Source organism: Spermophilus citellus, assembly GCF_964194105.1.
Source record: "Spermophilus citellus genome assembly, chromosome: 12".
NCBI classification, from domain to species: Eukaryota; Metazoa; Chordata; class Mammalia; order Rodentia; family Sciuridae; genus Spermophilus; species Spermophilus citellus.
The window spans coordinates 110505454-110575729 of NC_138198.1; the positions used below are offsets into that span (position 1 = coordinate 110505454).

The 70276-nt window shown below is 37.2% G+C and overlaps 1 protein-coding gene and 1 pseudogene across 10 annotated transcripts; one reads left to right on the forward strand and one right to left on the reverse strand.

The window, feature by feature from the left end:
• Positions 1–22826: 22826 nt before the first annotated feature.
• Positions 22827–45288, forward strand: POLI (DNA polymerase iota). 9 transcript variants are annotated; one of them, XM_081263380.1, is made up of 10 exons: positions 22827–22960; positions 24612–24734; positions 27787–27951; positions 31291–31443; positions 34272–34508; positions 36143–36321; positions 37857–37948; positions 40449–40579; positions 41255–41460; positions 44042–45288. In XM_081263380.1, exons 1-10 carry the CDS (start codon positions 22921–22923, stop codon positions 44858–44860), a joined length of 2145 nt encoding a protein of 714 aa, XP_081119506.1. In that variant the 5' UTR covers positions 22827–22920; the 3' UTR covers positions 44861–45288. The 9 variants fall into 9 exon arrangements, with proteins under 9 accessions (XP_081119506.1, XP_081119505.1, XP_081119503.1 ...); XM_081263379.1 differs by having other exon boundaries at positions 22844–22960; positions 24609–24734; XM_081263377.1 differs by having other exon boundaries at positions 22852–22999; positions 24609–24734.
• Positions 45289–45857: 569 nt separating this feature from the next.
• Positions 45858–47711, reverse strand: LOC308631884 (store-operated calcium entry-associated regulatory factor-like; annotated as a pseudogene). Its single transcript has 2 exons — positions 47585–47711; positions 45858–47465 (listed from the first exon to the last, which is right to left on the reverse strand). The product of its transcript is annotated as a store-operated calcium entry-associated regulatory factor-like (transcript).
• Positions 47712–70276: the final 22565 nt, after the last annotated feature.

Below are 70276 nucleotides of genomic sequence, written 5' to 3' on the forward strand. Positions count from 1 at the left end.
AAATGATAACATCAAAATATTTGTCTGTGTGATCTAAAATTTCTGAAGACCACAATCCAAGCAAGATATAGAAAAGGGTCCTAGACAGGCGCAGTGGCACATGCCTTTGATCCTAGAGGTTCAGGAGCCTGAAGCAGGAGGATCACAAGTTCAAAGCCAGCCTCAGCAATTTAGTGAGGCCCTTAGCAACTTGGTGAGACCCTGTCTCTAAATAAAGTATATAAAAGGACTATGATGAATGTGGCTCAGTGGTTAAGCACCCCTGGGGGTCAATCCCTGGTACCAAAGAAAAGGGTGCTGACGTTGACATCACCAACCACCATTCACAAATCCTGCTTGACATGCATGTTCCTATTTATTATGACTTAAAAAGTAAACTTAAGCAGGGCACAGTGGCACACGTCTGTAATCATAAGATTCTACTTTTATCTACAGCTAAGGTGGTAATTGAGGCAGGTGTTTTGAATGAGCTTTTGCTTAATTAAACAGTCTATTGCTTAAAAAAAGTTTGAAAGCCGCAAAAGAATGTGAACAATAACATTGAGAAGGCTGGGTCTGCAGCTAATAAGTCTAGGAAATTCAGGAGCCTCATCTGGCAATACGTAAACTCGTTCTTCCGTTAATGGAACTTATAGAGCTGTCTTATAATTTGATCAGATCCACCAAGTCTGATAACAGTATTTTTATTTTTCCTGTACTGGAGATGGAACCCAATACCCCAGGCAAATGCTAGGCAAGTGTTTTGCCCCCCAAACTACAACCTAGCCCTGATAACAAGACTATGGACTTCACTTCTTTGAGCTGAGTTCATGGCATTCTCTTGGCTTCTGTGCTCTCCTACAATTCTATTCGATAACCCATTTTATGCTAGGTCAAGCCATGTATCTGAATAAATAACTTTCCTACCACTAAGATCTGACTTTATTTTATCTGGCAGTTTCAATTGTAGTTAACCTAGGCTGTATAAGGTCCATTATACAGTTATCTAAACACAGATTCCTTAGTATCCATATGCTTCATAAGTTATATAGATTGCTCTCTTGGGATGGGGCCAGAAAAGAACCCAAATTTAAAGAATCTTTAGTATTATATTTTTCAATATGCTTGCTCCCCGCGACAATTGTATTGAAGTATAATCTGAGTATATCAAACCACACACCTTTGAAGAGTACAATTTGATCCATCTTAACATATGTACATACCACAGCCAAGATAACAAACATTTTCACTAGTCTCAAAGGTTTCCTTTGCTCCTTGGTAATTCCTCCCTGCCTCCAGCCTATTCCCCAGAGAACCAATGATCTGCTTTCAGGCACCAAATGCTAATGAAACTTTCTGAACTTCTGAATTAATAGAATTATACAGTATGTACCTGACTCCTTTGGTTGACTTCTTTTACTCAGTTAATATTCATTCATATTGGTGAACAGTGAAAATCAATAGTCTGTTCCTTTTTGTTGCTAAATAGTATTCCACTACATAGATGTACCACAATTTATTTATTTATTCACATATTGATTAACATTGGGATTGTTTTCTCACTATTACAAATTATCTCTCATGAAAATTATATACAAGGCTTTAAGCAGATGTGTGTTCATTTCTCTTGGGTACATACCCAAGAGGGAAATGATATATAGTAGGTGTATGTTGAACATTTTAAGAAACTGCTAAACTGCTTCCCAGAGTTACTGTACCATATTGCATTCCCATCAAGAGTTATGAGTATTCCAACTGCTCCACATTCTTACTTTCACTTGGCATGGTCAGTTTTTTTTTAAATCATAAACCTTTCTTATATGTGTAGTAGAATGCTAGTAATGTAGTAATATCTCATTGTGGTTTTAAGTTACATTTCTCTAATGAGCAATGCTTTCATGCATCTTTTTAAGTACTAGAAAGAAGGCTTTCACATACCTTGCATCCCTTAACCTTGTACTGCTCCAGAGACCATCACTATCTTCATTCATGGATGTGGAAAAAAATAAGAAAGGTTAAGTTGCCAGGTATGGTGTTGCATACCTGTAATCCCAGCAGCTCAGGAGACTGAGGTGGGAGGATCACAATTTTCAAGTCAGCCTCAGCAATTTAGTGAGGCCCTAAGCAATTTAGTAAGAGTCTGTCTCAAAATAAACAATAAAAAGAGCTGGGGATATGGCTCAGTGTTTAAGCACCCCAGGTTCAGTTCCCAGTCCAATAAAAAGAAAGAAAAGAAAAAAGAAAGATTAACTTGGCATGGAATTTAGGTGACACTCAAAGGCATTCTGACTCCCAATCTCCCAGTTTTCTGGGCTCTGAAAATAAACATGGACGAATGTAGTAGATATTCAAGTTCTAGGTACACAAAGTGATATAGACAAGCTAATTGACCTAGAAGGACAGAGCTTCTGGAGATGACAGTGTGGAAAATGTGATATCTAGGCACTGGAAGTGCCACATGTTTGTGTCAGGAACACAGAGCCCCTTTTCTGCACTACTTCAACCAAAGCTGATTTCGAACTTGACAGACTCAGGAGAAGGAGGATAAAGACTTACATGGTCCTCTCCCCTCCCTCATAATGCTGGCAATAAATTGCTTGCATCTTAAAAAAATCTTTTTATGTGTTTATTGGCCATTTTTATATATTCTTCTGTGAAGTGTCAAATCTTGCCTATATTCTTATTTTTTTAAATATTTATTTTTTTGGGCTGGGGATGTGGCTCAAGCAGTAGCGCGCTTGCCTGGCATGCGTGGGGCCCGGGTTCGATCCTCAGCACCACATACCAACAAAGATGTTGTGTCCGCCAAGAACTAAAAAATAAATATTAAAAATTCTCTCTCTCTCTCTCTCCTCTCTCACTCTTTCTTAAAAAAAAATATTTATTTTTTAGTTGTGGTTGGACACAACACCTTTATTTCACTTATTTATTTTTATGAGGTGCTGAGGATCGAACCCAGGGTCTCGCACGTGCGAGGTGAGCCACTGAGTCTCAACCCCAGCCCCCTATTTTCTTATTTTGAATGAATGTCTGAGAAAGACTTGGTCTTCAGAAAACCCATATCTTCAAGTTGAAAGTTTTCGCTCCGGAGGGGGGGGGGAGGAACCCAACCACTTTGATCTCTACCAAATCAAGGTGACTATACAAAAAAATACCTGATATATTGCTCAATCTATTCTGTAACTGTTCAATGCCCTCTTTATTGTTGGTTGTTATATATCTGATATCTGTGGCAGATACCATTGTGAAAGACATGAGCATTAGAACTGGTGCAGGGGCTAGCCTGATTAGAATCAAAGAATGGAAGATGTGTGTGTGTGTGTGTGTGTGTATGGTTTTTATGGGCGATCCTTTTATGGGAAATATGTCAACTTAAATGGAATACTTTTCTTTAAATGTATCAATAAGTATAACAAGAAAGATATTGCTGGTAGAAATCAAAGGGAACCCTATTTACCTTTAGACACAGCATTATCTCTTCAATACAAGAAAGGTTACTTTAAAGATGACTGAACATTATTTGCTCCCATCTTTAGGGTACATACTTTGGACCCAATAGACAGTAACTAATAGCCCCCTGCTCTGAATCTTGAATAGTTGTCTCCAAGCTGAACTGTAAGCGTAATTGTATGTTGAAATCAATACTTTCTGGTGAAACAAAATGAAAAAAGATGGAATCACATCCAAAACGCTAGTGGTTATTTCTTTTTCCAGCTACTGTGGGTATAGCAGATGCAGGAGTTTTAGACTGTTGGTCTTTAACTTTCTAATAATGAGGAGAAGTTCTGCTGCACTCTCCCAGAGGCCCTGCCTTACTTACTCTTTTGTCTCTCCATCTCCTCTTTGTTCTTCCCCAAGGCAAGAGCAGGTATTTGTTGAAACACTGAGAAGAGGAGAGCCCAACCATCAAAAGGCTCCGTGGGGTTAATGGCACTGTAGCCCAGCCTTCAGAACCGTTCTGCTGGCCTCCCCCAGGCACTGTGGGGCTCACCCAGCTTTCAGGTTCTAATCAGAAAACTGGCAGGTGTGTTCAGGCTAGACAGGCCCCAACAGGCCTCTGCTCTCCCAGAACCAACTTCTCACCCCCCTGCTGGGTGGAAGAGTGGGTTGGCTGTGACATGGGGCTATTTATATTCAACATGCAGTGGGTAGGGCTGTGGAGCTGGTAGGGAAGAGCCCTCAGAGGCTTCTTTTTCTTTCCAAATGACTTTGACCACTAATAAAATTGAGAAAAAAAAATATCTTGTACTCTCTTGGGCCTATTTTTGAATTAGTAGAAACCTGGAGTGGGAGACGAGCTATGGGCTTTGGGATTTAGAAAAGCAAAGCACAACTGTGGTTGAGTTATGCGTTTGCGTGACTTTGTTCGTTCCCTCTTGGAAGTATTGTTCGGTTCAGAGGTGTGGTTGGTGGAGAGCTTGGGTTTTTGCTCCACCCTCTCTGTATATGTCTTCCAGACCAGTACTTCCTCTTCTCCCTTCTAATACTTCAGTAATTCTTAAATATTGAGATACCTTGTTAAAAAAAAAAAAAAAAGGTTGGGTGTTACAAAAGCATTTGCTGACACTTGCAAGAAACAGAGGGCAGAATAGTAAATGGAACAGTGAATTTCAAGGCAGAAAGAACTGATTCAAAAGCAGTTGAATTATTGTCTGATAACATGATGCTAACATGAGAGACTACCTCAGTAATTTTCCCTGAATAATTGATGAAGGTAATCAGGAAAAGGGTGACCTACTGAAACTAGTATTGAATGCCAACCAAACTGATTTGTTTTAAGAGCAGATGCCTTTTACTTTTATTTACTGAGTTAAAAACACAGAATACTTTTTTTTTTGGTAGGGTCGGGGGGGGGGGGGGATACTGGGGATTGAACCCAGGGCCTTGTACATGGAAGGCAAACACTCTCAACTGAGCTATATCCCCAGCCCAACACGGAATACTTTTATAGCATGCATTTCCCCTCAAGTCTGGGTTATGTTTTTTTTTGTTTTTTTTTAAGATCTTAGCAATACTAATTCTGCTTACCACAGTACCGTTCAGGAATATAACACCATAGTTCATGCATGTTGCTTTTACATTTGGGAAAAGGTTGTTAGAGAGAAAATTAATAAATAAATGTTCTCATAAAATATTGTAATCTTTCAAATTACATGGATTATTCATAAAATTTTTCTCAAATATTTATAAACAGATTTCCATTACAATCTTTTTATATATATTTAGTTTTTAGTTGTAGTTGGACACAATATGTTTATTTATTTTTATGTGGTGCTGAGGATTGAACCCAGGGCCTTGCCTGTGCTAGCTAAGCACTCTACCACTGAACCACAACCCCAGCCCTCCATTATAATCTTAAAACTGACTTTATCCTCAGGCTTAAAACTCCATGATTTATTAGTTAGCTAGAGGTACAAACTAGATAAGACTATCTAGGAACTTGATTTTTTTTTAGTTTAATTATAAGTGAATTAGCTATTTAATGTCAAATCCTGCATCTGGCCATTGAACCCTTCACTGAGGACAATAGGATAACTCGGGTGTAGATCAGAGTTATCAGGGCCCAGAACTGGCAGAAATCGTGGAGACCTGTGCAGCTGTATTTTCCTGGGGTGATTGTACTGACCTTGGCAGGTTGCAATCTTTTCTCTCTCTCTCAAACCCAGTAGTACTCCCTCATATAATTCACTCGAATTATAAAAGGTACACAATGAAGTTTTGGTATCAGAACAGTTCTGATAACCTTTATTTATTTTTATTTTTTTAGGTATAGATGGACACAACACAATGCCTTTATTTTTTTATGTGGTGATGAGGATCGAACCCGAGTCCCGCCCTGCTAGGCGAGCACTCTACTGCTGAGCCACAATCCCAGTCCCTGGATAACCTTTTGAAACATGTGTGTTCCAAGCCTTGTCGACTGTTTTGCCTTTTCATGTTCCATCAATGAGATCTGTTCCAAAGAGTAGCTTTAACCTAGTGTCAGAGAGGGCACTCCTTCAACACCCCACAAGACAGACAAATTAATTTGTTGCCTGTTACTTCTGAAAGTATCTTCAAGTCTTAATTAAGACTTATAAGTCTTAATTTTCAGATCAATATTGAATTGGGCTTCAGGCAGGACTATTCTGCTATTAGTCTGTGACACTCTTTTTCCATCTTGTAATTAAATCCGTTGAAAAATGATAAAGATGATTGCAGTTTTTATTGCTCATTTATTGACCTTGAACTAGGGGCTAATCTGCAGAAGCTTTATATATGTTCTGGTTATTGAACCTTTACAAAATCTGTACCTTGGTGGGCAAGAATGATTTCCTGACACCTTTCAAATAATGTCAGACATAATCCTAACCCTTCCATATTCCTTGTATATTTTCTTTAAATTGTCTACAGACTCTTTCTAAACTTGCATATTGATTTAAACTTTGTACATTTGCTCTTGTGGTTGTGTCTTTTACATTAACTGATGACATGGGGAGGCAAACTTGGGCGATCTGAGAAGTAGACTCTCTCTAGGAAGACAGTTCTCTGAGGTTAAAAATGCTCTGGTCTCGGAACCAGGAAACTTGTCTTTGCCAAATGGTTCAGTTACCGTGAATAAGTTATTCAATCTTTCTGGTTTTTAGTTTCCCCATCTGTAAAATAACCCACCTTGGCTTGAGTAATCTCTATGATCCCCCCCACACACTGGATACTTGGATATCTTTTGTTTCTAAATACTTTGGCATTTTTTTTTATGAAGCCCTTTACTAAGGTCTTATGATTTTATCCTCACAAGAAACCCTGAAATAACAAGGCACTTTAGTATACAGACAGATAAGTATCATTTTAGACATGGTTACTAAGGTTAGGAGAGATTAAGTGATTGGTGAAGATTTTCTAATACATAGCAGAAGTGGAACATGAACTGAAGTCTTTCAACCAGAGCAAATTTCTATGTAGGCCATGGAGAAACATACAAGCAGAACTGTTTGGAAAAATTGGTTCTAGGCAAGAGTTACTTCTGCTAGTGATTTATTCCTTAGTTACTCAAATCACCCTAAACTCAAACTCAAAGAACTAACAGAAATAAAAAAAAATAATAGAATGAACCTTGCTATATTGTAATATGAGTAAGGAAAGAATTACAAAGAATTGAAAATAACAGCTAAGCTCTCGTGGGTGGTAGTATGAGGGCACTATGTGGAGCAAAGCTATGACTCAGTTATGTTCTCTCTCTCTCTCTCTTTTTTTTTTTTTTTTTTGGTACTGGAGATTGAACTCAGGGACACTTGACCAACTGAGCCACATCCCAGACTTATTTTGTATTTTATTTAGAGTCAGGGTCTCACTGAGTTGCTTAGCGCCACGCTTTTGCTGAGGCTGGCTTTGAACTCACCATCCTCCTGTCTCAGCCTCAAGAGCTTCTGGGATTACTGTGGTGCACCTCTGTGCCTGGCTATGGCTCCTCTACAGAAAATAGTGATAAAATACAGGGGAAAGGTTAAAGGAACAAAATTGTGAAGAATGAGGAGTTGGGAAAAATTAAAGGGAACACTTATAGATAAGAACTATTTGAAATATATGAAAACCATATTACTGTAAACTGTTTTGGAAGAAATATGACTAGGAAAAGATATCAACTTGATGTTTAGATTGCATGTTTTTTTTTTAAGTTCTTGTATACAGAATTACGTGCCAAAAATAGTGATAGGACAGAGAAAATATGCGCAGTAGTATTAATGGGTAAAAGGCATGATGTACAAATGCTATTCCTAAATAGTTTCAAAAAATAAATAATTTGTGTGTATGTGGGGGGAATAAAACAAATAAACCTGGGCAAAGGATATATGACAGTACTTTCTACTATTCTTAAAATTTTCCAGAGGTCTGAATTATTCCAAAATTACATGTAAAAGAAAAAGATGATAGGATCACAGCTAAAGAACCATTGAACAATTTAACAAGTTTCTTAAAAGAGCTGAGAGACTTCACAATGTGTTTCACCCACATTCTGAGTCTAGGGATTAGGACTTCAACATATCAATTTTGAGTGTGGAGTACAATTCAACCCATGATAGAAACAATGGTTTATTCTGTTAATTTATATACAGAGCCTGTTTCTGGAAGACCTAATTCTTAAATGACCCATTATTTTTAGTGAAAGAAATTTATTTTTAAATTTCTGCTGCTGAATCTATCTCATTGAAATGGAGAAGAAAAATAGATAAATATCCTTCACATTATTATAAAAGGTGGGCAGTGAATGTCAAGATTTATGTGAAATTCTAGACAGACTCAACTTGGAAGGCCTGTCTTTCAGTATGCACATCTTTCCCCAAGGACTTACGAACAATAGGTTAAAATGCACCTTTTCACTTTCTGCAAGACCAATAAAATACATGGAAGCCGTGTGGTTGCGATGAAGGCATGCTGCCTTAGCGACAGAATTCAGAATAAACAGAAGCCTCTGAGAATGGGGGTTCATGACTGGTAAGGGGAAAATCTTATAAGGAACATATTAGTGGCAGAAAAAATACAGATCTCAATGAATTCTGTTGGGGCTTTACGAAATATGAGATATGGAAGAAGACTTCCTTTCTATGGCTAAAATATAGATAAATCCAAGAATTAGCCATTTATTTATTTTAAAATATAAATTTAAATCTACTTGCTGTCTTATTAATGACATTCCAGCTAAAATATTAATTGCAACAGTCAGTTTTTTCCATTGTTCCCTGAGTGTACCCCTTAAATTTTCAAATCTAACCTTCATTTTTCTTGGTCATGTATTAACATGTGCTGTACATATTAACGCAGGTAATTACTGAAAAGGTCTTTGATGCAGTAAGACAGGTTCTACCTAATTCTCCTCTTCTGACTCCTCGGGGTTCAACGATAAACTTTAAAGATTAAAAAGTAAATAAATAATAGGAAAACCCAAGGCCTTCTGAAGAGGCTTTCCCTAAATGATTCAAGCAATGGCCACATTAATTATTAGCTATAGGCTGGCCATGCTCGCAACAATTCCTAAATGGTAAAGAAAGCTTTGTGGGAAACTGTCAGTGAGGCACATACGAGAAACTCCACAGTCATCTTTAGAAAAAAACCGAAAAATACTCAGGAGCTTCCGGCCTGCATCGGCGTGTGGGAGCAAAGGTATGAGAGTGAAATCCTCAGAATTACCTTTTGCAGTAGCCTGATTTCCTGTGCATGCATTTGTTTGCTCATGAATGCTGTTCCCAGTATAAGAGCTCAAAATGCACCCCATGGACTTCAACCAACAGTAAGTGTTGATGCCGGACAAGCTCCAGCTGAACTGAAATATTGGTACAAAGATCATGATGACAGGAAAGAATCTAGCATTTCCTGAACACTTGCTCCATGACTAGGGCAGCGCCTCTCCAACTCTAATATCCCTGTGAGTCATCCAAAGAATCAAAGTAGCAGACATATTCTGATTCACCAGGTTTAGAGCAAGACCCAAGATTTCGCATATTCAATATTCAACACGTTTCTGGGGGACTGTTGGCTGCTCATTCCCCAATCACACTTAGTGAAGGCAAGAGCCTGGACCCTCCACATCTTTGTAATAAATTTTAGAGGTAGACTTTATTACCATCTTTTAAAACAGACACCACCTGGCAAGGTGGCTCAGGCATGTAACCTCAGTGAATCAGGAGGCTGAGATAGGAGAATTGCCTGCCTCAGCAATTTAGCCAGGTCCTATGCAACTTAGTGAGACCCTGTTTCACAATGAAAACAACAACAACAAAAAAAAGGTGGGAATGTGGGCTGAGGATGTGGCTGAAGTGGTAGCGCGCTTGCCTGGCAATCGTGCGGCCCAGGGTTCGATCCTCAGCACCAAATACAAAGAAAGATGTTGTGTCGGCCAAAAACTAAAAAAAAAAAAAAAAAAAAAAAAAAAATTAAAATTCTCTCTCTCTCTCTCTCTCTCTCTCTCTCTCTCTCTCTCTTAAAAAAAAAATAAAATAGTGTGTCCATATGTAACTAAAATGATATTTAAAAAAAGGTGGGAATGTGACTCAGTGGGTAAGTGCCCCTGAATTTAATTCCCTGTACCAAAAATTAAAAAATAAAAAATAAAACATACACTGAAAGAGGCTTAATATTTTGTCAATGGGGAAACCTAAAGTTTATCCACTTAGCAAAGCTCATACTCTTCCTAGTACCCTAAGAATACCCCACAAGAGTAAGCTGCTTTGTTTTATTTTATTTTATATTTTAATTTGAGACCAATGTATCTCAACTATGCCCATGTGGCATTCATCTAAAATTCAAATTCTTGGGCTGGGAATGTAGCTCAGTGATAGAATGCTTGCCCAGCAAGTGTGAGGCCCTGGTTTCAATCCTTGCACTTCAACAAACAAACACAAAATTCAGATTCCCAGGGCTCACCTCAATCTATTAAGTCAGAATTTCTAGATGAGGTGCCTAGGAAAAGGTATTTTTAACCTGTGCCAAGAGTGTGATCAGAAATGTCCAGGAAACAATCATCCAGGTTATGCTGTAGTTTGGAAAGTCAGCTAAGAACTTGATGGTGTTTTGTGTCCCCCCCCAGCCGTTTGAGACAATACTGTCTACCCTAGCAAGAGGATCTGAGAGCCCTTAACACACTTCAGCTTCATGGAGAGGGATACTGGGGCACACAGGATGAAACTTGTTGGTTTCATGATGTCAGGGAGAGGTTTCAACCTGTACTTATAACAGGATGCCAAAGTGCAGTGTCTAATTATGTCACTTTTAATTGTAAGGTGAAAGCAACAATAGCCACAAAATTTTCTTTCCCTCTTTATCAGGTAAATGATCTTTGTCTACTAATCCAATTATATAGTATCTGTATTGTAGAGTAAAAATCTCGGCTGGAAAATATTTCCCATATCCAAAGTCCATAATTAAATTTTTTATTCAGAATTCTCAATGAGATCAGAGTAAGGATAATTATTTATTTCTGCTTTGAAAGGGATAACTTTCAGCCAAGGAGATTACCCATACATTTTTCACTATAGTTTTGAATGGTAAATAAAGGGCCAAAGGTCTACTATTTTTCAAAACAAACATTGAGAGTTACTTCTTTTAGATCATTGAAAATTTTTCAAGCTTTGCAAAAACACATTTAGTGTACTATAATAGTGTAACTCTTTAAAAGGCCCTCTGGACAGGATAATAGAAAGTTTGAATTTAGCCATTTAAAGGCAATTTAAAGACCCTAGAATCTTGATATAGTTAATATACTAAAAAAAATACATAATTTATTAGGTTAATCTATATGGCTACTTATTCATAGAACCTAATAATTTAGTGAATGTTTTTAATATCTTGGATTTTCTTATACATTTCTATATTTTGAAGAAAATATGATTATATGTGACTTTTCTAATGAAATATCATAGTTAAAATTAAGATTTTCAAGTACATAAAAAGACTCACATACTGAGCTGGGTGTGGTGGGGCACACCTGTAAATCCCATCGGCTCATGAGGCTGAGGCAGGAGGATAGTGAGTTCAAAGGCAGGCTCAGAAACTTAGAGAGGCCCTAAACAACACAGTGAGACCCTGTATCTAAATAAAATACAAAATAGGGCTGGAAATGTAGTTCAGTGATTGAGTGCCCCTGGCACCAAAAAAAAAAAAAAAAAAAAAAAAATTTACTGAAATCTCACTATGACACAACTCACCAAAGGAAGAATTTCTACAGTTTAGATCAACTACTACATATAGTTAGGTATTTAGAGGTATCCCAATCTGAATTTGAAGCCTAGATTGGGACAGGTATTTAACTTAGTCTGAGTCTCCATTTCTCATCTGTAAGGAAATGGGACATTTCCTACCTGGATTTTGTTGTGAGTTAAAACAGGGTAAAACTGTTGAACTGTCAAAAGGACCTCTTTTAATGATTGTCACTTACAAAGTAATTTCAAGAACTCAATCTCCAATTGTCTATTTAGTAAATTTCCTGTGTATTTTTTTCCTCCATTGGATTACAGTGGTCACATGATATATACAATTGACTTATTCACATTCAATCATATGCACTTGACAAAAAAAGAAAAAATACAAATAAATTTCAATTACCTAGACAAATTGGCTCAATATTGAACTTAATGAGAAAATACTCTGGCATAAACATTACTGAGAAATACAAATCATTCAGTGGGCCTCTTAACGTGTGAACATCTCAGGGTACAGAGTATAATTCTGGTATTTTGAAATATGTATTTTTGCATAAAATACTCCTAAAGGACATGCCAACCACTGCATTTTATCAGCTGCTCCACTGAAGAAACAATGTTCCATTTCCAGGCTTGAGGAAAAACTGGCTTTGTTGGAAATATTGAGAAATATTATATACCACTTTGAAGTAGCAACTTCCTGAGGAATTTTCCAATGCAATTTTTTTCTTTTATTTTGAAATAATTTTGACCCACAGAAGTTGTGAAAAAAAATTGCCAAAGTAGTTCAGAAAGTTGTATTGACTCTTTATTTTCCCCTAATGTTAACAATTTAAATAACCATAGTATAATTATCAAAACCAGGAGGTAAACATTGGCACAAAACTATTAACTAAACTACAGACATTATTCACATCTCACTAGTTTTTCTCCTAATGTCCTTTCTCTGTCCCAAGATCTGATCCAGAATCCCATCTTTCATTCATTTGTTACATTTTCTTAATCTATTCCAACTTGTAACAGTTTTTTCAGTCTTTCTTAGTCTTCCAATGACTTTTAATTTTTGAGTGTATGAAGATAAATTAAATAATTCAATACATTTTAATATCTTAAGTATTGATTTCCAGATAACTCTGTATAAATCCCAAACCAGGATATTCTCTACAATGGATTATTTATTGTCATTACACAAAAGAATGTCAAGGACATTATCCCAGTTGCATTTAACTGCCTGACTGATAACAAAAAGAACAAACTACTCTTAATCTTCTGTAGTTACTACCTTCTAGAAGGAGCCATTTCAGACACTGGCAGAAAAATCTATTGTATCTTTTGATTTCTAACACCTTGGGTGGACAGGAGATTCTGCAATTCTCACTTTAAGTACCATTCATTTCTTAATAATCTTTCGGGTTTTAAGTAAATGAAAAAAAAAAAAGTTAAGCTTATGGACAAATGAGAATCAGTTCATGTAGAAACTCTTAATGATTGACTTCAACAGCAATTAGTTCTGTTTTAGCCCCAGTATATTAAAAAGAATCCTTCAACTATAAACATTCAGTGGGCACTGACTGCAATGATAGCATCTTTTAAAGATTTTTAAAATTTGGTAAAAAATGAAAAAGAATAGTTGAGATGCAGAATATTTTAAAATTTAAAATGCCAGCAGCAACATGAGTGGTTACTCTCTAGAGTCTACCACGCGGCCTGCGCAGTGGTTTCATTAATGAGGTTCTAGGCATTAAGTTAGTTAGAAGAGATCAAAATAAAACACACAAACCAGTACCTTATTTTACATTGCTAGGTCCGAGACGGCTCGCCTCCCTGGTTCCCGCCTCTAGCTGCCCAGCAGGGCAGCGAGGATTACTCTGGGCTAGCAGGAGAGAGAGAGAGCGAACACGTCGGGGAGTAGCCTTTTATTTGGGGGACAAGAGATTCAGGGGAGAATTCCATCCAATGAAGGTTGAGGGGGGCTGTACTCCAAGGTCAGGGTCAGTGATTGGGTCCCCGGGGTCAGTGGTCAGGCACACCCCCACACGGATGGGCTCTCTCATCAGGAAAGGGTCGGGAAAGCTCCGACACAGCCAGAGCGCCTCAGGCCCTTAACGGGAGTCACCCAATCACGTGTCAGAATGGCTCCCCACCCTAGAGGACTTTGTGATTTCACCTTTTACCTCTTTTATTTGTAAAGATTAAAAAACACATATACTGTAACTCATTTAGATTTTGGTTTGTGATTGACTGCTTCTTCTTCTTCTTCTTTTGTAAGCTTTGGTTTTGGATTTTTTTTTCTTTTCTTCTTTTTTGCAGTACTGGGGGGATTAAACTCAGGGCCTTGTGCATGCTACGTAAGCAAGCACCCTTCTACTGAGCTACACCCTCAGCCCATTAGCTTATTTTGTTGTTTTTGGTACTGAAAGGGTAAAGTTTCTAAGCTGCCAAGCCTGAGTTAAAATGTAAAGGACTAGGTATTGTAAAGTTTCTGAACTGCACACAGAACCTGAAATTCCTGAGGCAGTTAAGACAATGCCCGGTACTGACCACTTAGTTGTTTAATAACCTAGGACCCTGTGCAGTTTGGCACGTAGACATTCAGGGCCCAAACCAATCAGTTTGAATGTATCCCCTCTTTAGGAATGACCAATCACCCCCGCCCGACCTGTTCCCACCAATGAATGTGCTAATCATGTATGAGAGTTGTTGTTCAATTTTCCTGGCCTCATGCTGATTTGTTCTGATGTATGCAAAGCCCCCACCCTCCCCAAAAAGTGTACTTAAGCACTGCTTAACCTCTGCTCTGGGCTCTGGGCTGCTCTCCCTTCTTGAGTGAGCACAGAGCCCCAGCATGCTGGATTCTCAATAAACCCCTTTTGCTGTTGCATGAGCTGGTCTCTTGGTGGTCTCTTCCTCTGACGTTCGCGGGACCCTTACAGTACCAGGGATTGAACCCAGAGGCATTTAACCACTGGGCTATATTCCCCAGGCTGAATCCCCAGCCCTTTTGTTTAAAAAAAAAATTTTTTTTTTGAGACATGGTTTCACTCAGTTTCTTTCTTTCTTTCTTTTCTTTTTTTTAAAAGAGAGTGTGTGAGAGAGAGAATTTTTTTAATATTTATTTATTTTTTAAGTTTTTGGAGGGGCACAATACCTTTGTTTGTATGTGGTGCTGAGAATTGAACCCAGGCCACACGCATGCCAGGCGAGCGTGCTACCACTTGAGCCACATCCCCAGCCCCTTCACTCAGTTTCTTAGGGCCTCACTAAGTTGCTGAGGCTAGCCTTGAACTTGGGATCCTCCTCCCTCAACCTCCCAAGCCACTAGGATTACAGGCATGCATCACCACAGTTGGCTCCATAAACTTTTATATTGGAAAAAATTAACATTTATAGAAAAATTACAAAGATAATTGAGTTCACACAAACTTCTTACCAGATCCCCTGTTGGCTAACATCTTGCATTTCCATAATACATAGTTCAAAACTAAGAAACTAACATTGATGTTCTTTTCAGATTTTATTCACATTTCACCAGTTTTTCCATTAATGTCCTCTTTCTGTTCCAGACCCAAACTAGAGCACTGTGTTGCGTTTAGTTATGTCTCCTTTTCCTCCATCAACCTATGTAGTTCCTCAGCCTTTTTTTTTTTAAAGGATTTTGACTGTTTTGATGAATATTGGTGAATTATTTCAGTTGGGATTTGTCAGAAGTTTTATTATGTTTTGATTGAAGTTATACATTTTCAGCAAGGATTCCACAGAAGTGATGCTGAGCTCTTCTGAGAGTAGGGTAGGTGATATCCATTTGATCATTAAATAAAGATGGTCTCTGCAGGTTTTGCTATTCCTCTCTTTCTGCACCTTATACTTTGGTAATAAGTCAATATGTCTAGCTCACCAGTAATAGCAGTAGATTAAGCTCCACTCTCTGGAGCAGGACTTAGTTATACATGTTTTCTGGAATTCTTCAGCATGGAAGATTTGTCTATAGGCCTTTTTTTTATTTGTTTATTCTTATGTGGTGTTGAGAATTGAACCCAGTGCCTCACACATGCTAAGCAAGCACTCTGCCGCTGAGCCCCAGCCCCAGCCCCATCTATAGGCCTTTTAAAAAATCTAACATTATGCAGGTGTCCAACTCTTTCACTGATGTTGAAAGAGTTTCTACATGAATCATTAAGAGTTTCTTTCTCAGCATGTGAAATGATGTTGAATAGCTTACTCTACATATTTTTGGTGGATTCTAATAAACTGCAAAGTGCTCAAAGAGAGGGAGAAAAACAGAGAGAGAGGGAAAAAAAATAAAAACATATAAACAAGCCAGGTATGGTGGCACACACCTGTAATCAGAGCTGCAGCTCGGGAGGCTGAGACAGGAGGATTGTGAGTTCAAAGCCAGCCTTAGCAACTGCAGATACTAAGCAACTCCATGAGATCCTGTCTCTAAATAAAAGACAACATAGGGCTGGGGATATGGCTCACTGGTTGAGTATCCCTGAGTTCAATTCCCAGTATCCCCTGCTCCAAAACAAACAAACAAAACCAAAAAACCCCAACTCAAATAAACAGTAAACAATGTAAGTACACATTAGGATAAGTGTCATAAATGAAACTCAGTAAGACGTGAGAAAATGTGTTTAACTCTGGGGGAGGTATCTGAGAGATTACTATTTGGAAAGGTCAGCTGGAGGTGTTGACCTTTAATAGAGAATTTAAAAAAGAGAACAGGCTGATTGTGTGAAATTATAGAATGGTCTAGAGACAGGAAATGGTCTTGTGATGGTTATTCATTTGTCAGCTGGACAAGGTCATGGGAAACCCATATATCTGGATGAGCTTTATTCTGGTTATATGTTTGAGGGTGTTTCTAGATGAGGTTAGCCTCTCCATCAGTAGACTGATAAAGCAGACTGCCTTCCCCAGAATGGGTCAGCATGATCCAATCCACTGAAGATCTAAATACAACAAAAGGGGTGAAGATGGGAGTTAAGGGGGACTCTGTGCTCTCTTTGTGATTCTCTTTGTTCTCCTGTGTTTTTTGACTTGAACTGAAACCTACACATTAGCTATCCTGTTTCTCAGGCCTAGAATTACCATCAGTTTAGATTAGAATTACCATCAACTCTCCAGGTCTTCAGCTTGCTGACTACAGACTAATGCATGTCCCCAGAACAGAAAGGTTTGGGTATAGTTTAAGTGTGACAAAATCCCTCCAAGTTTCATTTGCTGGAAGTTTAGCCCCTGGGGAGGTGGTATTGGGCAATGGTGTGGACATTTAGGAAGTGGGACCTTATAAAAGGCTGCTAAGTCAGTGGGAGTGTGCCTTAGAGGAAACTGAGATATTCCTCATAGGACTACAGTTAGTTCTCAAGAGAGTTTTTGTAAAAATCTAAGCCAGACCCTTAAGTTTCTCTTACTTCTTGTCTGGCTGTGTGGTTGTTGGCTGTCACATGCTTTCTCAGCATTGTCATCTGCCATGAGGTGACACAGTCAAGAAGGGAGTACCCTTGCCAAAGCTGGTGCTATGCTGTTTGAACTCGTGAACTAAACAAACCTGTGAGCTAAATAAATTTTTTCTTCATAAGTAGGCTGTCTCAGGCATTTCATTAAAGCAATGAACAATGGATTAAGTATAGCTTTGGTGTGGACCAAATGCAGAGAAAGAAGATCATTGGCTATGCAGTTAATTTTTTTGATGTTGTTTTCACTGAAAAAAGGTGATGTTCAAGATGTTGTAAGTGGAAAAGCCTAATATGAATAATACATATGGTGTTATACCATTTGTGCAGATTAGAAATGGTTATCATTGAATCTACCTATTTTAAGTATTTGAATAATATTTAAAATACAAATTTATCAAACTTTGTTAACTGTGTTCACTACAGGGTACAGTGGGAATTATGAAGATTTTGACTTTATACTTATACTTTTTTTTTTTTTTTTGTACTGGGGATTGAACATGGGGCGTGGGTGCTTTACCACTGAATTATATCTGAGCCCTTTTTAATTTTTAATTTTGAGACAGGCTTTAACTAAGTTGCCCAGGCTGGTCTCAAACTTGCTGAGGCTGGCCTGGAACTTGTGAGCCTCCTGCCTTAGCATCATGAGTCACTAGGATAGTTATACTTTGTTTGTCTTAATTTCTTAAACAATAGATCAGAAAAAATACCTTTTTTTTTTTTTTAAGCAGAGGCACAAGAAATACTTTTAGGATTGAAACTTTTAATCAATGTTAGGAAATAAGTCCTATACATATGGATTATTTTCCTTTATAAAGAGTTTATATTCGTCTCAAACCAGGAAAATGAAAAAGATTATTGATTAAATTGAAATTAATTAACATTTCCAAGATTGTAGTGAGAATATCTTTATTCATTTTCTTCAAACTAATATTAAAAAACAAGTGGATAAAATTCTTTCTGTGTTATTTATTTAAGCAATGCATCTACAATGGTTTTCATGGTTTGGTGAAGAAATAGATACACAAACTCACTGGTGAAATAAAACAAAAGTTTCATTTTAAGTTGTGCTTTATGGAAGGACTATGAAGTATGGTTATCTTTGAGTACCAAGGTTATGGGTTATTACAGTCTATGTTCATTTTCTTCTTAGCTCCTTTCTATATTTTCCAAATGTGTCATAATAATCGTGTTACTTTTGTTATCAGAAAAGAGACTCTTTTAAAAAGAAATGTAACATTAAATTAAATGTCTAAAATTTAACACAGTATACCTGTTCTATGTCAATCTGCTTATGATTTCTATATGACATCAAGTCATATAGAAGAGCCTTGCAAATTTTTATTTATACACTAGAACCAAATGATTTACATTGTGATTACATTGGTCCTCACCTCTCTCCATCCAAAATGACAAGACTGGGCCCGTGTAGCATATTTTGGCAAGCAACATTAAAAATGTCATTACCAAAATGACTATGCAGGTTTTCATCAGACTTAACAGAACCACAATGAAAGGTCAAAGCAAGGAGAAGCTGACTGTTAGAAAAACTTAGCCCTAAAATGGTTCATGACAAATGCTTTCAGGTTACACAGAAAAAGCTTGAAGTTGCAATGTGGTAGCAAAAAGAGAGATTTTCTTTATGACAATTGAAGTGTTTATGCTGGGATTTGAGACCTTTGGATGAAAGTTATTAAGTAAATGCTCCACGACATGAACCTTGCACATCAGCCCGTGTAGCGTAATTATAGTTTGCTTCCAATCATCCAAAGCCTTTCTGTGTTTTCTGGTTTGGGCTTCTTAGCCTTTTAAATTAGTTCTGAGTCATTAGGCTTTCGCCTTAGGGGCAACTCACAAGCTCCATAAAAGAGCTAATATTTTTCTTAAATATCTTTGCAAGTCAAAATACCTGTTTTTTAGACAAAGAATATAAATTCCCATAGTTAAAGAAACTAAATACTTGTTTTTCCCTTTTTGCCCTCCATTTTCTAAAATGTCATATTTATAACACAACAAAACTTAAAAGAAACTCTAATTTATAATTAAAAGCTAACTGAAGGCCAATTATTCATTACAACTGGAAAGTCTAATGTGAAGAGGGTAGTTGGGAGCAAGGTGGTATAGACACTACTAGGATACCAACCTTGGACCAACTAACATTTTGGGCTGAATAATTCTTTGTTGTGGGGGTATATCCAATCCCTTGCAGGATGTTCAGCAACATCCTGGCCTCTTCCATTAGATGACAGTAGCGCAGAGCTCCAAACACCAAAGGTGACCACCAAAAATGTCTCCAGACACTGCTAAAATTCTTTAAGGTAAAAAATCATTCTCTGTTGAGAGCTACTGCAATAAGCCAAAGACCCTACAAAACCAATCCCTTTCTATGAGAATAAATACAGACACTCACTCAAGTTCCCTTCTTTTTTTTTTTTTTTTCCTGGTGGTACTAGGGATAGAATCCAGGTCCTCTTGCATGCTAGGCAAGCACTACAAATGAACTATATCCCCAGCCCTGTTCCCCTCATATTCTTCATGTTAAAGCCTTTGACTATTGTCTAGGATTCGTCCTCTCAATTATATGTGGCCAATTTGGCTAGGGAGGAGAGAAGCAGTCACTGTTCACATTCTTTACTGAAATGAGTGGTCATTCTTTTTTTTTTTTAATTTTTTAATATATATTTACTTTTTAGCTTTCGGACACAATATCTTTATTTTTTATTTTATTTTTTTATGTGGTGCTGAGGATCAAACCCAGCGCCCCGCGCATGCCAGGCGAGCGCACTACCTCTTGAGCCACAACCACGGCCCCAAGTGGTCATTCTTATCCCTTTTAATGTCCTTAATGTTCATAATGTCTTGACCTCTAATGCTCTGAACTATCCCTAGCTGCTGCTTCTTCTCTTTTTAAGAGAAGGTCTTTCTATGTTGCACAGGTTGGTCTCATATTTCTGGGTTCAAGGGATCCTCCTGTCTCAGCTTCCCATGTAGCCAGGACTATAGGTGTATGTGACCACACTTGGATGTCCTCAGTGTCTTCATACTAGCCATGCTCTGCAGCCCTAGGTTCCCCATGAATATTGTTTCAACCGTAATTTTATTTAATTAACAATATTTATTCTGCTCGCAAGTGTTTTTCTCATTTGGCTCTTAAATACACAATTATGATCCAAGTTCAATATATTTATTTCCTGAAACCATCCTGAATTTTAGCCTATTAGTTAAAACCATGGGGAGAGATTTACAGAATTAAGAAAACAATTCTTTTCCTAAAATACTCAATAAAGCAACACATAACTTTTATTTTTATGCATCCTAATATACTTGAGGGATGTTTATTCTCCCCACTACAAGTCATCTGCTATTTGAAGCACCAAAGAAAACAGCCAGAGGGAGCTGATTTCTTCTATGGAGAAATATCATTAAGTAATTCTTCCTTGTGGAGAACTCTGAAAAGTGGACCCATTACTGAATTCAAAAACTCAAGCAAGCACCTTCATTTCTCCTAATCTGTTTCATCTTTAGTAAAATGAGAACAATGATATCTACCCTCCAGAGCTCTTATATTGAAAGCAATGACCTGTTCAAGCTCTAAGCTCCATGCCTGATATACAGGTATTTTATAAGTGACATTGTCTATGCAGCTTCCCTTCCTTGTTCCCAGCACTGGCTGAATAATTCATGGGGCTCCATGCAGTTTAAAAATGAAGGGTCTCTTGCTTAAACATTTCAAGACAACAGCAGAACCTTAAACCAAGTGTGGGATTCTTCTAAGTGGGGCCCCATGTGACTGCCTAGGTTATTTATTCATATAGCTAGCACTGCTTATTCTCCAGGAGTTTCCCAGGGTCCACCTGTCTACCTTCCACTATATAAAATTCCAATCTTCAAAACTGATCAGGAAATAAGGGCAACTGAATACCTGTGTGGTTTTTCAGTGTTGGCCTAGGTCTCTTCTAAAGGGACTGCAGTTTTCATCTGCCAGGATACTGCAGTGGTTTGCATCATCCTTAATCTGGAAGAATTAAAAAAAGAAAAAAAAAAGGCCCTTTTTTAGAAGTAACAGGACCCTTGATTTATAGCCCAAGAGGCACTTGATTCTAAGAGCTTTATTTGGACTTATCAAACAGTATTCACAAAGAATGCAGGGCTATCTCTTAACAGGTGATTTAGATCCTATGCAGACTTTTAGGGAACTGCTACAGATGTCTAAGAAAGAGAAAGACTGGGTCTCCAAACCACTGAGCTCCAGCTCTCTTTCTATTCCTTCTTTATGGATGCATCAAACATGGCCTTTGTAGGACTTCTCAAGGTTCTTGCATTTTGTTTAATAAGCAACAGAATCATATGAAAAACATAATGTTAAAATATGTACATACCTATATTAACACAAATATACACATGTGGGTATACATGTACACACATAAATTTATATGTATATATTAAAATTGTTGACATAAAATAAGAATTCTTCTTTACCTAGTATGCATGAGGTCCTAGGTTTAATTCCCAATATGAAGAGAGGAAAGCAAAACCAAAACAGAAATCTTCAGCTTTAAAGGAAATAAGAAAATAGCTTCTTAATCAAATATGAGTAACCAAAGCCTGGGAACATGGATCCAAGTTACCCTTAACGACATGAAATGAAAGAGGTTACATAAATAAAGTCATAAATCAATACAATTGATAAATACATTCGTGAAGTGGACAACAGCAAAGCTTGAAAAATCTCTCCTATAGTCTCCAGATATTAAAGCATTCAGTGGAGGTTGGTGGTCTGTGAAAATTAACAATTAATTTTGATGAGAATGTTAGGTCAGATACAAAGGTTAAAAGTAAATGGTTACAGGGCCTACAGTAGTCCAAGAGAATTTTGGCTCTTGACCTGCAACATTCCATCTCTCCACAATCATCCTGTTTTTAGTCAAGGTCGAGAAAGCAACGGGGGGGGGGGGGGGGGGGGGGGGGGGAGATTGGTTTAGATTTTCCTCTTTTGTAAGAAATACATGGAAAAAATTACCAACACAGAGGCACACATGACATCCTAATAGGAGGCAAAGAACTAATCTTGAACCTGCCTCCTGTTTCAGGTGCTTTAGATACATTGGAATATTAAACTACTTTATTTAGTATTCAACCATTTTCTTTTTTAATTGGGGAGCAACTGAGACTCAAGAGCTGTTGCTTAACCTGCCCAAAGTCCCACAGTGAGCAAGACGCAGATGAGAGATTTTTATCTGACTCCAAAACCCATGTATCAAAGTCCTATTCAGTTTTGATGTCAAAAATTCAGGAATCCACTATATTCCGGTCTCTAAGTAAAATAAACCTAATGTAACTTATAATACTTGCTAAACTTACATAACCCCCTTGTTTTTACTATAATTGACATCCTTTCCTCATCCCCATCATCACGAATCCCTCAGGTTCAGGGACTGGCCATTTTGTGAACAAGTGATCAGGTGAACAGAGCAAAGATAAAAAACTAAAATTTGGCAGTATGTCTACCACCAAAGTCCTCAAGGGAAAAAAAAAAAAAAGCCTTTCTTAATGTCACGCCCTCACTTCCGGCCTTGACTGGGCTGCGGCAAAGTCCAGCACGTGGGCCGCGCTCACTCCGGGCAGCACGCTGGTCGGCCACGACCCAGCCGGCGCTAGGACCCCAGCGGCTGGCCGCAGTCGGCCCGCGGTTTCCTTGGCGACCGGACGGAAGCCGGAAGCTGCGCGGCGGTTGGCCCCAGCGGCCCGGAGGAGCTGGGGGCGGAGCCCGAGGAGGAAAGTGGCGGCGGCGAGGAAGAGGACTGGCCCGGGCCATGGAGCTGGCGGACGCGGGGGCGGCTGGCTCTTCGCAGGGTGCGCCGGGGCCTGAGCAGCCCGGTGGCCCCGCCGGGTGTAAATGAGAGGGTTGGGGCGGGGCGGGCGGAGGCTGCTCCGGGCGGTGGACATTGGGACGCGACGGTCCCTGCCCCGCTTGGTCCCGTTCGTCTTCCCCACCTAGAATACTGCCTTTCTTTGCCTCGTGTTTCGAGGTCAGAACCTCGAGAGGGATGGCTTCCCCCAGGAGGAGTAGGGGAGGGCGCCTGGGGCCTACACGTGCGCGTCCAGGGTGCATCTCTACCTTCTGTCCACCCCTGGAGGGGAGGGGCGGGCTGGAGTCGCGCGGCCAGCCTGGTGAAAACTGCAGGTGTTCCCTGGAGGTGTCACGTTGGAGCAGTTGCCCACTGTTCGCCTGCTTAGCAGAGGTCGAGTTCTGGGCTCAGCCCAGGTAGGAAGGAATGGCTCGGAACCTGGCCAGTCAGCTGTGGTCTGCTCCCTGGGAACCCACCTCCAGGGTCTCGCCCCTATCCTGGAGCGCCGGACTAAAGGGTCTGAAGGCAAAGGCCCTGGTTCTCATCCCCTGTTCCCCCCCCCCCCCCCCCCGTCTGAGGGCAGGAGAGTAGATTTACAGAAAAGTGTGAGAGATTTTCCCAAATGTTAATATCTCACATGACCATGATGCATTTATTAAAGTTGATATACTCCTCACTGAAGGTCACACTATATTCATATTTTGCCAGTTTCCCCACTGATACTCTTTTTCTGTTCCAGCCCACAGTGTAATACCACATTTCATTGATTGATTGATTGAAGTCTGGAGATATAACCCAGGAACACTCTACTACTGGGCTGTACCCCTCCCTATCTGTCTTATTTTGAATTTGGCAATCCTCCTGCCACAACCTCCTCAGTTGCTGGGATTATTGATATGCACCACAGTTCCTGGTTCAGCCCCTAGTTTTTAAAATCTATAAAATAATCATTGTTTCAACTTTGTGAATATTTATTGGTAATCTGTTTACCCAAGGTGCAGTTCTAGACAGTGGGGTTTTAGCATTCAAACAGGCAATCTAGCTCTCCTGTGAAAGCTAAATAGAGTTCACTGGAACCCACAGATTGTTGTTATTATTTTTTAAAAAAATATTTTTAGTTGTAGGATGGATACAATAACTTTATTTAGTTATTTTTTAATGTGGTGCTGAAGATCAAAGGCAGTGCCTCACTCACGTTCTACCACTGAGCCACAACTCCAGCTCCTAGATTGTTATTTTGTATTTCAAATTTTCTTTCTTTTTTGAAATTTAGGGACAGGTCACTTGGATTCATCTTTAAGTTGGTGGACAATTAACATTGTTTCAGCTTTTCTGCCTTTTCTGGTTTAGTTACTCTATACTTCTAAGTGATAGCATTGCCTTTTGCATCATTCATTGATCAGATTTTTCCCTCTCAAATTACTGTACTAAATGTAGTGCACAAAGATATGCTAATTCAGTAAACAGGACTGAAGACCCTGCTGTAGAGTTTCATGTGATTTGTAGCTGCTTTGACAAATAATAAATCCAAGAAAATAACTTAAAACTACTCTGTGGATTCTTTCCCAGATAAAATGTTTTTAGAAAGTGTCAGTTGCTCAAAAATGATTTACAGCCTGAATATATGTATTTCTTTTTTGCATATTGTGCAGCAGTTCATGATCAAGTGGTGCCAACACAAAATTCTTCATCCAGAGTCATAATACATGTGGATCTGGATTGCTTTTATGCACAAGTAGAAATGATCTCAAACCCAGAATTAAAGGACAAACCTTTAGGTAATTATTCATATTGATAGTATTTTTGTTGTATAATGATAAAATGGGCTACTCTTTATGTCACTGTATTCTGATTTATTAATTATATTAAGAGATTTTTTTGGAAGTCTTTTTTGCCCTCCATACTAGGTATTGAACCCAAGGGTGCTTCATCACTGAAGTATATCCCAGTTCCTTTTTTTTTTTTTTTTTTAATTTTCAAATTCGAGACAGGGTCTCCCTAAATTGCTAAGTTGCTAAAACTGGCCTGGAACTTGGAATCCTCCTGCCTCAGCTTCTGGAGTTGCTGGGATTATAGGTGTGTGCCACCACGCCTACCTGGAAGCCATTCTTACAGTTACTTTTGCTTCTCTACCAAGTGTAAACCTCATAAACCTTATATACGAAATGGTGAATCTGAGACCAGTATAACTGAACAGATTAACAGAAAACAGCATAAAGTTTTGGTCTTCTATGTTAATATTCTATGTTATAATTTAGTTCTCTAGGCAGATTTCTTATTTTTCTTTTTTGCAATACTGGGAATCAAACTCTGTGGCGCTTTACTGCTGAGCTACGTCCCTAGCCTTTTTAATTTTTTATTTTGAGACAAGAGTCTGGCTAGATTGTCCAGGCTGTCCTTAACCTTGTGATCCTCTTATGTCAGCTTCCCAAGTAAATGGAATTACAGGTGTGCACCACCATATCTGTCAGATTGCTTTTACTCAGTATTTCAAACTTTATAGGTTTTGGAGCTCAAAAACAATCTTGTTATTTTTGTTACATTTTAATGGAAGTTTTCATCTTCCTCTTTTGAAAATTAAATGTGTGAGTTGAATATTAATGTCTAACAAACAGTTGAATTTTAAGCAGAACCTTAAATATTTAGAGCAAGCATTTCATAATAACAAGCATCTTTTAAAATTAAAGGCAGGGAGAAGTTTTGCATTGAGGATTAACTTACTGATATTCTGGCATGTTTTATTAACATTTTTATTGTACCTTAAATTGGGAGAGCAGAGATTTTTTTCCTTCATGTGTGCAGGAAGGATATTTTAATATAAACTTAGAAAATTATTTTGGTTCTCTTGGCTGCTGTCTTTTTGTGCTTAGATTGGCTTAATAAATACAAATCTAGTTTTATTGATTTTACTAAAGAACAAAGGAATAGCTAGTTTTTGGTATGCCAAAGTGAAGCTGGCATTTTTGTGTGTTTTAGTGTGTGTGACACTGGAGATTGAACTCACTGACCCCTGGAGAGACATCACTTTTTAGCTGCATTGCCTGGAGTGAAATTTGGATACTCCTTCCTTGGACTCTTGAGTAGCTGGGATTATAGGCCTGCCACTGTGCTAGGCAGAGAGGCTAGGATCTTTAAACTTTCCTAGCATGTCTTTAAGTTTTTAGGGTCAGAGGACCTAAATGATTTCTTCTAAAGGCATGTCTAATTAGTAGTATTATAACAAAATGCTGTGTAGATTATGCTTAATAAAAAGTATTGTGTGATTAAGATGTACAAATTATGGACATGAAGTAAAAGTTGTGACTGCTGAAAGTTTCCTGGAGAAAACAAAAGTAATTTTTTTTAATATTTACTTTTTAGTTATAGTTGGATATAATATCTTTAATTAAATTTTTATGTGGGGCTGAGGATTGAACCCAGGACCTGGTCCGAGCTAGGTGAGCACTCTACTGCTGAACCACAACCCCAGCCCCAGTAATTTTTTTTTATTCTAAACAAATATTGTGACATACCATGTGGAGTTCATATAGTGTATTCTGCATTAAAAGACCAGATATGGTCATGTGTGCCTATAATCCCAGTGACTTGGGAGGCTGAGGCAGGAGGATTCCAAGTTCAAAGCCAGCCTCAGCAATTTATCGAGGCCATAAGATATTTAGCAAGATGCTGTCTCAAATTTAAAAAGGTGTTTTTTTTTTAAAAAGACTTTTTAGTTAAGGAATTTACCAGTCTGATTTTTTCATATTAGTTCATTGATGAATGTTTTATTTGACATGATGATTATATTTTGGGGTATAATCTGATAAATAAGAAAATTTTATGTGCAAATAATGTTTTTTTGTCTTCTTTATAATACCCCAAATTTAAAAACAGATGTGTAATGGAAATGGATATAACTATTGTTTTTCTTCTACATGTTTGCGTTTTACTTTTTTGTGTGTGTACTGGAGATGCATTTTACATATTTTTGATAAACATTACTTTTATAGTGACACGAAGTAGTTAACTTGTTTAAAAAGAGAAAAACAATTTTAGCAATCTTAAGTCACCAATAAACTAGAATTTTTATTCAGTCTGTAGGTGATCATATTGTATTCATTTTGAGGGGGAGCTCATGATGCCCTACCGAATCATCAGCAGATAACTATAAAGAAAAGTTCAGTACTAGGATAATTACTGGGGAGATACCCCTAACAGTTGCTGTAGCTTGCCAATTGTAACAAAACATTCTTTTGTTCATTGGCAGACAAATGAGTTTTTCTAGTAGCAACCAGTATTTAATTGTACTCAATTATTTTCAGCTGGCTTATTTTTTGGTGCAACATACCTGGAGCTATAGATATGGCAGTATAAACCAAGCAGATTTTGTACTGTCTGAAAACATTTTAAGAAGGATTTGATTTCTGTCTTATCACTGAGAATTTTTAGACTATATTTATTGATTTATGGTAATTTTTGCTAAATTTGAGGAATATACACATCTAGCTTTTGTATAAATAATCGGTCCACATTCTAACAGGTGATTTATACTACTTTTATGTATTGATTTTCTGTTCAAAAATAACTTTTTCCCCAAACAAATAACCAAAGCTTAAAAGTATGATATAGGAAAATACTTTTCATAAGTAGGAGATAGCTCAAAAACCTGATTCTTTGTAGAATTTTAATGAACAGAATCTAGTTTTTAAAACTGAGACACCTTTTTATCCTTAACAAAGCACATGCTATTCTTATAGCTCAGACAATTATAACATGGAATTAGTAAATTATGTTTTAAAATGTTTGTATAATCCTGCTTGATTTTTCTCACAGAATTTTTATTTTTTATAGGTGTTCAGCAGAAATATTTGGTGGTTACTTGCAACTATGAAGCCAGGAAACTTGGAGTTACAAAACTTATGAATGTCAGAGATGCAAAAGAAAAATGTCCACAACTTGTATTGGTTAATGGAGAAGACTTGACCTGTTATAGGGAGATGTCTTATAAGGTTACAGGTACAAAGTGTAGGCAATCTATATTTAGTATTAATTTTTATGTAGGATGCCTATTCACTTAAATAATTTTACAAATCTTAATAAAGTGCCATAAACCAGATTCCTTTTTCCTAATAGCTTTTTATTATTGGTCTTTTCCACTTTAAAAATTATATAAAAGAGTGGCTTTCTATATTATGAATAATGTTGGTAAGTAATTTGAATTCTGTTGTGACTAATGTTTATATAAATAACAGGAAATATAAAGTTTATAAGTGATAAAATCAGAAGATATACTGTAAAGACATACTGTAAATTTTAAAATTTAAGCATACATGAATTATGAAGAAATACATTGTTTTCTAATGTACTGATGATAATTCAAAGAAGTGTTTGTAATTTTTGGTTAGCATAATTAAAAACTGATTTCTTAAGAAATATTAGCAAAAATAATGGCTATATTAGTCTTTTTGTGTTCACACACACACACACACACACACACACATATACACATACACTAAATATTACACTGTAGCTACTGAACTCCCTTATGCTGAGGCTTGAGTGTGAACCTTAGTGTTCTAGTAAATTAGAGGAAAATAAAAGGAAAATGCTTGTACATTGTTATATTACAAATACATATTTTTTAAAAATGTGTAAGAATCAACTTTGTATTTTTATTATTATCATCATCATCATTAACCCAGGACACTCTACCACTGAGCTATATCCCCATCCCTTTTAAAATTTTTAGATGGAATCTTGTTAAATTGCTGAGACTGGTGATCCTCCTGCCTCAGCCTTCTGAGTTGGTGGGATTATAGATATGCCCCACTGTGACTAGCTTATACTGTCTTTTCAATTGTTTTTGCTAGTTTTTCTTTTGTTAATTGTAGCAGTTTTTATATGTAAAGGATTAATATCTATAATATATAGAGAGCTCCTACAACTTAAGAAAAAGAAACAAAAGTGAACAAAGAATGTGAATAAGCAGTTGACAAAGAAGAGCAAATTCAGTATCTAACAATATATGGGAAAAAAGCTCAAGTTTATTACTGGCTAAGGAAACTTGAATTAGTAAGACATTATTTTATGTTGGTGATACTTGTCAAAAATGTGACAAAAAGTAGAAATATAAAGTATTGTAGCCTTTTTAAAAAAGCAATCAAGAAACATTTATTAAAGATAAAAGGGTGGAGATGTAGCCCAATGATAGTTTGCCTAGCATATGCAAGGCCCTGCATTTAATCCTTAACACACACACACACACACACACACACACACACACACACAGGAAACTAAAGATTAATATTCAAACCAGTGATTTCATTGCTGAATATTCATCAAATAGAAATAAAATTATAAGTACATAAATACATGTGTAGAAAAAGATTTATTTTAGCCTGGTTCATAATTGATAGAAAAGAGATTAACTTCAGGAATGGGATAGTTAAATGATTTGTCCCTGTGACCCAGTGATAGAACAGTGTGTTAAAAAATATTTAGTGGTTGACCAGCTTTGTGCACTACTCTGTATTTGACTTATTTTTCTGCTTAAAACTTTGATTCTTTTTTTCTACATTCTTTTGATAAAAGGTTTTATTTCCTACATGACTTTTGGATGTCAGGTAGATACTTTTGAAAAAAAAATTACAGAAATTGATGAACGGAGTACAAAACAATCTTATATAATCAGACACACTGTCAGTCTCTCCTCAAAGGAGATAATAGCTTTCTCTGTGTAGGCTGGAGTTATTTTTGGTGTTCACAAGTTACATTGGTTTTTATTTTTCTGTGCTGGGGTTTGAACCCAGGGCCTTGTACATGGTAGGTAAGGGCTTTACCCCTGAGCTATACCCAAGCCCCACGTTATTACCTTTATTGTTTTCCCTTTAATATCTATGTTAGTATTAGTAAAATAAAATAACTTTTAGTGTTTTTGTAAAAAAGTGATCAGTGAGGAATTATTTAGTCCTTTTATTCTGAGTCTTCAGATTATGGCACCTTAAGAATATATGCGTTTTTGTATGCTAAGAGCAATACAGTTGGCCCTCTATGGGTTCTGCATTTGTAGATTGAACCTGTGGATTTGAAAAAAAAAAAAAAAGGCTTCAGTACTGAAATCATAACAGACTTTTTTTATCATGTCATTATTCCCTAAACAATACAGCATAAGACTATTTACATTATATAAGATACTGTTAAGTATAGATGATTTGAAACATACAGGAGAATATGTGTAGGATATATGCAAATATCATGCCATTTATATATGGGTCTTGAGCATCTTCAGATTTTGGTATCCTTGGGAGTGGTTCTGGAACCAGTCCTCTGAATATTGAAGAACTACTGTTTTCTGACATCCAACAAGTCTCAATAGAAGGTGATTCAGGGGGAAGAAAATAGTTCTTCTAAATGATTGTAAAGTTATTATTACTTAATTCTTGCATATGAGAATTGATAGTCCGTTTGAATTTATTCTATATGTTAGTTAAATTCAATTTAGTAAAATTTGACTTATGGATTAGGTAGTTTGCAGATGCTGCACATGTGAATAGCTGCAAGTTGTGGTCCATATCTGCCATTTTACTCTTAAGGCATATGCTTGGGAATGGCCAATCAAAATACTGTTATATATTGTTAAGTGACTTTTCTGTTTGACTCAGTAATAAGTCAAAATAAAGTTTTTTTTGTTTTGTTTTGTTTGGTACCAGGGATTGAACTCAGGGGCACTCAACTATTTAACCACATCCCCAGCCCTATTTTGTATTTTATTTAAGAGACACCGTCTCATGGAGTTGCTTAGCATCTATCTTTTTGCTGAGGCTAGCTTTGAACTCTCAATCCTCCTGCCTCAGCCTCCCAAGCTGCTGGGATTTCAGGCATGTGCCACCATGGCTGTCTAATAAGTGGAAGTTTTAAATTTTGTTTTGCCTAAACTGTTGTGGAGAATATAGATAGGTAAAATATATTATTACTTGTTTTTATTTTTCTAAGCAGTCTATAATTTATTCTTTCACATAGTGCTTCAAGATTATAATTAACTATAATTATTGGCACTTAATGTACTACAGATATAGAAAGTTTACATATAGAAGACTGAGCTAAAAATGTATTTCTATGAGGAACTGCTCTGAGAATGTCATTTTTGGACTTGTTTTGTTGGGAAATATTGCCTCTACTCAAAATATGGTACAGAAAAACAAAGATAACAGTTAACTGAGACTTTTCATTAAAGATATTATGGAATTTCGAATATATATAAAACCTTTAATTATGTATTTGGTATATTTTTAAGCATTAAATCTTTCCTAGTTGCAACTTTAATTACACCTCTGCCCCAATATTATTTTGATTTAGAATTGTTGGAAGAATTTAGTCCAGTTGTTGAGAGACTTGGATTTGATGAAAATTTTGTGGATCTAACAGAAATAGTTGAAAAGAAACTCCAGCAACTTCAAAGTGATGAACTTTCTGCATTGACTGTGTCAGGTCATGTATATAATAATCAGCGTGAGTGTTATTCCTTCCACTTACTAACTAAAAGTATATACATTTTTTTAATCTTTATTATTTATTTATTTATTTGGTGCTAAAAATTAAACCCAGTGTCTCACATATACCAGGCAAGTGCACTACCACTGAGCCCCAGCCCCAGCCTAAGTATATACATTTTTTAATGTTCATTGAGTTTATTGTGACATTCTGTTAGATTTATGACTTATTTGGAGGTATAGTTATATTTAGTCAGTAATCTAAGGTATCTAAAATTAGATATTGCTATTCCATATCAAATATGTAGAAAATAAGATTTTGATGACATGTAGCTCTGTGGAGTTTTCATCTCTTTGACATAGTATATCTGTTCACATTTTTAAGAGTCCCTCTTTAAGTCACCCTTAAGTTATAGCAGTCAACTTGTTATTGTTTTTTAGAATAATTTTTGATTCTCCTGAAAATATTTCTAAGCAAAATTTTGAGGTAGGCTGAACTTCCCTTTGTTCCTCTGGGGCTATAAGACTCTCATGGTGCTCTTCTGACTTTTCAAGCTACCGCCCATGGAATCTTTTCCAGGCCTACCTGTCACTGGCCTGTCTGCTGTTACAGGGCAAGGGTCTACTGTGGAGCTAAGGCAGCCATGGAGGTCTTTTCTCACTGGTTCTTAAAATCATGCCAGGATTTCAGACATGTCATTCAGAGTAGCGGGTATGTGTTATTAAAGGGGTAGGAAAATAGAAAAGGAAACACTCTCCAGAAAGAGAGTTGGTTCCCTTAGAGAGGAGAAGATGGTATGTCCCTCATACCCTCTAGTTTTATTGGAGTGTGGGGTGGAGGGATGTCCAAGGTCTAAAGTGTCCTTAGAGTCCTGTTCAAGTCTTCCTTTTGACTTTTGACTTTTGACTGACAGCAGAGGATGCCATCAGACTTTCAAGTCCCCACAGAGCATGATGATTCTAGGTCTTTGGCTCATGCTGACCAGTTCTAAATGGAACCTATTCTAAAAAATTTTCTGGGTAGGTAGAATTATCTTTATCTCCTTGATTTCTGGGATCTGGTCTGTGTGTGGTTCACAATCTGCCCCCCTGCCCCTTCAGAATAAATTGTGTTCAGCATTTAAGGCCTGCATGTCTCTTGCAGACAACCAGTTGTTTGCTGATGGATGTAATATGGCCTATTTTATACTTAAAACAGGCAGCGCTGCAGGTAAATTGCTTTTTCAAGGGAAGCTTATGGGGGTCAGCATAGTGGGCCCAGTATATGGAATTTTTTCTTAACCTCATGTTCCCACCTCTCACATCTGTTTGTCCCCTATCATGTCTGTTCCCCATCATCTGCCACGTGCTTGTATCTTCTTCAAGCTCCTATTTAATTAGCTCTAATAATCATTACCAACTGTCTCCTTCCTTCACATAGTAAGTCCTGAATCACTGGTGGTATTTCCATTTGCATTTGAAAATAGCTTTAATAGGTGCTGGTGAATATTTAATTAGGCTTTCATACATTTTGTGACTCTGCTGGTAACTTTTATATTATACCAAATAGAAGACAAGCTGCCTTTCTTTTGTGCAAGAGTTGCCTGATCCTTTTGGTTATAGTTCTTAGCTTGTGTTTCTCGAACCCCACCTGTTGTGAGGCCTGGTCATCCTTCTCTAGTATAGTTCTCCACAGAAGAAAAGGGGTAGAGATGTTTCTAGAAGCTTGTTGTGTGTCTTTTGTACCTATGCTGTTTTTGTTGTGTTTTGATTTGTTTTTAATAAGGGCTAAGTAGCAAGATGATTCCAGACATACTTCTATATAATTTTTGAAGCAAATTCAGACTTTATTAGTTAGAACATATCACGGACAGAGAGCTAGACTTTATATCTTAGATAGGAAATGTCTAATTATTTATTATTTATTTATCTATCTATTTATTTTTAATATTATTTTAGTTGTAGATGGGCACAATACCTTTATTTTATTTGTTTATTTATTTTTATGTGGTGCCGGGGATCGAACTCAGGGCCTCACGCATGCTAGGCAAGCGCTCTGCCACTGAGCCACAACCCCAACCCCTGTCTAATTATTTATTAGTTCTTCCTCTTCAATATAAGCTTTTATTAAAAAGTTTTCAAACTTATAGAAAAGTTGATAGAATAATATAATAAACACCTTTTAAGTACATTCTTATAGATAAACCAGTTTTCATTTGCCACATTTTTTTTTTTATTTTGCTCTCTTTGTGGAAAAGTTGATAGATTGATGAGCCATTTGGAAATAAATTGCAGATACCATGACACTTCATCCCTGAATCCTTCTATGAGTCCTGGAGATAAGAATGGTCCAATATAAATCTTTTACACCTAAGAAAGTTTGTTTCTATGTAATTTCCCTATGTTTTTCATAAAAGACCTCTTAAACTATGTATAGGCCAGAAATTATTTTTGGCATCACATATAGCTAATATGTAAAGTGTGGATTTAGGTCTTTAAAGCTGTAATGGTAGCATTCTTATGACAACTTTTATGCATATTTATAGGTGAGTGTGGATATAAGTTTTATTAATATCCCTAGAAAATTTTTAAGATATCAGTTTTCATATTATAATCTGTTAAATCATTAAGCACTCCCAGTATACTCACGTCACAGACCCTTGGAATTCACTTGTATTATTTGTTTACTTTACAATGTTCCTATGAAGAACTAAAGAAATAAGTCAAATGGATGGCGGGGTGGTAGTAGTAGTGGTAGGAGGGTTTGGATATAAATTAAACCCTGCATCTTTTAAAAATCCTTTTTTAAAAAAGAAAACAAAAAATGTTTTTTTGTGACTTTTAACAGTATCATTTTTTTTTTTTTAGCTATAAACTTGCATGACATCATGCACATCAGACTACTAGTTGGATCTCAGATTGCAGCAGAAATGCGGGAAGCCATGTATAATCAGTTGGGGCTCACTGGATGCGCTGGAGTGGCTTGTAATAAACTATTGGCAAAATTAGTTTCTGGTGTTTTTAAACCAAATCAACAAACAGTCTTGTTACCTGAAAGTTGTCAAGATCTCATTTATAGTTTGAACCATATAAAGAAAATGCCTGGTAAGACAAATATAATTGAAGAATATGTATTATGTTTTATTGTATTTCTTTAATCATAAAAATTATAGATGTAAATAACAATTTCTAGAGGTATATCTTTAGCTGTTGGAGAAAAACTATAGTGTTTTCTGGAGCAAATCTGTATGAGGAAATACACAAAAGTACTTTTATGTTTCTTATCATGAAAGTGATAACCTGGAAACATACAGTCCTTAATTTACAGTCCCAGGCTCATATTCTTGCACTGTACATTGCATCTAGAAGGGAGCTTAACTTTTATTAATTCTCTTTAGTTTTTATATATAAAATATTATGGCTACAATGGAACTTCCAAAGCTTCTAAACCAAATACCTCATTCTAAAGATCAGGGAATGGATTTCCTTGAGAAATTCACTGATCTATTCATATTCAGTTCATAGGGCAAATTTGTAACTTTGAAAATCAAATAACCTTCATTTTTATAGACCATCAATAATATGTTGAACTTTTTTCTTTTGCTTTGTTGGGGAATAGGATGTAATAAAAGACATCTGTGGAAGTGAATTTCTAAGACAATGGAAACTTAACTGTTTAGATGTTATAGCTTCCCATTTTTAACTTACGCCTGTATGATTCCAAAATAAATTGTATACTGCCTTGCCTTCCTTAGCGTAGTATAATTATAATTTGAGATTTTTGGATCTGTGTTCTGAAGAACAATGTTAGATCATAATAAATTGACTACATACTGAAGGCAGGACATTCTTTCTTACTTTACCTTTTGAATTATTGCATCTGTTTTTACAGGCTTTCTACTTTGTCCCTCATTGCCAATTGCCAAGCCTCCTTTTTTTTTCTGTTTAAAAATACCTGTCACTACATTTTAATAATTCCCTTTACATGCCTGTCTTCACTGATTTATTGCTTTAACTTTGCAAGGAAACCAGATAACTGTAGAATTATTATTTTTTAAATGACAGAAAGAGGGGCTGGGGTTGTGGCTCAGTGGTAGAGTGCTCGCCTAGCATACACAAGGTACTGGGTTCAATCCTCAGCACTACATAAATGTAAAATAAAGATATTGTGTCCACCTCAAACTTAAGAATAAATATATTTTTTTAAAAAATGAAAGAACGAGCTTTAAATGACCTATTTCTCTGATGAAGAAAATATAAGTTTTAGTGCAAAAACTTGTGGTAGGGGTTTTGTTAGTTTTTATATTTTTTCACACTTAGTTGTGTCCTGGGTGATAAATATTGCTAGATATGTGATTTGTGGATGAGTGTAATGTTGTGTACAGAAATCAGGTTAGCCAATAAGCATATATTAATCAATTTTGGTTCTTCTTTTTACAGTAATAATAAACATGATTCCTGAGTTATTCCACAGTATTGTAGAACAGGTAGTAAAATTTTCATTTTATCAAAAGAGTGTATTGACTGTAAATAGTACATGTTATGAGTGCTTCAAGGAGCTACATATTACTCAGGGACCCTGAAGGAAAGAATAATAATCTACTTTGCAATTGACTTTGATCTTAGCAAAGTATTAATTATGGAACTTAAGATATGGTTGATGTATTTTTAAGATTTTAATTATCTTTATTTTAAGGAAGAAAGCTATTGTAGCACCATATGCATTTCTTTTTGTTTAGGTATTGGCTATAAAACTGCCAAACGCCTTGAAGCACTGGGAATCAATAGTGTGCAAGATCTCCAAACCTTTTCATCTAAAATATTAGAAAAGGAATTAGGAATTTCAGTTGCTCAGCGTATTCAGAAGCTCAGTTTTGGAGAGGATAACTCTCCTGTGACACCTTCAGGACCACCTCAGGTATGTGGCAATGATATTTATATTTAATGTTCTAGTTATATGTAGTGTACTATTTATGTTTAGTGTACTAGTTGTCACATTATCTGGATAAAAATTTCCAGTTTTGCATATTCAGAATATTGTAGTTTGCTTTTCATGTTCCCTTTCCTAAGATAAGGCTGCTGCTTTATTATATTAGATTAACAAATATTCTTAAGTTGAAACTTGAACATTAATGTATTTATTATTTGTTCATTTTTTGTGGTAGTGAGGAGTGAACCAAAGCCATGCTCATGCTACGAAAGCTCTCTGACAGAGAGCTACACCTCCAGCTCCCTTTTTTAAACTTTTCTTTTGAGACAGGTCTTGCTAAGTTACTCAGCTTTTTGTTGCTGCAGCAGAATGATGGACGAGGACTGCTTAGAGTAGGAAAAGTTCACTTTGGGCTCACAGTTTCAGAGGTCTCAGTCCGTGGTTGGCCTTTTGCTCTGGGCCTGTGGTGAGGCAAAACATGTGGTGGAAGGGTGTGGCCGAGGAGAGCTGCTCAACTCATGGCAGCTGGGAAGGAGAGGGGGAAGAACCAGGGACAAGACATAGTCCCCAAGGGCATAGCCCCAATGATGTCTTCCTTCAGCAAGATCCACCTGCCTATAATTACCACCCAGTATTCCATTCAAATCATTAATCCACCAAATGGATTTATCCCCTTTTGGGGTTATAGCTTTCATAATTTAATCTTTTCATCTCTAAACATTTTTGCATTAACTAGCACATGAACTTTTGGGGGAACATTCCAGATCCAAACCACTATGCTGAGTTGCTCAGTCTGGCATCAATTTGTGATCCTCGTGCCTCAGCCTCCTTAGTAATTGGAATTATAGCAGGCACCACCACACCCTGAGAGCATTAATACTTGATAATCTCAACTTAGCTACTTTGATTGAATACAGCTTATTGTTAATAGGTCATAAGGCAAAATATTTTAATTCTTTAAAAATCTTATTTTCAGAATAGTCCAGTGATTTAATAAGTGGAAAAAGATGTCATTGCCCTGTTAAAATTGATTGGCTTTTTCTGCCTATGTAAAGAGTACTTTACTAAGTGCTTTATGTTTATTAGTCCATTTAATCTTCATAACAAACCCTGGAGGTGGGCAGTACTATTGTTTATGTTTTCCTCCCTCCCTTCGTTCCTTCCTTTCCTTCTCCTTTTTTGTTAAGATGAGGATGCTGTATTGTAGATAGGCTAAATAATTTATTCAAGTATAAACTCAGATTCTAGTCCGAGGGCATTAAGAGCCTCACATTAGTCATAAAGTGAAACTTGGAATTGGTACTAGAACTTTGTCGTTTTCTTGACTTTCAGTATATTTTCTAGTGGAGTACAAATTACTTGCAAATAAGTTGAGTTAATGTAAAAGTGAACTAAATGATTCAAATTAAGCACATGAGGTAAAGTTAGTAAAGAATGTATTAAATATATATTTGACATATTCATTGATAATTGGGTATATTTATTTGAGTTGACATTAATCCTCACTTACGCTTCTTTGGTAGTCCTTTAGTGAAGAAGATTCATTTAAAAAATGTTCATCAGAAGTCGAAGCTAAAAAAAAGATTGAAGAACTACTTGCTAACCTTTTGAACAGGTATTATTAATCCATTTTGCCAAAACATGCTACATAATTTTTATTCAGTACATATATGCAAAACATTTTTGATGTGTCTTGGATGTTACAGATTAACTTAATAAATGTATTTCTCTTTACTTCATAGAATACTATTAATCTCTTTTTCTTTCAGTGTTTAGACCTAATAGATCTTTTCCTACTGATCTCTGCATATTATAAACTATCGCAAAGACATTATTATGTGCTGTTAACCAATTTAATACATCTTCTTCCTTTAGTCTTAATACACAGTTACAACACAGTTACAACAGTTATTCTGTGGATTCTTAAGCTTTAGGTTATTACTAAAAAGGGTTTTGTGGAAATCTCTTAATATTCCTAGACCTGTTCTAGTCCTTAGGTGAAAAGGAATAAGTTTTAATTTTTCCTAATGGCAATTTTGAGCCTTTGCTCTTAATTTAGTATTACTTGCTTTTCCACAAAAGGAAAAATGCAGAGAGGAATAATAATTCTTTCACAATTCTAAAACTTCTTACATAGGAATAGATTGTGATCATTGAACACAGGAAGTTATTAGGACAATAATAATGGACCAAGCAGGAGAAGCCTTGTATTTTCTTTGTCTCAGATTATGTAAAAGAAAATGGAGTTAAAGGAAGGAATACTTATGGGGCCATGTATGAGTGATTGCAAGTGTGTTCAGGGATTCTGATTTGCAAGTTGACATAATATGTTTACTGGGATTATGAATATACAAACAGCATAACATAAACTGAGCAAGGAAATTTAGTTTTCTGTTGCTCTTTAGTAGGCATCACATATTTCTTGATGTATTTCTCTTTACTTCACAGAAGATTATTAATCTCTTTTTCTTTCACTTCTTGGTTCTCTTTTTGTTGTTAGAAATTTCTAAATTGGGTGTCAGAGATCTAACAGTTTAGAGTAGACATGCTTCTGTAATGATTCTAGGAGAGCTAACTGTCTAACGTAAACAGTTCTGGGATGATTCTAAGTTTCAGAAAACTGATAAAGTGATATTTCCTACAACTTTGCTGTCATGTGCAGTGTGCCGCTTATGTGTGCAGCAGAACTATATAGTTCATTGTTTGCTGCATGCAATTGAGGCTGCCTCTGTGACCCAGCTCCAGCAGTATGACTCAGGCTTTGGGGGAAGTGTGCTAGTGAAATTGGGTCATCTGCTCAGCTTCAGCTAGGTGTAAGACTATTCTGAAATGCCTGCCCATTGCAAACAGTTCTACACATAGAGAAATCCCAAAAAGTGTTAAGTTTTACAGGTTCTCTTATTTGAAGCATTAACCCAAATGTGAGACCAGGTGCTCTAAACCTGTGAGATAGCAGATGTTAAACATCTACCCATGTCTCTTCTTGACAGTTCTCTTATTCTACACCAGGGCTCCTTAGTTCAATGACTGAGTTACAATAGCATTTAAGAGACTGGTAAAAAAATATGATTATGTGTGTGTGTATGTGTGAGTAATTACTTATTTTTTTTTCCTTTTGGAGTATATGATGATTAATTCTATAGATATGAAAGAAATGTAAAATCATATAATCTTTAATTCATCCTCTAGGCACTAGCTTAAAATAAAATAGTATTTAACCTTCCTCTAATTAGCATATCACACTCTTTGAATTGTGTAATTACTTAAAAGAACAAATTTAACTAAAAGATATTTAAGGAATAACATCACTTATGACATTTTATTATCCTAGTTATGCATCCATCAAAAAGTTTTCTGAAAAGCAGTAAGAGAAAGAAAAAAGTTATTTGCTACAAAACTAATGTTTCCACTTTAGAATTGTCATTTTGAGCATGTTTAGCAAGGTGTAATATTTGCATTTCATGTTTGTGATTTCATTATCTTTGTGTGTTGCTATGCAGATAAAAAGGAAAATGGTATCCTTGAGTGACATCTGTTTTCAATAATTAAATTTTTTACTTTTTAAGTGAATTTTCCTTACCAATAAAATTTTTGTTTTAACACCAAAACCAAGACCATTTGCACATGATTAATTTTCCTAAATATAATATGTAACTGATCTTTCAAATTATTACTTTAAAATTTCATCATATTATGGCGATGTTACTGGCTCTCTTGGATCTATTTGCAGAAAGCCCTTTACTTTAACAGAAGTAATCTTGTTTTTTGTAAACATTTTTTTTCCTCTTTTAATTTTCCAGTTATTTGCTTGTGTCAGATTTCTTGCAGGTGTTAATATTCTGCTTTAGATTTGGATTATAAAACAGCTTGTTATGATTATATAGTATTTCTGTCCTATTTCTGACAGCACTCAATTCTGAGTAAGGCCTATGAGTCTGTCATTTACAATTTCATAGTTTTAGTGCATAAACTGAGATATTTATTTGAGTATTCTGGAAGATTTACTGTTTACTATTTACCTACTGAATGTATAATTTGATAGTTACTCAGTATTATACCTTTCAATAAATGAAATATTATTCAGTACTTTTTCTAATTCTTTGTTTCCATTTTAGAGTATCCCGAGATGGAAGGAAACCCCATACAATAAGATTAGTAATCCGTCGGTATTCATCAGAGAAGTACTGTTGTCGAGAGAGTCGTCAGTGTCCTATTCCATCCCATGTAATTCAGAAGTTAGGGGCAGGTATGGACTTATATTCTAAGAATTTAATTGACATTGAACTTTTTTTTAAAATATTTTTTTAACTATAGATGGACAGAATATTTTTATTTTATTTATTTATTTATTTTTATGTGGTGCTGAGGATTGAACCCAGTGCCTCACGCGTGTGAAGCAAGCGCTCTATCACTGAGCCACAACCCCAGCCCAACATTAGACTTTTAAAAATAAACTTTTTGAATTAGAAATATGCTCCCCCAAAGGAGAGTGGGTCTTTGTGCAGTGTAGCATGTAATTATATGCTTTAATTCTATCAGGAATTCTCACTAGAAAATGTTTTTAAATAGATAGATAAAAATAGTAATTTTTCCCCAAACCTGTACTCCCTGCCACCAGGGAGGCTGAGGCAGGAGGACTGCAATTTTGTTGTCAGTCTGACACTCTCTCAGAATTAAAAGAAAAAGAGTTGGGGATGTAGCTCAGTGGTAGCCCTGGGTTCAATCATCAGTACCGCCACCAAAAAAAAAATAAAGAGTCCCTTAAATTCAAATGGAATAAGTGATAATTATATAATGTCAAAATGCCAATTAGGACTTTTATTTTTTAATCTAAGCAATATAAGTTACATTAATCTCTTAGTATTAATTAATTAATTATGATATAAACTATTTAGGTACTGTCTTAAACATTCTTTTTCAGGAAATTATGATGTGATGACACCAATGGTGGATATACTTATGAAACTTTTTCGAAATATGGTGAATGTGAAAATGCCTTTTCACCTTACGCTTTTAAGTGTGTGCCTCTGCAACCTTAAAGCACTAAATACCACTAAGAAAGGGCCCATGGATTGTTATTTAACATCCTCATTGTCAACAACGTCATGTTCTGGCAAGCGCAGTTCTGTGAGTACCCTCTTACAGTATACTGTAAGTATACTCTTACTGGACTTGTGTGGATAAATGAAAAATCTACGTTTGTGTTAGATTCTTTTGGCTGATATTGCTTAGATGATTTAATTGTTAATGGTGCCTATCATATAAAGGTTGCTGGCTTTAAATATATTGTGATCTAAGTAGAAATATATTGGATTAGAGAAGAAACTATGGAACTTCTCTGCTTTGGAAGTATGGATGCATTTTCTAATAGCATTCAGGAATGTGATGGATTAGCTCCTAAATATGAAGTACATTTCCAGAAATTAGAAATCCGATCTATTTGTGGTCAGTTTTTACATATGCTATAAGCTTTGTTTTGCACACTATTATAAGTATTTACATTTTCTTAGTTTTGAAATTAAATTGAATTCTGATAGCAACATTAGAATTTGCTACTGATTTGGGGGTAGGGGTTGTGGCTCAGTGGTAGAGCACTTGCCTAGCATGTGCGAGGCCCCTGGTTCAATTCTTAGCACCACATAAAAATGAATGAATAAATAAAATAAAGGCATTGTGTCCATCTACAACTAAAATAAATAAGTAAATATTTAAAACATAAAGGATTTGCTACTAATTTTACATTTGTTAAAAGTTAATAGTGTGGTAGCAGAGGCAGAAGTCAGTCACATTTTCAAGTGACTAGAACACAGTCCCAAAGAAGCAAACCTCTATTTTAATAAATATGGGATGCTTTAAAATTTAAATAACCTTTTTTAAGTGGTTAATCTCTATAATTAGCTCTTAATTTAAAATATTATTTTAAAATTTTTAATCAGTTTAATTTTAGTAATATTTTTATTTCCACTTTTAGTTTAAAATGAGAATAGAATAGTATTGTGAAAATAGTGAACCTAATGCCCTCTTTAGATTACTTTATTCTGTGATCATTTTTCCATTCCATTATTACCTAGAAATTAAAAAGGTATTTAATTATTACATTTTAATTAATCCATAGGATGGAAATTAAAGGTCTCTAATTTATAGTGGCATTAGTGAAGTCAATAGAAGTGAAAGTAGCTTGTATATATATGGCATACACTAGATACTCAATAAACATACTGGTCTGAATTTCTTCTTCTCCCTTTACATTCTTGAAGTTTACTAAGCTATTAATACATTTTTTAAAATTTTTAATTGATTTATTTAAAAAAAATTTTTTTTAAATATTTTTTAGTTGTTGATATATCTTTATTTTTAAAAATTTTATGTGGTGCTGAGAATCAAACCCAGTCTCTCACACATGGTGCTCTGCCACTGAGCCACAACCCCAGCCCCTAATTTTTATTTTTTATTCTAATTAGTTATACATGATAGCAGAGCATTTCAATTCATTGTACACGAATGGAGCACAACACATGGTTATACATGATGTAGAGTCGCTCCACATGTGCAGTCATACATGTACCTAGGATAATGATGTTCATCTCATTTCACCATCTTTTCTACCCCCGACTGTATATATTTTTATTTTTCTTAAAACTGGAAGGGAAACTCAAGTGAAAAACTTTATAGAAAAATTATACATATTAGAATTGAAAGTATTTTTAAATTTTATATAAAACATTTATCTTAAAAATAATATCGGATTTTTACCATAAAAGCACTTTTTTCTTTCTGTTAAATGTTGTTGTTGTTGTTTGGTTTTTGGTAGTGGGGATTAAATTGAGGGGCATTTTACCACTGAGCCCTATCCCCAACCCTTTTTATTTTGAGACAATGACTCACTAAGTTGCAGAGACTGCCCTTGAACTAAGGATCCTCTTGTCCCAGCTCCCAGGAGTCACTGAGATTACAGGTGTGCACCACCACACTCTGCTAAATATTATCTTTCAGAACAATAATTTTTGCAAAACCAGTAGTTGAATCTCCATGCCTGTATTTTTTTTTCTTTTAAATACCTTTAAGTGAATCACTCTTTCTAGTCCACCATTCTTTTATTTACAGAATTGGACCTTTAAATCCATGAGGTCCTTTCCAAATCTTTAAAGGCATATTTACCTGGCTCAGTGCTGTGTAGGAAGGAGACCTCTTTCTGGAATAATGAGTAAAGATCTACACAATAGTGTGACTAATTGTGATAGACTAAACATCTAGTTGTTGAAACTGGCCACGAAGGATTCAAAGTACTGAATGGGCTTGAAACATAATGGTTGCTGTAGATAATACTACAGGCATACTTCAGCAGCAGGGATGTTTATTTATTTATTAAATTAACAACTTTATTTACAAACCATGAAACTCACTTAATTTAATTATACAGTTCAACTATTTTAGTTTATTTTGCAGCTGTGAATTTTGGTATCCTGGGAAAGACCTTGAACCAGTCGTTCCCCCCCCCCCCCATGTAGGGATGATTCCAAGTGAATAGTACAATGTGTTCTTTTGTGTCTGGCTTCTTCCACTCCATAATGGTTTGACTGCTCACCTTTGTTGTTCAGGCCTATACCAGAACTTCATGGAACACTTAATTTTCATTGAATTTTCTAGCAGCAGGGTTATTTAAAAAGGTACCAGGTATCCAAATTATTTTATTATTTTTGTGTTCTAGAAAATAAAAGAGAGTCATATGGAAGATATTTCCAAAGACAAAGAAACAAACTGGGATTTTCTACCAAGTGGAAGAATTGAAAGTACAAGAACTGGCGAGTCTCCAATAGAAACTACAGATTTTTCTAAAGAAAAAGATGTGAATGAATTCCCACTCTGTTCACTTCCTGAGGGTGTTGACCAAGAAGTCTTCAAGCAGCTTCCAGTAGATATTCAGGAAGAAATCCTTTCTGGAAAATTTAGAGAAAAATTTCAAGGGAAAGGAAGTTTAAGTTGTCCATTACATGCCTCCAGAGGAGTATTATCTTTCTTTTCTACAAAACAAATGCAAGATAGATCCTTAAATTCTAGAGATAATTTATCCAGTAACAATCAGGTACAGTCTGTGTCTCCTTGTGAACCAGGAACATCAGGCTTAAGTAGCAGTAGTTCCTCTTACCTGTCTAGCCCAAAGGATTATTCATATTATGTAGATAATCAATTAAAAGATGAACAAATGAGTCAAGGACCTAAAGAATCTGAAGGATTCCACTTCTCAAATACAAAGCCTGCTGTTTCTGCTTTCCATTCATTTCCAAATTTGCAGAGTGATCAACTTTTTTCCAAATGCTGTGCTACAGGTAGTCATAAGCAAACAACAGCAACAGCCTCTTGTCAAGGATCCACAGAAAATAGAGAGCAAGATTCTGCTGATGAGAAGATTATTTTTCCATCTGTCATTGATCCTCAAGTATTCTATGAACTTCCAGAAGAGGTACAAAAAGAACTGTTGGCTGAGTGGAGGAAACCTGGATCAGATTTCCACATTGTACATAAGTAAGCGTGTTCAGAGAAAGGACTACAAAAGCAAAGAAAGTATCATTGTCCTCAGATTAGCAGTTTATTAAGCTCTTCTAAATTAAACACTAATAATAATGTAGAAGTCCAATATAAAATGTTCAGGTAAAGCAAGAGTGGTTACAGGAAGTAAATTCCAGCACAAAACATAAAAATCCTCTTAACAGAAGCAATAATGTAAAAATATTATCTTTCTCTTATTTCCACAGCTATTTTATGTTGCTTTTCAATAAAAGGAATATCATGGTCAGCACTAGTACATTTTCCATAAATTCGGGAGAAGGCATATGTGCTTGCATATAAAATATAGGCTCATCAGATCATTGTTATGCTATAATAAAGAACAGGGTTTTTATTTATTTTTGTCCCTGTGAAAAATGGAATGTCTAGAAATTTAACCTATTAAGAAATAGTCAAATAAGAACTCCTGCCAACTAACCTATTGAAAATGTAAATATCTTTGTTTAAAATACTGTGTACTATTTAATAAGTTTACTTGTAAAATAGCATAGCAATATATACTCAATTAATACTTTTTCATATACTTAGAACCTACCCCAATACCCAGTACATACAGGGCATTCATTAAATTTTGAATAAATAAATTGTGTGGCCAACACCAGGGTGGGTATTGGGTGTGGGAGGAGTATGTATATTTATTTTATTTTATTTTATTTATTTTTTTTAAGAGTGCAACTTTTTTAAATTTTCATTTGTTATGTATGACAGCAGAAATCATTACAATTCATATTACACATACAGAGCACATTTTTTCATATCTCTGTACACAAAGTAGAATCACACCATTCATATCTTCATACATGTACTTAGGGTCTTGATGGCCATTCCATTTGACCAAATGCCAAATATTTTCTCTAATTTAAGGATGCTGAATCATAATGGGGGATGGATGAGGGGGAAATGGGAGGATTGGATGAACTCTAGATAAGACTGCAATTTTTAACAAAGCATTTAAACTATTTTTTTTCTTGTTTGTTTTTATTTATTATATCATATTAAGGTAAGACTGAAACAGACTATTAACAATATTTGAGATTCCACAGAGAACTGCATGCTTTTGCTATTAGAACACCTTTCTTGAAGTATCTGAACTTTACCTCTTGGGAACTGAAGAAATACAAAAACTTCAAGCATTTTTGTCAGCACATAATCGTTCACAACAACCTTCTAAGATCCTTATTTTCCACCCTTTCCTATAAAAGATAATTCTCATTTACCATAAGTCCATTACCACTGAAGGATTCAATGCTTTAGAGCTTAAAAATGATCAAAACCAAAAAATTAGCATTATCAGTAGTCCAAAACTTGGTTTAAATATTTGAAAGAGAACACCAAATAAAGTACAGAATATTATTATTTCTATGAAGTAATGACTCACTGACTAAAACCACAATCAGTTTCTACTGGTTTAATGCCTTCATTATTAATGCTCCTTATAGTATTACAGGTTTTATAAATAAACAACACATTTTCAGCATTCCTTAGCAATCACTTGCAAAAACTGCAATATACACCTGCTTATTATACTAACATACAATACATAAGCATTTTGTCATACTATCATCTCTTAACAGAGTACAAAAAGCTATACAGGACAGAACACCACAGAAATTTTGAACATCCCCTTTCCCCAGATGTTAGCAGTAGCATTTTTTTTTAAGAGGATGAAAAATCAGAAATTTTGCATCCAGTGTTTGACTTCAATCTTCTACCTTATCGTCTTTTGGTACCACCATATCCTGTTGCTGTTCTGGTTTTCGTTTCTGAGTTTGAACATGCTGAGTAGCTCCCTGAGCCTCCATGAAGTGGTGAGTAAGCACGACTATTCCAGGTGTTAGAGTACGGAGGGTGAGATGGGTAGTACCATGAGTTTGAAAAGGGTGTTGCTGTTCTATTGCTGCCAAACAAATATCCTAATATTCCTCCAGTTCCTAGGCCAGTCCAGAATCCTGGTCCTGAATTTTCATATCCTTGTGGTCCTGTGAACTCTGACTTAAAGCCTGGGGGAGAGGGTCCTGCTGAGTTGGTGAACCGCTGGTAATGCTGGGAATATGGAGGATACTCAGAATATGGTGGCGGAGAATACTGACCATCACTCAGGAACAACTTATAAATTACAAAGGCAATAGTAAGCAGCACGGCAATGGTAACCAATCCACCAACGCCACAGGAATCTGCAGAGTACAACTTATAATAATAATCAGAGAAAGAGAAGCCAGGGTGTTTTCCAGACTCTCAATTTTTGCAGACCAATTTCTGTATACTCTAAGTGATACTCCAAGCCACAGGAACCTCTTAGTACATACTGGTCTTCAGAGGACTCACAGCCCTCACAGCTCGCCACAGTTTTTCCAAATTTGTATGCAACATCTAAATCAGTTTTACATTCCCACTGTACATCATAACCATCCCAGCCTTTGTTCTGACACTGTATGACTTTTGGGGTATAAGAATCACAACCAGCTGTGCCTCCAACACATTTCAACTGTGGGATTGGATCCAGTCTACGGGAGGTGGTATAGCGGTTATAGTGGAGGGTAAGAGCTTTTACATCTCGCAACAACATTCTGTCATCTCTTTGGTTCATCTGGACAGAATGTCCAGGGGAACCTGACTTTGAATTTTATCTGTTATTTGGCTTGTCTCAATCTTCAGATGATGAAATTCCTCTTCTTTCTTCCAGTACCTATGATAAGCAGGGTCGTTCCAGCCCAGGGCAGGGCCCGCGATCAGTAGAAGAAAGAACAGGCCCAGGAGCTGGCGGCGCCCGCCCGCTGCCGGCCCGGGGCCACTGCCATAGCGCTCAGTGAAGATGGGCGCAGTGGCCAGCCGCCCGTGGGCCCGCAGGGGGCTGCGGAGATTTGCGCGTCGCTACACAGCAACTCCTGGCCTTCAGCAACCTAAACTATTTTCTTAAAGAGATTTTCTCCACTGTCACAGATCTTGAATTAGCCATCTGGAATCAGAGTTCCTGGTCAGTTATCTGAAAGCAATTCTTCTCATAATTGATGAACTTGGCTTCCACTTTGGGAAGAACCTTGGTGTTGGTGGTTTTGAGTCTTTTCCATTCTGTTTTGATTTATATGCAGTTTTGGCTGGAGTATCTTGTATAGAATTCTTCACTGGAGCATGTTCTCAGGTTCCTTATTATCAAAATCATCATCTTCCTCAATACCATTTTTTTTTTTTTTTTATGTTTGAACACACAATATCTTTATTCACTTATTTTTATGTGGTGCTGAGGATCAAACCCAGTGCCTCACACATGAAAGGCAATTGCTTTACCACTGAGACCCAGCCCCAGCCCCTCGTCACCATCTTTATCAGCAGCAAGTTTTCCTTTTTTTCTGGGGAATCCTGCTACCACTTCCAGAGGAAGATGAGTTTCCAGATACACTTAAGGGTTTTACATCCACCTCCTCTTCATCTTCTGATCTGCATCTCCTCCATAGCTACTAATTGCTATCCATTAATATGCCCAGGCCTGAACTACACTTCAACCTTGAGATCACAGATGGTGACATTTCAAAGCCTAAGTATGTATGTATTTTAGAGGACAGTGGTAGAAGGAACTCTCCATGCAAGTGTATTAAGGGAAAGATGGATATCAGAAATGCAAGGTAGTAGCCAGATGTATGGCATACACCTGTAATTCCACTGAGGCAGGATCTCTAGATCTCGAATTCAAGTACAGCCTGGGCAATTAAGCAAGACCCTGACTTAAAAAAAAAAAAAAAAAAAAGGCACAGTGGTGGAAAACTAGTAATGGAAGGAATCCATTTCTTTCTAGTCAGTTTGTAGGGTCTAAGAGCAATGGATTTTATTTTTTTAAATCTTTTCTGCATTGGGACATGATTGTATGGATATCTTAACAAAAACAAATAGACCTTTACTAATTTGGTGGGGGCCCTTTTTCACCCATTATTATTGCCTCCCTTTGCTTGCCAGATTAAAAATTGCATATAAAACTGAGGACATTTTATAATTCACAAGAATAGAGGATGTTTCTAAAATATATAAGAGGAACTCTCAGCACTGAGTTGAGGAGTCCTGGCCTCAAGTTCATAATTTTTACAGATATAATCTAAATAGAAGATATTAAGGTCTGGGGTTGTGGCTCAGTGGTAGAATGCTTGCCTAGCATGTGTGAGGCACTGGGTTCAATTCTCAACACTGAATTATAAATAAATAAAATAAACTTCTACCGACAACTAAAAAAAAATTTTAAAAGATATTAAAAGTAAAGCACAAAAATATGAATGAGGAATGCCTGAAAGATACTTTTCTCCAGATCGGAAATTTTAGGTAAGTTTCAAATTTCTTATGATTTGAAAAATTCACTAACCACTAAGAAGTTTTACCAGGTTTTTTTTTTTTTTTATTGACTTTATTTTTTTTTAAAATACACAACAGCAGAATGCATTACAGTTCTTATTTCACATATAGAGTACAATTTTTCATATCTTTATATAGTTTGTTCACGCCAGTTCATGCCTTTATACATGTGCTTTGTTGGGTTTTTTTGCATTACACTTCTTATTACACATATATACCACAATTTTTCATATCTGTTCATATATAAAATATGTTGACACCCAATTTGAGTCTTCATACATGTACTTTGGATAATGATGTCCTTGGGCCAGTTTAAAACTGAAGATGAAATAGTTGTTAAAAGTGAAGCCAGAATTAGGCAGTCGGTATAGATAGGTAAATCAAGTATCAAAAGTACAATTTCTGGAGTAAAATTTTAAGGAGTCGTAATCAGTTCTGCTACTTATTTTTGTTAGACCAGGACGCAAGAAAAGACCACTGACTCCAATTAAAATCAAATTAAAGCAAGCTTATTATTTCGACCGGCTGGGCTGCCTTTCCCTCCCAAAACGGCGGGAACAAAACAGCAGCCCCACCTTTCCTACAGCCCAGCTTTATAGCCCAGAAAGTTACACAAAAGGGGGGTTACAGATAACAGAACTCTGAGAAGCATCACACTAATGGTAGTTTACATTTTTTTTTCTGGCCCCGACATCAGAATTTATGAAGATCATTAGAGCCTCAGAGAGGGTTGTTGTCTGGCCAGGGAAGGCCAATATTTATGACGTGTCACTAAAGTTTCAGTGTCACTAAAGTTTCAGAGAGGGCTGCTATCTGGTCAGAGAGCCAGGCATGGGTGAGTTCAAGGCACGGGCAGGCATTCCAAGCAGGTTCAGAATTTGCAGTAATTTATAGTAAAGCAGAAATTAGCTTTTCATGGCTTTGTGGCAAGATGGCTCCCAATTTTAATAAAAGATCAGGTTGGGTCTATCAATTTTATAGCCTTAACTTAGTCTTTCAATGTCTTTGGGTCTCAAAATCAGGTTGTTAGGTTACCTTTTCTCTCTCTGCTTTTAAAATTACCCCCTACCCCCACCCCCATGTTATAGACTTACTAGGTTTGGAACTTTAATTTCTTTTTATTTTTGGTAAATTCTGGCTTCCTGTATTTTTCAATTTATATTCTGTAGTATTGATACCGCTGTTGACCGGTGACGAGCCCTTGCTTCCCCGATGTTGAAGAATAACACCAAAGAAGCACGCCTGTAAGGGTCCGGCGAAACGTCGGAGAAAGAGACCACGAGACTAGCTTCATGCAATTGCAAGGGGGATTTATTGGATCCGTTCCAGCGCGCTGGGACTCTGTGCTCACTCAAGAAGGGAGAGCAGCCCAGAGCCCAGAGCAGAGGTCAAGCAGAGCTTAAGTACACTTTTTGGAGAGGGTGGGGGGCTTTGCATACATCAGAACAAATCATCATGAGGCACGGGAAAATTGAACAACAACTCTGATACATGATTAGTCCATTCATTGGCGGGAACAGGCTGGGCAGGGGTGATTGGTCACTTCTAAACTGGGTACACAAACTGATTGGTTCGGGCCCTGTGACGAACTGCACAGGGCCCTAGGCTGAATGGCCAGTAGGGCGTTGTCTTAACTATCTCAGGAATCTGGGTGTAACAGAGGAACTTAATAGTACCTAATCTTTTACATTTTAATTCAAACTTTCCAGCTTAGAAACTTTACCCTTTCATTCCCCACTCCTTTTTCTGACTACTTTTAATCTTAAAAGTAATGAATATTGGGGAGTCTCATTTTTCATCTCTGTCAGTGGAGCATATTGCCTTCTGATTACCATGGGTTGTCCTGTGTTTCCTGGAATCATTTGTAGCATGGCCTCCATTTTAGATTTCACTCGGTATTAGACCCCGATTTATCTAACTACACTGACTACCTAACTTTAAATCTGACTTCATTCCCCCCTCTAATTTGGGAACTCCTTACTGCTGTGAGGAAGGGGGACGAAGAGGATCTCTCTGGCTTCTTCAGGCTGAAAAGGGACGGTGTGGGGCAAGCAGTTTGGAGTCCCCCTTAAAAATATCGGGTCTATCGAGTGGTCCATGCTAAAAGTCCAATTGAGAAGTAATAGGCTGGAGGGCCATTCGAGTGATAGGTGGTCTATAAGAGAAACAAGAACTCATTAGTACTGGAACCATATTGATGCAGTAATAAATGCCACAGCACAGGAATATGCCAATGAGTATAATGACCAAGACAAAGATTAACAATGTTTTCCCTCAGGCAGTACCAAGAACTAGGAGCTAAGATATTGTTTTCACGACAAAGTTGTTGAGGACATGGCTTCCATCTGAGCATGTAAATCTTTAAGGATATTTGTCACATTGTTAGAAATGTCAGGGATGTCAACACAACATTTAGGGTTACAGATGTCTTTTTCCTTAAGATATAGTCTAATAATCTAATGCCATCTGATCCTTCAAAATTCTTTGCTAGTATGACCTCTGTGTCTAATAGAGAAATCTTTAATTCTGCTACTCAGGGCTGAATAACCATACTAGCAAACATCAAGCCTACCTGCGTTGGTTAGAAATAAAGGCCTTAGACTAAAACTACTCTAGCAGTCCCTTTGACAGTTATCAGGCATTTCTGTCTAAGATTCTCTTTTGTAGCCTCCAGTCTACTTATTTATGGAAGTTACATTTAACTATTATTATCATTTAAGATGTCCAGGAACAGCTGTGCTTTGGCTTTGACTGTCTTTGCTAAGTGTTTAAGATGAAGCAAGTCAAACTGACTTCTGTTTCTACCTATTGTTAACAGTCAGCTGAGTCTCTGGGAAGTCCTCGGGAACTTCAAAGCAGCTTAGTGCCATTTGTGCTAGGATGGGTCCAGGCCTTGCTTGACCATACGGCTTACCTCAGAAGCATCAGGGATATCTCCCTTTTCTGATGACCCTCCTCTTCACAGCAAATGCACTGATTGGCCTTCTGTCCTCCACTGGTCTCATTAATCTCCCTGCTCGGGAAGTTATGTGGCCTAGAGTTGCAGAGCCCTTTGAAAAAGTTCCCTATTCCCTGATTCAGACTGACTCAGAGGGCAAGAGCCAAATTTTTAATTTTAAAACTTAATCTTAAACATCCAGCAAAATAAGTTAACAGCCTTATATTAAGGGTACTGGGCTTTAATGTCTATCTCTCTATCCTGTAGGTGGCAACTCCCTATAACTCATTATCTTAAATTAACCCAGGTTGTGTTCTTAAAGCAGTACCTCTTAAAAAATTAACAGGCAATTCTTAAAACATCTATAGGCAAACTTCAAAACAAAACTAACTAGGATAAAAACATATTTAGTTTACATAATAGCTACCTTGAATTCTGGCAGAGTTATACATTATAATCCCCTGTTTGATATCCTGGCAATCGTGACAAAAACCAACTTTTGGGCACAACTTTAAATGCACTGAAATCTGGCCTACTTCTTTCATAGTCACTTTCACATGCAGTGAGTTGGGACATAGAGCCTTATCTCAAGTAAGGCGGGGCTCTTCATAAGTCTTAAATACTATAGTTCTAAAGCTGATCTTTGCTTTTTAGACATCATTTTACAAAACTTACATAAATTGTCGCTCAAGTTCACATGAATATTAGCTAACACAACATAATATCACATCTAAAACATGAAATAAAAAAAGGCTGAAAGCTTTTAACCTCTTGTTGGAAAGTAGCAAAGTATTTCTGTGTCTCACAATAAAACCTTCACCCAGATTAGGCTCTCATTGACTTAAAAATACATTTAAATTGTATCTCAGTGTAGAAGGCAGCATAGAACTTTACATATCTTACTGATAACAAGTCCAGTTATAGAACACAAATGATAAATAAATTTCCAACATGTTTTGTTTTTTTTTTCTTGAACCTAAAATTATCATACAACTTTAGAACACCAGCTTGTAAAGCTTCTACCTTACAGACTTGTATACCTGGAAGATATGAACACATTAGTAACATCACAATTACATTGATGATTTTATGCTAACCAAGTTTGGCTTTTAAAGAAATAACATAGCACAATTCTCTAAAACAACAGCATTTGTTTAACCAGCTGCTTAATTTCTTTAAGATTACTTGCTCAAAAACTTACTTATAACCAACTTGCACAGACCTTTTTTATCACTTACTTAAACCCTCTTAATTACTTAATCACATAGACTCTCTTATCCAGAAACACATTTTCCCTCTATTAAATCCATACCTAGAACCTTCTAGTTTCTCTTTTCTATCTGTTAACCTCCTTCTGTTCACATCTTGAAACAATACTTGTAAACTTTTTAATTTAAGCAGATTTAACATTTTATTAGGGCCTTTTTGAACACCTAGAAAAACTTATAAGCTTAATTTAAGACCTCCTTTTTTATCTGTTTACCAAATTTAAATGGAACCATTTGAATCACGTGAATCAAAGATATTTGGATCCATTTTTAATTTTTTTACGAGCACTCCTCATCTGTTAATTGTCATATCACTGCAGGATATATGGACATACACACATACAGACATACCGACATACAACACGTAACAAGAGTGTGCACACATAACAATAATAAAGGCCTCGTAGTTTTTCGCAGATGAAATCTCCATTGCAATGTTTTAAAAAAAAACTCCAGTTGATCAAAAAATAGAACTTATCAAAAAAAAAACATTAACGTCTGTAGGATAAAAATCATGAGCTCAAAAAAAACATAGAATCTAAGAAAAGGCAAAAGTCCTTTAATCTAGTTTGAGTTCCCATAAAAAGATACCTTTACCTTTTTTTTTTCCTTGGGCCTGAGTTCCAAGCTGCTTCTGTTTGCATCAGCTTAAGCCCTGGCTAAGGTCTGGAAGGAGCAGGGAAAAACTGCTATTTTGAACAGATACTTTAGGCCTAAGGCATTTTAGCCATAAGTCATATTTCCAGGTTTGGATGTTGAAAATTATGATACAAATTTAAGAAGCAATTCCCAAAATTTTATATCTTTTTACACTAGAAAAACTTGCTCACATAAAACTGGAAATAGGATCTCTACCATCAGAAGAAATTTCTTTAGGACCTCTAAGCCACTTTCCTTGTTCTGAAGTTCCTAAAGTAGCATTAAGTTACATTAAATTTGCCTAAAAAATTTTAGAAAGAACCACACACTACCATGCATATCTGAAATTAGGCTTTGAAAATTCCCAAGACTGTTACTAATTAATGTCATTTCAATAAGCTAGACCAACGTTTTAATTCAACACTTTTTTTTCTAAATCTTACACACAGAGAAACAGATACCAAATCATAATTTACTATCCTTGCCCAAATCAATGCACTGTATACCTAGTGAAATCTCCTTAGGCTACCCAGTTCAAAAATTGAAACTCTTTAGAAGTATCTGAAATCAAACTAAACAATTGCTTAAACCCAACTTTTAACTGCAAGATAGTGCAATGCTTTAGAAACCCATTCAGATACCAGATTGTTACAATAAAGAAATTATTTTTTTAGACACACATTTAACCTAGTTTATCTTTAAGAAACAATCAGACAACCAGATAAGAATATATCCCTCCAAGTTTTGAACTTTCATTTAATTATGACTCCCATCAGTGGCACCATAGACTTTCCCACAGGTGGACCAGATGTTTTCACATAGGGGCAACTATAGGTGTAAAATCAAGGGTCTCAGTGTGACTGACTTTACTGCATTTAGGTGGAGTAATCCTTAAGTGCAGGGAAATTATGAGGAAATTTTCCCCAAAGCGAAAATGGCTCTGGCAGCTGCTGGGAATTCCTCAGTTTCCCTTTCACTTGCAAGATTAGCTCCTCCAGTTTGGTTTGACCTTAGGCACTAGGCTTTTTTTTCCTAACTTTTTAGTAGCCAGCTCCCAAAAAGCCCATCCTCTGCTTACAGTTATTTCGAGTGCTAGGCTTCCCCAATAAAACATCTCTAAAGCCAATTGACACCAATTTAATAATGAGGACAGGGCTTTGAGAAAAGTCAAAGCGAGATGTCAAAGTTGTTAAATCTCCAGCAAGCATCTCTATTTGCACTCAAGCTGATTACGGGAGGGAGAGAAAACATCGCTTTCCTAGTCTCAGTATTAACCTTAGTTGGAATCTATCATCTGCTTTGGGCTTCATTTTTAAGCAGCCCGACTCGAGGAAGACCCATTCGATTCTTTTGCCCCGGGATTTGGTGATTGCAGCCGGGGAGGGCTGTAACATTCGGGGGGGGGGGGGTTTGGGGACCCGGTCCCTTCTACCCCCATGAAGGAGGGAGAGGGCCAGGTACTCCAGAGCCGCTTTTTCTGCTCGCCGGGAGGACGGAAGGGGGGGGCAATCCCCCGCCAACTCCGCCCGCTCTGCTGTGGTGCGAATGGGCCCAGTGGCAACTGGTTGCCGGCAGAGGAGGGGGAGGAGGGGCGGTCCCCCGCGGACCTCATCCCCGATTCCGTCCGCCCATCCCCCAAACCTGCGGGAGCATTCCCCCTCCCCCCCCCAGGGGAGACGGCCACGGGCGGAGAGGACAGATGGGTGGAAGGGCCAGGAGGAACAGGGACAGGATGAATCCGCCATACCGCGGAATCCTCCCGGCAGACTGCGCAGACCCCACCCATACAGGAGGAGATTCGCAGAGGTCCTGAAAGGTTAGATCACCATGATCTGGATGGCCATGCGGCCCTGGCTGAAACGGGAGGGACTCTCCTGGGGGCCATTCAACTCCGAGGGTGGGCCACTCTGAAGCGCAGGGAGACAACACAAACGTGACGCAAACGCGGACACACAGTAAACGTTTAACACAAATTCAGAAGCAAAAATTAAAGACAGACAGTGAATTCAACAGAAAGAGTTGCCGGCAAAACCAGACGGGTTGGCAGTAAAATACACCGATGAGGGTTCATCCGCCCCTCTACCTGATGGGGAGCACCTCCGTCACCCCGAGTCCCCCAAAGCGTCCCTTGGGGGCGTGGCCTGTGACTCCTGAGGCACGTCTGCCAGTCACCGCCAGGGGGAGCTTACGCTCTCGCTCTCCACTGACAGCCACACACACACACTGCCAACCCCACCCGAGGCTCTGAGAGATTATGCCCTTTGGGGACTTACGCCCACCATTGAGCCGCCAGAGACCAAACCTGAGCGATCGCACCTGAGCAATTGCGAAAGAAGAACAAGGGGGAGAGAAGGAGAAGAAGGAGAGGGGAGAGAGAAAGAAAGAGAGAGAGAGAGAGAGGCGCCTTACTTACCCCCGAAGCAGTTCGATAGGTCTCCCTGTCCGGCGATGCGCAGTTCCCGGCCAACGCACCAAATGTAAGGGTCCGGCGAAACGTCGGAGAAAGAGACCACGAGACTAGCTTCATGCAATTGCAAGGGGGATTTATTGGATCCGTTCCAGCGCGCTGGGACTCTGTGCTCACTCAAGAAGGGAGAGCAGCCCAGAGCCCAGAGCAGAGGTCAAGCAGAGCTTAAGTACACTTTTTGGAGAGGGTGGGGGGCTTTGCATACATCAGAACAAATCATCATGAGGCACGGGAAAATTGAACAACAACTCTGATACATGATTAGTCCATTCATTGGCGGGAACAGGCTGGGCAGGGGTGATTGGTCACTTCTAAACTGGGTACACATTCAAACTGATTGGTTCGGGCCCTGTGACGAACTGCACAGGGCCCTAGGCTGAATGGCCAGTAGGGCGTTGTCTTAAGTATCTCAGGAATCTGGGTGTAACAGAGGAACTTAATAGTACCTAATCTTTTACATTTTAATTCAAACTTTCCAGCTTAGAAACTTTACCCTTTCACGCCGAGGCAAGGTCAGAGTAGAAATTAGAAGCTTATTAAAGGACAGCAGAAAAGACTTCTCCCGGAGGAAGAAGGGGACCCAAGAGGTGGAATCCGATAGTTTTGGGGATGGAATGTAGGTTGGAAGGCCTGAGGGGTGGGGCACTTCTTTGTGATGGGCTATCTTTAAGTTTGCTGGGGGCTGTTCATTAACACTTCTTCTTTTTTTTTTTTTTTTTTTTTTTTTAGAGTGAGAGAGGAGAGAGAGAGAGAGAGAGAGAATTTTTAGTATTTTATTTTTTAGTTCTCGGCGGACACAACATCTTTGTTGGTATGTGGTGCTGAGGATCGAACCGGGCCGCATGCATGCAAGGCGAGCGCTCTACCGCTTGAGCCACATCCCCAGCCCTCATTAACACTTCTTTGAGGTGGACTTTGGCCTAGGGCCTTTTCGGGACTTCATTAACATTCCATGAGTTGTCCTGTGTTTTCCCTGAGTCATTCCCAGCATGGCCTCCATTTTAGATTTCACTCGATATTAGACCCGATTTACCTAACTACACTGACTACCTAACTTTAAATCTGGCTTCAGTATTCTCAGCCACTACCTCTTCAAATACTGATTCTCCTCTATTCTAGGACGCTGATTGCAAAAACGATGGATTTTCTTACTCAGTCCTTCATGTTACATAATTTCTCCTATTTTTCATTTTCTTGTTCCTCTTTGCTGCATTTTGAATGATTTCATCAGTTGTCTTCCTCTTCACTAATTTGTTTTTCAGTAGCATCTCACTATTTAAAACATTAGTGATGACTTTAATTTCATTAATATTTTTCTTTTCTTTTTTAATCTTGTTTATTCATTTACAGTTTCTTGTAAGTAAATCTGTTAATGGGGACCATTTAAAATTAGAAAATTTAAAATAAGCCTCAGATTGGTTTTTATGTTTTGTTTTCCTCTGCCCATCCATTGTCTTGCTAATCTGTTCTTTTATTTTCTCATCCCAGCTTCCTATGGGCAATCATTTCATGCTGAGAATGGAAACTGAAACTGCCCAAAGCCTCCCCAAAGTCCTGGCCCTTAAAGGACGCATCCTGTCTGCTAGCAGAGCCTGGCTGAATCTACATAAATCTTTTTCTTGGCTTTTGTTCTCCACACATGTCCCTCCTTTAAAATGTGATGTTTTTGTGGGTTGGAGGAACAATGAAGACAGATTAGCTGTCTTCCCAGTTTAGGCTAAACTGCAATTTATTTTTTCCTTTTTGTTATTGTTTTCTTCATCTTGGTGCAGGTGGGCAACCAAATCCAGTTAGTTGGTACCCCAGATTCAGGTCTCTGAATTTAGTAACAAATTCTTTAGTGATGTTTTTAAAAACTCAAATATGTTGTGTTCCATTTCTGATTATTTGAAGGCTTTATAAGCTTGAGTATGTGGCTTAGTTTAATCTATGGAAATTCAGAAAACCTACATGGTGGATGCTTTCTTTCAGCTAGTGATTTGCATTTGTTGCCATGTGGTAAGAACCTTGGCCCCTTGGCACCACTTCAGCCCCCTTCAGGGGTCCTGTCAGAATGCTGCTGTCTCAGTGTCAGCTCCCTAGACTTAGCTACTGTTCTCTAGAAGTTAAGGCCAGGCTGCCATCAGCATTTATCTTCAGGGCAAATTCTACCTTTGAAACCTCCTCCTTGCCTGGTGCTTGGTGCTTCCTGCTCCTTTCCTGCTTTTGTTTCAGCTCCATTTTTGTTTTGTTTTGTTTTGTTTTCCTGTGTTGTCTCAAGAGGGGTTAGGCCTGGAGATTTCCTATATAAGACAAACAAGCAATGAGTTTAAAAGTCTGTTCTCCCCAGAATATAGTGTTTTGTATTGAGAGCTCTTCATAGTGTCTGTTCCACCAGAGTGACAAAGTTTGGATTTACTTTTGCTGTCTTATTTCATGCTTTTTCTTTTTTAAAATTTGTTCTAATTACACATAACAGTAGAATGTATTTCGATTCATTTCACACAGATGGAGCACACCTTTTCATTCCTCTGGTTGTATGTGATGTAGAGTCACACCATTCATGCAGTCGTGACTGTGCCCAGGGTAATGATGTTCATCTCATTCCACCCACTTTCCTGCCTCCATGCCCTCTCCCTCCCCACACTCCCTCTCCAGAGTTCCTCCTGTAAAGGTAAAATTTCTAAGCTGCAAAAGTCTGAGTTAAAGTGTAAAAGACTAGGGCATTGTAAAGCTTCTAGATTACAAGGCCTGGGCTAAAAAGTAAAAGACCATTGTTAGAATTAAAATAGTCTATTGTTACAATTCCCCTGCTATCCCCGGAACCTGTAATCTCTGAGAAGTTGTTAGGACAATGTGAGAGCTGCCCAGTAAATATCTCTATTGATTCCCTGGTTGTTTAATAGCTAAGGGTTCCAGGTAGCATGGCACGTAAGCATATAGGCCCCAGAACCAATCAGTTTGAATGTGTGCACCACTTGGAAGTGACCAATCACCCCTGCCCAAACTGTTCCCGCCAATGAATGGACTAATCATGTATCAGAATTGTTGTTCAATTTTCCCGAGCCTCATGATGATTTGTTCTGATGTATGCAAAGCCCACCGCCCTCTCCAAAAAGTGTACTTAAGCTATGCTTGACCTCTGCTCTGGGCTCTGGGCTGCTCTCCCTTCTTGAGTGAGCACAGAGCCCCAGCGCGCTGGAACGGATCCCCAATAAATCCCCCTTGCCATTGCATGAAGTTAGTCTCGTGTGGTCTCTCCTTCTCCGACGCTTCGCCGGACCCTTACACTCCATTCTACTCATGCCCTATGATGGATCCACGCAATCTTTTTCTGTGCTATGCTTTTTCCCACCTCTTGTCTTCATTTTTGATTGGTTGAGTTTTCCATTTACTATATATTTTCTATTTATTTGAAATGTGAACATTCTATTACAAGTCCTTTTTGATTACCCTTAAAAATATACCTCGCTTGAACATATAACAAATCGTAAGTTTCTATGGTGATTTCAAACTGTAAGGGTCCGGTGAAGCGTTGGAGAAAGAGACCACCAAGAGACTGGCTTCATGCAATTGGCAGAAGGGGATTTATTGATTCAGCATGCTGAGGCTCCGTGCCCACTCAAGAAAGGAGAGCAGCACAGAGCCCCGGGCAGGGGTTGAGCAGTGCTTAAGTACACTTTTTGGGGAGGGCGGGAGCTTTGCATACACATCATAGTCTCCTTTAACAAATCACCACACACCGAGGGAAAATCAAACAACAACTCTTAGACATGATTAGTACATTCATTGGCGGGAACAGGCTGGGCAGGGGTGATTGGTCACTTCTAAGCGGGGTACACATTCATACTGATTGGTTTTAGGGCCTGGATGCCTACGTGCTGGGCTACTCAAGAGTCCTAAGTTATTAAACAACCAAATGGCCAGTAGGGCATTGTCTTAACTGCCTCAGGAATTTAACCCAGGCTTTGCAGTTTAGAAGCAGGTTTACAATGCCTGGTCCTTTACATTTTAACTCAGGTTTTGCAGCTTAGAAACTTTACCCTTTCAAAACAATATAAAGATGTTGAAGTACTTTAATTCCTCTAGTTCTTTAATCTCCAGATTAGAATTTTGTTAGTGTTTTATATAATCAATGTTTGCTCAAATATTTATCTTGAGAGGGCTTATCTTTTTTTTTTGGTGACATCTCAGACATTCTAAGTTCAGTTCTTTTCACTTTCTAAAATAGTCTTTATAACCATGAATTTAGAACTGATCTAACATATTCTCTTTTATCTTTGGAGCTCTGTGTATGTATGTGTGTGTATGTGTGTGTGTGTGTGTGTGTGTGTGTGTGTGTGTGTGTGTATTTATATGTCTTGGTTTAGATTTTTTTTTTTATCATGATTAGAATTTAGGTCTTTCTTGGTCTTTCATCAAATGCAGATTTTTTTAGTGTTAAAAAGCTTATAAAATCTGTATAATGAAAAGTGCATAAACATAAATGGATGTGTTAATAAGTTAAGCAACAACTATGTAACTACCCAAGCCAAGACATAAAACATCAAGTGCCGGGTTTTGTTCACGACTAAAACACTCAGAAGTCACTCCAGGTGAACTGGGCTAACTGGGCTGAGCGAAATAACCACACAAGAGAGAAATACCTTTTTCTTTTTGGTTGCTGTGATGGCTCCTCTGACCTTAAGGGTCCATGGGAAGAGAAAAAGAGAGCCCTCAGGTGCTGATTCCTTTTATTGAGGAGAAGCTATTCAAATGAGGCAAGGGGTCAGGTTTCAGGGGGCTGAGTCTAAGCTTCACATGTCCACTCTCAGCAGGTTGACTGACATCTAGGTAGGCCACACCCAAGGGCACAGATAAGAGGACACACAAAAGGTGTTTCCATGGAACATTCTATCCCAAACAGGGCAAGGGGTAATAGTACAAAGAAACAGGCGAGCATAGCTCCACCCATGGGTGCTATTACCCCTTGTAGGAAGACATGCCTGGCAGGAAGACACCATCCCTCAAACCCAAGAAGAGTGGGGCATCTAGCGGCATGGCTGCTGCCCGAGGCCTCAATCACCCAGCTGGGGAGTGACTCAGTCTTGTGCAAGGTTGGCCTCCCACAATCAAGTAGTAAGAAAGTCCAGCATTTTTTGAACTTTTCAATTAGAAGCAGCGTAGAATGGAGGTGAGTAACCGGTACACAGAATCTATCAAACATGTGTTTGCATATATTTATAGTATGTGTGTATATATATAACGAAATTACTGCATTTAAAAAGTATTTTTTAGTTGTAGGTGGACACAATACCTTTATTTATTTTTATGTGGTGCTGAGGTTCAAACCTAGGGCCTTGCATGTGCTAGGTGAGTGGTCTAGCACTGAGCACAACCCCAATCTGAAATTACTGCATTTTTAAAAGTGGTTGTTTCATAATAGTAATTTTTGTTTGAAATCACAAATTCGTAATAAAATTGATTTTGCAGTTGATTTATCTAAACCACTTATTTGGATACATATCAAATAGCCATACTATAGCATTCCTGTTCAGTTTTCTGTTTTTTGATGTAAAGGAAGCATGTACTCCTGGGATCTGTACATGTTTACTGAGGTGTTCAGCTCTAATCTTGGTGTTCAATCAAATTCAGTTGTTTGGTTTTAGATGGCCAAATAATCAAGTACGTATTTTAGCATCATGTGTGATATTCCATGAAACTGTACATGAAATTATGTGATCATGTAAGTTGCCATCATAACTGCTGTTAATGATTTCAGTATTAACAAACTTCACGTTTAGATTTATTAATATCTGAATATCCATTTCCAAATGATAGCTAAGCATTCTAGATATTATCTTATAAAAATCTCATATGAGTCAGGTGCAATGGTACGCACATATAATCCCAGCGATTGGGAGGCTGAGACAGGAGGATCAAAAGTTGGAGAGCAGCCTCAACAATTTAATGAGGCCCTAAGCAACTTAGTGGGACTCTGTCTCAAAAAATAAAAAGGACTGGGGATGGGGTTTAATGGTTAAGCACCCCTGGGTTCAATCTCCAGTACCAAAAAAATCAATGAAATTAAATCTCATGATCTTTCTGCTGTGATTTCATCAAAGTATAAAGTTGTGATTATTTTTCCAAAGAAAAAATGTTGAACTAACAATTGTAAAATCTTAATTTTATTTACATTTATTAAAATTATTGAACAGGGAAAGATTAAGAGTTAATAAAAATACCAATAAAGTGTACTAGATCACTTGTAATGAAGCAAATATCTATGAGTCACCAAAAAAAGTATGATTTTGTAGCATTATTTCAGTAATAGATTAACTGCTACAAAGGTTGGCACATGGAAGTGCGGGGCTGCACAACAAGGACAGAAAATATGTGGTATTTAGGCTTTAGGGCACCAGGGAGTTGAGAATACTGTCAATAAAGGTTGGAATAGTGATGAGGAAATTTCTCTAAGAAGTTATGAAACATTTGGCAGAACAGCTGCCTTGTGGTTCCCTGGAAAACAAAACGTACCTAATAACATTTGGCTTAGGCCTAGGCTCTCTCCAGGCAAAATGTACAGAGTGCCACCTGGTGGAATTTAGCTGCATAGAATTAGAGTATTTATTTATTTATTTATTTATTTATTTATTTAGCATACCAGTTCATAAGCACAAATTAAATAGCCAGGAAAGTAAAATTGTCATCTTTTCTCCACATTCTCAAATTAGCAAAAGTCAGACATCAAATCAAGACTGTGACTATCAGATATTTTGTTAAGCTTTCAGGAGTTACAGTTCTGCATAGGTCTGAGGTGGACAAAGCTTAAGGGTGTGGTCCTACAGAAGCCTTAACCGAAGGTAATAGCAAAAGTCCAGGAAAGCATGTTGATACCCATTGCAGGTGTGGCTTTGCTGTGTGGTAGAGAAAGCTCAACAGTTTTAAAGGCAGCAGCATAGTTCAAAACACCATGTGCCTGTACTAAAAGATAGTTCAAGCTATAAAAATGTCTCTGGGCCCCAGGTTTTCTTTGGCTTAAGAAGCAGCATGAGAAAGTTACTAAGATAACAATCACTTCTTCATAAAAAAACAGATGAGGGTGAAGGGAAAAGGAGAACATTTCAGTATAACCAAAAGCTATGAAGAATTGAATTGAAGCAGCTCTCAGTGCTGGGTTATCAGTACTGTTAGGAACCAGTGACTATGCAGTTCCCATTCTTTCCCATTTCCAAAGTATACTGGTTCCTTATTTATCATTGTAGATTGTGTGTGTGTGTGTGCACTGAGGCGGGGGGCTTCACTGTCTATAGATCAAGAGGAACTGCATCTGAACCTGACATGGACTGTGAAAGCCTAGACTTGAAGATTGATATTCTAGGGTCTTAGGATTGAGTGTGTTTTATATGTTGAAGGAATTGTGATTATAGGCCAGAGAGTGAAATATGGTAGATGAATTGCATTGATACTCTCAATTCTTCACTTCTCTTTGTATTTGTACCCTTTTACAAACATATGACTTTATGATTTTACTAAAAGAGTAAATTCTATTTCTTTGCTTATTGGAATGACTTTGCCGTAGGACTTCAGACTTGAAACAGCACTTATCTTTTCCTCCCTAGCTACTTCGTGAGAACACACCAGGCTATGCTACTGTGGAATGAGAATCTTGAAGCAAAGATAAGTCACCCCAATGGTTGTAATACCCACCACCCTTTCTCAGGCAATCCAGGAGCAGTTGCCAGGCATGTGAGGGAGCCCAGCTGGTCCCACATAAATCACTGACCCAAAGATTTAAGAGGTAAATAAGGTTATTATTCTGAGCCCAATATTTTGTGATTGTTATACATCATTATTATGGCCATTGGTAGTCATATAATCATAAATTATCTTCATCATATGGAAAAGAGCATATGAAGAAAGTGTTAGTGAAAAACATTGTTTTGTTCTGACCAGTTAAATCCCAAAGCACCTCTTTCAAAGCAAGGATAAAATTTAAGAATTGAATTTATTATATTATCATAATGATTTATTGCAAACTGCCAGTTTCAGTAGTTGCAGATCAAGAAGTTTCTGATTTGGCAAATCTACGAATCTTAAATCAAAGCTAATTCTAAAAAATCATATGACTGAAAAAAATCTTAAGATTTTATTTGTACAAATAAGTAAGACAATTGCATTTCTTGAACCTAAGTATTTTGTAGTACTGAAGATGTACAATATAGCATCTACAGATATATATATAGTCTAGTATCTGAAAGTTCTGAGAAATTATTTTCCTTTACATTTTAATGTCAAAATTAAAAAAAAAATTTGATGATGAACATTTATTTATTTATTTATATGTAGTGCTGAGAATGGAACTCAGTGCCTCACACATGCTAGGAAAGCACTCTACCACTGAGCCACCACCCCAGCCTTAATGTCAAAATTTAAAATGTAGCTGGGCGCAGTGGCACATGCCTGTAATCCCAGCTACTCAGGAGGCTGAGGCAAGAGGATCAAGAGTTCAAAGCAAGCCTCAGCAAAAGAAGGAACTAAGCAACTCAGTGAAACCCTGTCTATAAATAAAATGCAAAATAGGCTCAGTGGATGAGTTCAACCCCTGGTACCAAAAAACAAACAAACAAAAAAACACAAATCTAAAACAACAACAAATTAAAATGTTGACTATTACTTTTTTTGCTTTTTGTTTTTGCACTGGGGATTAAACCAGGGGCACATCCCAGCCCCCCACTCCTTTTATTTATTTATTTATTTTTGGAGACAGGGTCTCACTAAGTTGCTGAGACTGGCTTTGAATTTGTGGTCCTCCTACCTCAGCCTCCTGAGACACTGGGATAACAGGCATGCTCCACCATGCTTGGCTATTACATTAAAAAATAATAATAAATAGTTTTGGATGAAACCCTAGACTTACCCTTATGATGATGATAATAGGAGCTGGCTTTAGCCAGGTCAAATACTGATTTTAAATACTTAGTTTTTTGGCAAAAATGTGCATTTGATTCAATGTGATTGCTTTTACTACTTTAAAATTATAAATTTGTACCACTGTAATTGGATCATTTGTCAAAATGTGAAAGACATTTCAGGTGAACTTCATTTTCATTGATAATAGATGTAATTTCTTATTTCAAAGGAATATGCAGCTGGCAGTTCATAACCACATGTATCCAAAAATTAAACCAAACTTGGATTAAGAATACTGGAAAAAAAAGTGTTAGTACTAGCCATTATCCCCTAAGTAATGCAGTATAACAACTATTTACATAGTTTTATATTGTATTAGTTATCACAAACTAGAGATGATTTACAGTATATTGGAGGATGTGTATAAGCTATATGCAAATACTATGCCATTTCATATAAGGAACTTGAATACATCTATGGATTAGAGGGAGGTTATCCTGAAACTACAGAGGATACCAAGGGATGACTATATATTATATTAAAATGTGTAGTTCAGTGATATGTGTGTTTATGGAGTTAGTGGTTAAAAAGGCTCACTTTCTTCTAAGAGTATAAATTGGAAGATAGTTAAAGTGGCATCTTGCCACAGTCTGGCTGGGCACAATTCAGGAGCCACTTGTCAAAAGAAACGAACTTTATTTTTAGAACCACACACGCCAAACAAAACAGCTCCTCAGGAAAACCTTCAGAGCCCAACTGCCACCACCGGCTTCCCACAAGCCTCTCTCACAACCACAAGCCTCTCCACCTCCCACCATCCTCCTGCTCTTGAGGCTGATTGGCTGGGTCACGTGGGCGGAGCCAAAAAAGTCCCCCAATGAGCAGCTCCGTGGTCTGAAAGGGCAGGGAAACAGCCCAATGAGCTAGATGTTGCTGGGGCCGCTGTGAGCCAATCATCAGCTGGCAGTCTAAAAGTTTGCTGGGGCCCCTTTGGCTGTGGCTCTCAACATCTCCCCCTCTCTATTTAAACAACAAGCATGTGGCTTAGGGACTATGCCTGCCTTAGGTTGTCTAATAGTACATATGGTCCTTACCTTATCGGATGAGCTGACCTAAAGGCGTCAGCCTCCTGTCTTAGGTTGGTACCATAGCAATTGGATCTTACCTGTCACTGACTACCGGTCCAGTATACAGCCATACCTGTGGAGAGATCTTTGTACCGGGGGGGGGGGGTGAGGTTCTTTGCCTCACCTCTGTTGGCCTCCAAATTTTAGCTGAACAATCATGACAAGCAGAAGGGAGGAAGATACACCAAGCCAATTGACGGCTCCTTTTGGAAAAATTGTACCACCGATGACATCATCAGCAAAAATACCCCAACACTACCACAAGTCGCTGCACCAACAGAGAGTTCACAATGCATACAGGTGAGTTCACAATGAATACAAGTGATACATAGTCCAGGCAAGTTCTGCAAGCAGTTCAGTGATGGCTATTGCAGGAGCTGTAGATTGGTTTTATCTTTGTCTTCACCGGCACTGGGATGAAGATAGGAATTCTGGCAATAATGGCTAAAGAAAAAATTATGTAACATTCCAGAAGGCACTAAAAGAAAACAATTTTCTTAACAATTTACATTGTCTTGAAGAGAATTATTAAATATAATGAAAAGGAAAGGTGAAAGTAAACAAACAGATCTGTTAACCTCCTTTTTGTTCACATATTAAAACAATCCTCAACAGTTGTTTACCCAATTTAAATTAAACCATTTAAATCACGTGAATAAAAAAAAATATTTGGATCCATTTTTTCATGAGCGCTCATCATATATGATATATGGACATATGTACATTCAAACATATAACACAAAACACAAGTGTGCACACATAATATAATACATACAACACATAACATAATAGTAAAGGCCTTATAACTTTTTATAGGTGAAATCTCCATTGCAATGTTTAAAAACTCTATAGTCAAAAAATAAAACTGATCAGCAAAACATTAACCTAGGTCTGTATGAGCTCAAAAAACAAAATAGAGCTTCATGATATGGGAAAGGGCAATAATAAAATAGATATTGAAAAAAAGCATCCTGGTTCTGTTGCAGATATAAGAATAGCCAAACTGGAGTTCTGGATATCAGCTGTTATGGATATGAGCTAAATCATCTTCTTTTTGGTCTGTAGAAATCGCTTTAGTTAATCTTTCTGGAATCCAAATCGGCTGCTGTTCTTCCTGTGGAAACACACAAACAGACCTCCGACTCCAGGCAATCACTGGGTCAGGACCTTTCCATTGTCCTGTTAGAATATCTTTCCAAAGTACCTTGGGCTTATGTACATTTTTTGCACACATATGCCTTTCCGCAGCACTAAGCCCTGATTAATCCAAATTTTAAAAGTTTAGAGTAAAAAGGGTTATTTTAAGTTTATCTTTGGGGAATATATACCCAAATTTTCATAAAAAGTTCCATGTCAATGCTAATACTTTACAAAAGTGTTTTAAAATAACTAAGGAACAAGCTAGACAAATAATAAAACAATGTCAAAATTGTGTGACCTTTTTACCACAAGTTAATCTTGGAGTCAATCCTAGAGGACTGATACCTAACCATATTTGGCAGATGGATGTCACACACTTGCCAGAATTTGGAAAATTAAAATATTTGCATGTTACAGTTGATACTTCTTCTGGATTTTTGATGGGCTCCCTTCATGCTGGAGAAAAAACTAAAGATGTTATAACTCATTGCTTACAAAATTTTGCCACTGTGGGCGTTCCAAAACAGTTAAAAACAGATAATGCCCCTGGTTATACTTCTACCTCTTTTAAACAATTTTGCTCAACATTTGGCATTACTCATATAACAGGAATCACGTACAATCCACAGGGACAAGGCATAGTTGAAAGAGCTCATCAAACTATTAAAATGTACTTATTAAAGCAAAAAGAAGGAATTGGCAAGGGGTATATATTCCCCAAAGATAAACTTAAAATAACCCTTTTTACTCTAAACTTTTTAAATTTGGATTCATCAGGACTTAGTGCTTCGGAAAAGGCATATGTGTCCAAAAATGTACATAAGCCCAAGGTACTTTGGAAAGATATTCTAACAGGACAATGGAAAGGTCCTGACCCAGTAATTGTCTGGAGTCGGGGGTCTGTTTGTGTGTTTCCACAGGAAGAACAGCAGCCGATTTGGATTCCAGAGAGATTAACTAAAGTCCTGACCCAGTGATTGCCTGGAGTCAGGGGTCTGTTTATGTGTTTCCACAGGGAGAACAGCAGCCGATTTGGATCCCAGAAAGATTAACTAAAGCGATTTCTACAGACCAAAAAGAAGATGATTTGGCTCAAATCCGTCATCTCAACAAAATAAGGCATATTCTAAATCAATATAATTATACCTTTAATTATGTCTTCTAAAAAAATTTTATATATATATTTTAGTTCTCAGCGGACACAACATCTTTGTTGGTATGTGGTGCTGAGGATTGAACCCAGGCTGCATGCGTGCCAGGCGAGCGCGCTACCACTTGAGCCACATCCCCAGCCCATGTCTTCTAAAAATTTATTAGAAAAGGAAAAATAATACTCAGGGAAGAGAGAAGAACATTCAGAGTTGGGAACAGAAAGTAGAGATTTCCTTTAGTTCTAAACCATAGGAGATTTCTTTATATTTCCCAACTCCAGGCATCTCCCCAACTATGTCTTCTCTCCCTTCCCAGGTTTCTGTGCATCCTCTCACATAAAGTTGGCAGGAAGACAAACATCTGACCCTAAAAGGCAATTATTGGCGTGTTAGATGTGACTTTACCATGGACAGATCTAATTATTCTTCATGGGAATGATGTTATCTTCCTACACTTGAATTTTGAAATTATTTTCTATGAAACATCAAACCTATTCAAGCCATAATTCCAAAAATATGTGTGCTTCTTTAGACTTATGTTTTGAAATTTAATATTTACAAATAATGCAGACTTTATCCTGAAACTAAGTATTTCCTTAACAATCACTGCAATCCACAGAATAAGATAAAAAAAATCTTCCCTAGAGAAATTGCTTGTAAAATCAAAAAAGTATTAATGATGCAAACATATCAACTATGTAAATAAGAAGAGTTATATCAGGTAATTAAAATAGAAAATTTAAAAACCAATGCTATCAACTATGATATGTCTTTACAGTTGTATGACTCACATTACTTTTTAGCTTAGATAGGTTTTTCTTTTTATTTACTTACATTTTTGAGATGTTCTCTAGGGCTGGTTTTGAATTTGTGGGCTTGAGTGATTTTCTTGCTTCAGCCTCCCAAGGAGCTGGGACTACAGGTGTGAACCACCATGCCTGGCTGCTATTTTTTAAAAAATTTATTTTGAGATAATTATAGATTTATATGAAGTTGAAAAAAATAACATTACCTTTGCCCAGTTTCCTCCAATGATAAAATTTTGGATAACTATAGTATAACATCACAACTAGGAAACTGATAACGATACCACTTTTATTCAGATTGTGTCAATTTTACATGCATGAATCTCTCTGTGTGTATAATTTTATTGCATGTGTAGATTCGTGTGATCACCACCACAGTCAAGGCATGGACCAGGTTTACCACAAAGATCCTTCCTGCTGCCCTTTCAAAGCCATAACTACTTTCTTTCTGGCCCCCTTCCAACCCCAATGACTACTAATTTGGTTCTTCATTTCTAGTTATCATTTTGTCATTTTGGGAATGTTGTATTCATGGAAGAATATACTATTTAACCTTCTGAAATTGGCATTTTTTTATTCAGTATAATTCCCTCGAGACCATTAGAGTTGTATCAATAGTTTGTTCTTTTTGTTCAT

Excerpts from the sequence above, each read along its gene's own strand:
- POLI (XM_081263377.1), top strand. The coding sequence starts at position 22,921 with ATGGAGCTGGCGGACGCGGGGGCGGCTGGCTCTTCGCAGGGTGCGCCG. Across the intron at positions 36,322-37,856 it reads CACCTTCAGGACCACCTCAG|TCCTTTAGTGAAGAAGATTC; the intron begins GTATGTGGCAAT and ends CTTCTTTGGTAG. Across the intron at positions 41,461-44,041 it reads GTTCTGGCAAGCGCAGTTCT|AAAATAAAAGAGAGTCATAT; the intron begins GTGAGTACCCTC and ends TTTGTGTTCTAG.